The sequence below is a fragment of the Pongo abelii genome, chromosome 4 (genome assembly GCF_028885655.2).
Source record: "Pongo abelii isolate AG06213 chromosome 4, NHGRI_mPonAbe1-v2.0_pri, whole genome shotgun sequence".
Lineage (NCBI taxonomy): Eukaryota > Metazoa > Chordata > Mammalia > Primates > Hominidae > Pongo > Pongo abelii.
In genome coordinates this window covers 190,245,659-190,317,747 of record NC_071989.2, presented here as the reverse complement: position 1 = coordinate 190,317,747, position 72,089 = coordinate 190,245,659, and the positions used below count along the sequence as shown (strand labels likewise).

Below are 72,089 nucleotides of genomic sequence, written 5' to 3'. Positions count from 1 at the left end.
ATGTTAATCAGTTCCAGAGGTTAAGATAGATTCCAAATATTTAAGTCTTTGAGTCAAAATCTGAGCCCTGTATGGTGATACCCTATATCTGCAAGTTCCCAGGAAATTTACCAACTTAACAGTATTATTATTTGAGTCTTCTTTAGTTGGGCTAGCAATGAGCAAGTCACCTACATACTGAATAATTGTGTCCCTTTCCAATTGTAGATTTCTTAAGTCCTTAGCTAGGGCATTTTCAAATAAGTTGGGGCTATCCCAGAACCCTTCAGAGATGACTGCCCAGGTTAGTTTTGAGGCTGAATGCATATCTGAATCAGTCCATTCAAAGGCAAACATATTATGAATTTGGATGCGTTGAGATGCAGAAAAATGCATCTTTCAGATTTAAGAATGTAAACTAGCTTGCATCCCCTGGGACTTGGTAAGTATTGGGGACAATGAGGTGTATGGAGACAACTGCATTTCTTAATGCTCCAAGGGTTCTGACTAATCTGTACTTGCCATTAGGCTTTTTATCTGGTAACATGCGAGTATTGTAAGGAGACTCTCATGGGCTTCATAACTCATATGACAAGAATTTGGCAATAAGGGGTTGAATTTCCCCTCATGCTTCTTGCCTTAAAATGTATTGTCACTTCTGAGGGCAGGAGAACTAGGCTGAAGTTGGATTTGAATGGGGGAGGTGTTTAGTGCGTTTCCCTGAGCCTGTGTGGCCCAAACCTCAAGATTTACTTGAGACAACACCTCAGGTGGTAAATGTGACAGCTCATTCTTAACTTCTTTTTTTCCCCTGAGGGGTCAGGAACAAAACTAACCCTTTCTATGCTTTATGATCTGTGAAGGTGACCATGACTTGGTCTCCTGAGTCAATAAACCTCGCCCCAGTAAGAGGTCAGGCATTCAGACAGTACTAAAAAGGCAGGTGAGAAGCCCAGAGGCCCTGGAGGACAACTTAGAAGATACCAAAAGCTGTTATTTTGGGCTTGTCCATCGTGAGAAGACAGGAGCCCATTGTACTGAATCAGAACAGAGTCATCTGCTCCCACCCCCAATAAGAAGTTGATACTCTTACCTGCCACTTCAAGAGTCACCTGAGGCTCCTCCATCTCTCGATAGCTAATAGTCCAATGGGAGTGGCAGGAAGTATCAGGCCCTGCCACTTTCGAGTCTGCTGGACTCTGAGGATGGCTCCCTTGGAAGCACAGTGCATTTCCTTCGGCAGTAGCTGACCTTCTTACAGAAGGCACATTGATTTATATCCAAGGCACAGTGGCCCAGAGGCACTGGGACTTTCACCTTCTCACTTCCTCTGTGAGGGCCAGGGGTTCAGGGGCTGCCTCTGAAGTGGTGGAGAGCACAAGGCTGCAGCTAGAAGCTGGGCCTCTTGCGAGATTTGCTTTATTTTATGTTGTCTCTGCCCTATTCCTGTGATGGAAAACTGCACAATCCAAGTCTAAAATCTGATCCATGGGAGTCTGGAAGCCTAAGGCTGCTTTTGGCAGCTTCCTGCATATATCAGAAGCAGTCTGGGCTGTAAAATAAACTGCTAGCAATGCCTGTCCCTTCTTGGAGTCAGGGTCAGTGTTAGTGTATTTCCTCAAAGTCTAAATTATCCACCCTTGTAATAAGGCTAGGTTTTCATCTTTTCCCTGAGTAATTTTCCAGACTTTATAAAAATTAAAAAGCTTTATCACACTTTTTTTTATTCCTTCAAGGAGTCAAATGATCATAATTTTTTATCCCACTTTCTATATCTCTCTATATCTCACTTTCTTCCTAATTCATTTGTCTTTTCTAGATTCTAGTTCTCTTTTGGGTCCTGATCAGGCACTGCTGTGCCTCCTACTTGATAGGTGTCATGTCCCTGGTTGCAGGCTGCCACCCTATTAGCATGTGCTCTGGCCACTCCCATAATGCACTGCTTTTCTACCATGCAGCAGGTAAACATAAATATATGCAAATCCTGCCTGGTCAAATCATACATCAAGGTTGGCCTCTTAAATTTGTCTATGAATTTTCCTGGAACCTCTGGAAACTGTTTCCTTGCATATGTCGAATTCAGACATAGAAAAGGGCACATATACCTATATAGTGTCTCTATTATCATCTGTCACTTCCCAGAGCAGGCAAACATTCAACTTTGCCAGCTGATAAGAGGCCCCACTGCATGTTGTTCCGGTGAAGCTCGGGTGTTTCGAGAGTGGGGTATGTCTGTAAGACAGGACTCGAAGGGCAGGGAGAAGATGATGACCGGACACTAGATAACCCTGGAAAACTAGAAGAAGTTAATAACATGTTGCACACCTCACCAGAACTGGAAGGGGTCTGACACTGTTCTTATGGGGTGCTCGGACTGGCAGGGGGAGTTCAGCCCCAGCTAAGAAAAGCCTAATATTAAGAGGCACTTGCATTAAAAGGGTAATCAATTATGTGCCATCCCTATTTTGTCTTTTCCTCCATCAAACATATAGAAGCCCATTTTAATTTTTTATCCTGACCAAGCAACAGAGGAGCCTGTGATTAATGTATTTCCTCCCTCTTAGTTTCTCTTCTATAAAACAAATTAAGCTGCAAAAAAAGGAGTCAGACTGAACAGGGGAAATGGGAAAGCTGTAACTTGTATATTGTAATGTATTAGTCCATTTTCACACTGCTATGACAAAACTGACAACTCTTTCAGGAAAAAAGTGACATGCTGGGTTTAGAAAGTAGGGTCCAGCTGCCCTATACCAGCTCATCAAAGATGGCCTTATGGTTAAGAAATGAGAGAAAACTGTTAAGAAAAAGTCTCATGTTCTCCATCTTGAGGCTAATTGTTTGCAGAGGGTTGTCATAAAAGAGGCTGTCACTAAACAGGCATATCTGATCTTATCAAGTAGGGCTGTTAAATACATTTCAACTTCTAATCATAATGATGGAGAAGTTACTGCTGATCTTTTCTGATAATTAAGGTACAAAAATACTAGGTTCCAAGACATCTCTTTTTTTCAGTGTCACTTGGACCAGTGGCAAATTAAATAAGCAGTCAGCTAAAAGTCAGAGGATCATTGAGAAAAGCAAAAGCTAAACAGTTTGGGGCCTCTTTCCTGGGGCAGCCTGTAGGCTACTCCAAAACAGAGGTGGTGAGCAGAACGGTGACAAGATGCAGAGCACTCAGGTGAGGGACAGAGAGCACAAAGTGGACAGTCCAAAAAGAGAAAGCAGCAAACATCTTGTTTAGCCAAATACAATCTTCTCAATATTCCCCAGGGCCTCTAACCTTGTGGGCTTGGCCACTAATCTGAGTATGACACCCCCAGTCTCTAACTTTGGGCTGAGTCTCTCACCCTAACATTATACCCTAGGGCCTCTCACTTAAGTAATAGTGGATAATCGTTCTTGCCAACCTGAATGGCTTCACGACTCTAAAAGACAGCCCACTTGCCAGCTGATTGATTCTGTGTGGACTATTTTCCTTGGAGTGGGGGTCTTGTCTTGGTGTCCCTTCATGGTGTTGCTGAAAGATGTTGCTGGAAAAGAGGGTCCTGATACAGACCACAAAGTAGGATTCTTAGATCTTGTGCTGGAAGAAATATGAGGTGAAAGAAGCAAGTTTACTAGAAATGACTCCATTAGAGTTGGACATCCTCAGAAAACAAGAGCAGGGATGCATTGTCTTTTGTTAGTGTCTCTACTTATAAGTAACTATAAAGAGAAAGAGTTATAATTAAACTTGGAAGGTGCAGATGTACTCACTAAAGTCGGGGCTATTGGTTTTAACGATGACCATTAACCCTTTGACCTAAGCTAGCTCATTAATATTATCTTTAAGAAAAAATGCTGCACTCCTAGGACATTTATACATTTTTCAGGCTTGGTGGAAGATGTCTTGCATGGCCATAAATATTCTGCAGTTGTAATTTGTGGCCAGTAAAAAAATGTGGCTATTTTCAGACCATGAGTATTAACCTTCTAGATGCCTTGTGAGTACCTAGCTACTCATGTTAAGACAGAGTATTCTAGTCATGTTTATTAAACTAGAAGCTTGGTAACCATGAGTTCCTCTAACACGGCAAGTCTACTCCTCAAGGAGAAAATGTATTTCTCAGGAATTTTGTGCATTTTGTTTGATGGTATTTGGTATGTTTACCAAAATGGCAGAAAAGAGTGAAATTAGTCCTCAAAGATTTCTTATGATTGGATATAAAGTAAACAAAATGATTATAGTTAATGTGCAAGTTGACACAGTTGATATGCAAAAGAAATTTTGTTTGAAACACAATGAAATTTTTATTTTTATTTATTATTATTATTATTATTTTGAGACAGAGTCTTGCTCTCTATTGCTCAGGCTAGAGTGCAGTGCACCATCTTGGCTCACTGAAACCTCTGCCTCCCAGGTTCAAGTGATTTTCCTGCCTCAGCCTCCCAAGTAGCTGGGATTACAGGCATGAATCACCACACCCAGCTAATTTTTGTATCTTTAGTAGAGATGGGGTTTCACTCTGTTGGCCGGCTGGTCTCAAACCCCTGACAACAAGTGATCTGCCCACCTTGGCCTCCCAAATTGCTGGGATTACGGGCATGAGCCACCGCTCACAGCCACAATGAGGTTTTTAGATAATTCTGATTTCCTGCTGTTGAGCAGGGAGCTGAGCAAATTCAACAGATCATGGGCCTAAAGTAGGAGAAGACTGAAGACAAACTCTAGAACATACGTGATTAAATTAATTACAATTGAAATCAAATCAAATTTAATAAGGCTGTACCTCTTAGTTTCAAGATGTTTCCCCTCATTTTGAAATGTGGTGTTATTCAGTGGGAAATAAAACTAGTGTTTATCTCCAGAGTAAAGAACAGGGTTCCCTGCAGGGATTGACTGAGAGCTATGGCTCAGGATTAAAAATCCTTCTTTTCTCCACTTGAAAACTAAAAATTAATTTCTAAGCCCCTATTGACTAAATGGACCCCTCTTCTTGAATAAGGACATTCCAAAGTTAACCTGAAAAGCTGGTTCAAGCCATGGATCACACATGCTTCATTATACTCTCCTCACTTTGGTTTTAATTTTAATTTTTAATTTTTAATTTATTTTTGTGGGTACACAGCTGGTGTACATATTTATGGGCGTACATGACATACTTTGATACAGGCATGTAATGAGTAATACATAATAAAAAACAGGGTATCCATCCCCTCAAGCATTTATAACTTGTGTTATAAACAATCCAATTAATTATACTATTTTAGTTTTTATAAACTGTATAATTAAATTATTTTTGACCATAATCACCCTGTTGTGCTATCAAATACTGTCATTCATTCTTTCTAACAATTTTTTGTACCCATTTCACATCCCCACTAACCCCCTGTTCCCCCACTGTCTTTCCCAGCCTCTGGTAACCATCCTTATACTATTTCTATGACATCAATTATTTCACATTTTAGCACCCACAAATAAGTGAGAACATGTGACATTTGTCTTTCTGTGCCTGACTTATTTCACTTAACAAAGACTTTCAGTTCCATTTATGTTACTGCAAATGACAGATTCTCATTCTTTCTTATAGCTGAATAGTACTCCACTGTGTATATGTACCACATTTTCTCTATTGAGTCATCTGTTGATGGACATTCAGGTCTCTTACAAATATTGGCTATTAGCAACATTTGTTTTTGACTGACTTCTGGATAAAAGCCACCTTAACTGGTGTGAAATGGTATCTCATTTTGGGTTTGATTTGCATTTCTATGACATCAGTAATGTGGAGCACCTTTTCATTTGCCTGTTTGCCATTTGTATGTCTTTTCATAAATGTTCATTTAAATTTTTGTCCACTCTTTAATTGGATTACTACATTTTTTTCTATAGAATTTTTTGAACTCAATATATTGTAGTGTATTAGTCTGTTTCTGCACTGCTATAAAAAACATGAGACTGGGTTATTTATCTATTTATTTATTGAGATGAAGTCTTGCTCTGTCACCCAGGCTGGAGTGCACTGGCACGATCTCGGTTCACTGCAACCTCCACCTCCCGGGTTCAAGCAATTCTCTGCCTCAGCCTCTTGAGTAGCTGAGATTACAGGCACCCACCACCATGCCCAGCTAAGTTTTGTATTTTTAGTAGAAACAGGGTTTCACCATCTTGGCCAGGCTGGTCTTGAACTCCTGACCTCGTGATCCACCTGCCTCAGCCTCCCAAAGTGCTGGGATTACAGGCATGAGCCACTGCACCTGGCGAAACTGGGTAATTTATAAAGGAAATGGTTTAATTGAGTCACAGTTCCATATGGCTGGGGAGGCCTCAGGAAACTTACACTCATGGCAGATGGGGAAGCAGGCACCTCTTCCATGACAGCAGGTGAGAGAACGTGTATGTGAAGCAAAGGGGGAAGAGCCCCTCATAAAACCATCAGATCTCATGAGAACTCACTCATTATCAGAAGAACAGCCTGGGGGAAACCACCCCCATGATCCAATCACCTTCTACCAGGTCTCTCCCTCAGCACCTGGGGATTACAATTCAATATGAGATTTGGGCGGGGACACAAAGCCTAACCATATCAGGTAGCTATTAATTGCTTTTCAGATGGGTAATTTACAAATATTTTCTCCCATTCTGTGGGTTTTCTCTTCACTTTGTTTATTGTTTCCTTCACTTTAAAAAAGCTTTCTGACTTGCTGTAATTCCATTTGTCCATGTTTGCTTTGGTTGTATGTGCTTATGGGGCATAATTTAAGATATTTTTGCCCAAACCAATGCCCTAAAGAGTTTCCCAATGTTTTCTTGTAAAAGTTTTATCGTTTGAGGCGTTAGGTTTTTTTCTTTTCTTTTTTTTTATTATACTTTAAGTTTTAGGGTACATGTGCACAATGTGCAGATTAGTTACATATGTATACATGTGCCATGCTGGTGTGCTGCACCTATTAACTCACCATTTAGCATTAGATATATCTCCTAATGCTATCCCTCCTCCCTCCCCCCAGAGGTGTTAGGTTTAAGTCTTTAATTCATTTTAATTTTTGTATGTGGCAAGAAATAGGGTTCTAGTTTCATTCTTCTGCCTATGGCTTGCCAGTTTTCCCAGCCCTGTTTGTTACAGAAACTGTCTTATTTTTTGTTGTATGTTTTTGACACTTTTGTTGAAAATAAGTTTAGCTGTATGAGTTTGTTTCTAAGTTCTCTATTTCATTCCATTTGTCTTTATGGCTGTTTTTGTTCTAGTGTCATGCTGCTTTAATTACTATACCTTGATAGTGACCAGCAGGCCCCTTTGCAGAGGGCAAAGCAACGTGGAATCCGAAATCACGCTCGGGTCGCCCTGAGTGTGACTCTGGTGTGGACGGGGCTGTCCGGCTCTCGCTCCATTGCAGGGCTCAGCCCGGGGATGTGTGGTCTGCAAACCACGTGGGTGAAAACGGACGGCTCTTTTGTCTTCCGGGAAATCGCCCATTCCCTGGGAGTCGGAATTCGTCAGACTCTCTCCCAGGCTGGCGCTCCGGAGGGACGGTGAGCGCCCCGCGGGCCGACGCCGCTGTGGGCCCAGCCCTTAGCCCGCCCTGGGCGCTGAACCGCTGCCGTGAGTTTCGGGCTCCTGTAGCTCCTGGAGGCAGAAGACCGCTTTCCTCTCTTCCTCGCTCCCTCTGTCCCTCGCTCCGTCGCTCCGTCTCTCCTTCCCTTCCTTTCTTCTATCTTTCCTGCGTCTCTTCCTCCCTCTCTCTCTTTTCTCCTTTCCAGTGTCCCTGCCGCTGTCTTTTCCTCTCTCCATCTTTCCCTTTCTCGCTGTCTCTGTTTTTCTTCTCATCTCTATTTTCTCAACCTTATATGATTCTATTGTATCTGTGTTATTGTTATTTGTCGCAAATGTACTTTGCAACAAAGTACATTTCGTTAAGATATGTACATTCCTATTTAGACACGTTAATTAGGTATGTGCATTTGTTTAATAGACGTAAGGCTGTTTCAGACTTATTCTACAGCATAGTTTAAGCATGATTTTTATAAGCACTGACAACCCGAAAATTGTGTGACTCACATGCCTGTGATTTTTTTCTGTTGCACTGGTCTTGAACAAAAGCTCTATATCTGCAACTTATATCTGTGTATTATCATTGAATTGGCCCCGTTTACTGGAGTGACAGAACACTATTTCCTGATTACAACAAGAGCTATGGGCTGTGGGGAGGTCAGAGTTAGGATGACACAGGAATAAAGATAAGACATTCTCTTTTTCACATCTATAGTAATACTAATTCCATATGAAAGTAAGACAAAATTATCCTGAAATTTAAAATTCCAAACAACATCAATGTACATTTTATTATTACATATAATGAAAATTATAAAGCAACCAAATAATTAAAACACTTAAATAATGAAAGATTGTATGACCTCGGTATAAAATACAAGTAGAATATATGTTAAATATAACAAAATACACTTTATTATAGCATATTATGAAATCCCCATATCCTGCAATACAATACAATCAATTGAAATGTGTAACATACAATAGGATTTAAATTTAGGATGTTTATAATGAAGAAAACATGAGGCAGGTGAATAAATGAGTACGATCATTTACCATTTAATATATCGTTACTTAATTTTTTTGTAAAAATATTAAAAGTAAACACCTTGCATGGTAATTTTACTATAATTATATCAAACTTTAAAATGTGTAATCATTTTTCCACAGCAAGTGCTATTAATGTTTTTTGGATATTAGTACTTTATGGGTTCAGGCTGGAAGAGTGAGAGCCTACAACCTATTCTGAAATAAAAGAGGAGCAATTTCTTGGTAAGGCGGTTCATGCCTGTAATCCCAGCACTTTGGGAGGTCAAGGCTGGCGGATCACTTCAGTTCGAGACCAACCTGGCCAACGTGACAAAACTCTGTCTCTACTAATAATACAAAAAAACAAAAATAGCCAGGCATTGTGGTATATGCCTGTACTCCAAGCTACTTGGGAGGCTGAGGCATGAGAATCATTTGAACCCAGGAAACAGAGGTTGCAGTAAGTTAAGATTGTGTCACTGCACTCCAGCCTGGGTAACATTTCTTTTCTACAATCTAAAATATGCAAACTCATATGGTCACATTCTAATATTTTCCTGATTACACAGAAATGCATGACTGTCATCAGAGCTCCATATCTAACATGAAATATAAAATTTGTCTATAGCATTAGCCCTTTACAAAATGCAGAGCTTACCGTTCTGATTATATCGTTCAAATTTATTTCCTACGATTTCTTCATGTTCTGTCATTTATTAACACAGTGCATCTAATATTGTTGCTGCTGGTCATTTAGAAAAATCTGAGAAGTAGCAGATCCTTGTTCTCATTCCCAGAGCTGTATCCTCTGCTGAATAGGGTCAGGGTCCTCTCAGCTCAAGCCTCATCTGATCCACTGACACGCTCAGTTACATCATGCCCAAAAAAAGGGGTGAGCTTCTCTATTCAGGCCTCTATCCTCAGGACCAGACAGTGTGGCTGAGACAAGCGAACCCTCAGCAGGTAAGACTTAAGCTCCCTGGGTGGCAATGGCATAGAAGGTCTGCACCTGGGCACACAGAGGCCCCCAGATCCAAGTCAGCAGTGTGAGTTGCTCTCAGGTCAGTAGAAAATGGACCTGCTGTGCCCACACCTGGGCCAGGTCTTGATAAATAGCCTCCCACATAGCTCCAACAGAGGTCACCAAGCTTTTTCCAAGTGCTGGTCATTGGACTCCTAGGGCCCCAGACCTGTGCCACTGGCTGTGCCCAGTGCGAGCCCTCGAATGTCCCCTATGGTTGGCATCACAGGTCTCCTGGATTTCACTGTAGTGCACAGCAGTGGAGGACTGATTTTTTTTTTTTAACATCAAGCTGCATTCCTCTTCTGGACAGTTCCCTGCAGAGAAAGCATGTGAGAGACTCGCCAGAGGAGTCCCCACAGGCCCTCATTTCCAGAACCTCCTGTGCACCCAGGTGAACCCCACTTGTCTCTCCCACTCCTTCCTATCTCAGCACTGGAATGAAGTGAGGCTGAACCCCTTCTGAGTCCCCAAATATTCTCAGAGCTAAGATCTCAAAAATTTACTTGTCACTAAGAAACTCCCTTCCTGCTCAAGACATGTATAAAAGTTTCCTGATTATTTGCCCTTTAGGGCCACAAAAAACAAACAACAAAAAAACAAAACCACCACCATTACCAAGAAAAACACCAAGATTCTACCTGCTCTGTCTTGGCAGCTGTCCTTGGAACCGATTTTTCTTTTCCTGAAGTTTCCCCAATATGAGCTGGACTCTGGTTCTGTGAATACAATGAGAGTTTGAAAAAGTGCCTCCAACTGAACACCCTGAAATTCCTAGTCCATCCTGGACACACAGGAGCTCAGGTTGCCACCAAACCCCAGCTCTCTTCTGTTCTCCAGTGTCCAGGATCTGTACGGCCCTAGCTGCCAAGCAGCTCCCAGTTTGCTTGCCAGGGGAGCCTGTGTTGCTGCCCTGTCCCTTCTCACCTTTAAAGAGCCAAATGTTACCTAATCTAGTAGTGCTGTTTCTGGCTTTGGGCTTGGTCTCCTGGGACTTCTCCTCCTCTTTTGGATTTTTGCATTTGGCTCTAATCCTACTGCAAAAGAAAGCTTAGGTGACTCACCTCTCCCTAGGCAGGGTCCCATTTTCTATCTCTGATGCATTTTTGCGGATCAGTCTTTCAAGTGAAGCTCTTTTGCCAGCGTCATGAGTGAACACGTTTCTCAAAGTCCCCTGAGGGCGCTAAGCCATTTCCCATCCCCAATCTCAGAATAAAACCCTACCAAAGACACATAGCTCAGTATTCCCGATTCCAACCCTCCTTCCGGCCTCCATAGGAGCAGCCCAAGGCCTTACCTTGCCTTTGTATGTGCTTCTCACTGGAATGGGAAGAGGCGGTCTTGCCTTTTCCTTTGAACGTTTCTTCTCATCTGAGCCCTTTCCTGTAAAGGAGATCTGTTGGAAAGCGGGCTGGTCAGTGGAGCACTGGATGGAGGAGCAGTGGAGATCGGCGTCTTCATTTCCCTTTCCCGTGTTGAAGCTCAAGGGAAAGGTGCGCTGTCTTATCCCTCTGCTACTTAAATTGTAGAGACCCTTCTCTACTATCTTACACGTCCAAATGCGGAGTGTGGGTCAGTCGGCTGGACCTGCCTTTTATAGGTCCCTCGGTTGGGCGTGGTTTACTCTTATTGGCTGAACAGGTTTCTCCTTCCTGCCACTCATTAGAGCCTCAATAAGAAAAGTTTCTTGCTGTAGTTCTACTGCGGACCTAGACACAGTTAAGGGACATTTTCAGGATCCTGTCATAGTGACAAGAAACAAAGAACCGGGAGCACAAGGATCAGAAGACCGGGGAATCATTTCTTCCGATTTCTGTCCCAGTTCCTACCTGGAAGGATTTATGATCCTGTTCACCTTTCAAGATACAGAATTAAACATACCTATATTGATACATGTTATATATTTTGCACAGAAGATAATTTATTATAGTGTTAAAATTATATACATAGATATTATAATTTCTCAAATGCTTGGAAACAACAAATGTCAAGATATGGTTGATTGTATTAGATCCATACATACATGATGAAATAAAACTGCAGAGAAAAAGTAAATACCAAATAAAATGGCCCTTCCTACCTAAAAAATGGGGAAGATAATTAGATCAAACGCACCAAAATTGAATTGATTAGATTAGAGCCGGATGTGACCTAATCAGCCCCTATTTCCTGAAGTAGCAAAAAGTCTAGGTGGAAAAACTTTCCCCCTTTCTCACCTGCCTTAGTCATCCTGGGAGCGCCACTGTGTTCTGTGGAATTTATTCAGCCTCCCTAGTAAAGATTGACCTGGTCCCAAACAGGTAACCCAACTGATCACAAGAAAAACAGCCTAGATTCTGAACATCAGCTCCTGTCTTCACACCGCAGACACCACCCGAATCCCATGAAAGCCCACGCTGTTTCTCAACATCCACCATCAAGACGTATTCCAGGGCAGCCTCTCAAAATTGCCTCAGTGAGACGTGCAAGGTGTGGTGGAGCTCCAGGTTCACAGCAGCTGCCTCATCCCTTCCTACTGCGGTGGAGTCTGCCTCAGCAGGTCGGAGCCCTCCAACTGCAGAAGGGTTAGTTCATGTCCCAGCAAGTGTCCCCTAAAAGGACCTTCTTGTCTCCCCCTTTGCTGAGGAAAGCATGCAGGAATGAGACCTTCTACGTTAGGGAGTACTCAGCCTCCAGTCCCAAATGACTTGATTGACTGATGAACCGATTCCCTGAGGAGGAGAAAGACGCGGGGAAGATACTGTGTTGGGTGAATCTGTTTTCCCAGCTGTGCTGTCTGTGCAAATAGTGGAACAAAAAAAAAAAAAATTAGTGGTTGACAGACACTGCCTAGTGAAATTGTCTGAATTTAAATGGAACTTATCATAAAATCATCGTATATCATAATATCATATAAAATTTATTTGACATATAAATAAATTTTGATATACTATGCTATAAAATTGTATAAAATTTTATCAGGTAATTTTATAAGAAAGTTAAATTTTGTAGTAACATTAACATCTAAACATAATAGAAAGCTAGAAAAATTATCTGCTCTTCTTTAAATGACTGCTTTTTGGATAACTCTGTAAAGGTCTGAAGAGGGGTCTGCTACTTACTTGATAAGACTTCGACTTCTAAATCCTTGCTGTTTTTAAACAGTGCCCTCCCAAGATATGAGAATATTTTACTCTAAGAAAGCATGTTCATAGATACCATAATAGGAATTTTGTTCATTTTAGTTAATAAATTATTATAACATATTTTTGTTATTAATAGTTTATGTACTACTACTCTCCCCTAAATTTTATTTTGAAATCTTTAGTGTAACAGTCTTCCTACCTTCCTTCCTTCCTTCCTTCCTTCCCTCCCTCCCTCCCCAATTTGGCCAGAAAGTGTTTAGGTTACACATAAACCATCATTGTAACAGTCTTCCTTCCTTCCTTCCTTCCTTCCTTCCTTCCTTCCTTCATTCCTTCCTTCCTTCCTTCCTTCTTTCCCTCCCTCCCTCCCTCCCCCTCCCCCAGTTTGGCCAGAAAGTGTTTAGGCCACACATAAACCATCATTGTAACTGCCTGCCCGCCCGCCCGCCCACCGGCCCTCCCTCCCTGCCTCCACAGTTTGGCCAGAAAGTGTTTAGGTTACACATAAACCATCATTGACTAGAGACTGTTCATCTGAATTTAGGTGATGCCCTATGTCTATTCACAGCATGTGTAGATATTTAAAATTACACTCAGCTTGGGAGAAAAGGACATTGAGTAGCGGGAAAAAGTCTCACCCACAGCTGTTATACAAATGTACAGACAAATGTCTGGAGAAGATAGTATGTTTTCAAATATTTTCATCTCTTTGTCAGTCTCTGCCAAATAGACCCTCAGAGACTCTCTCTGTCTCTTGGATGAACACTCTCCTGAGGGCTTGGAGATATCCACAGTATGAGTTAACCACCCACTGCAGATTTAATAAATGTTCAAATACATGAGATTGAATGAAAAATAAAACACCTCAATCTGACTGTTCTTTTATGCTTTTCTCCCAGATGTGCACTGATCCATTATGTACAACAAACTTGGACTATAAATTCTTGCATTTATATATGCTGGGAGTTCTGTGAGTCAGACTTTGCCTGAATAATTTTAAGAGTATCTTGGGGGTAAAAGAGATGAAAAATTACATGTTCTTTTGGAGACTAGTATTGTATCAGTTATTATTACTGGACTTCATTCTCCTTCTACCAGTCTCTCCCCGTGACCACTTTTATTACACAATTGTTATTATTATTATTTAACTTTCTGAGTACTAAGTTTGTGCTATGGTGTAGTATGTGACACAAATAAGACATCCTTCCTTCTCGGAGTTTCCAATGTAAGTCATCAAGTTCAATATTTAGTCATTAGTGTTCTTTTATGTATACACATACAAGTACACACACTACACAAATACATATAAGTACAAATATAGATGTATCTATACCAATAAATTAAATAATTGCCAACTCATGCACTACTTCTCTGCCTAAAAAGGACAATTTTTTTAAAAAGCATATATGACAAGTCTTTAATAGCAATTTTAAATCACAGAAACTATTTTTATATTTCTATTTTTTATACAGAATTCAAAGTAATTAAAGAATTTCATGATTTTTCTCTATAGATGGCCTTTGGTACTACTACCACATATTACCAAAGTGCCTCATCTATCGGACAGTCTCCTCTGATCGTTTAAAACTAGAAAACTGGACAACGCAAAGGCTTTAGCAGATAACTGAAGTGGACTGGTAAACTAATACACGTGAACTTCATAGAATTTAGATCTAGATTGAATGTCTATCAAGACTGTTAGAGGAGGAGTATTTGTATAATTGGTTAATAGACCAAGAAAAGACACCATTTGGTAGAGCTTTTACACATTAATTGGCTAGTACAGGGGCTCATGTGAGGTGTATGTGCCCAAAGGCATGTTTTATTTTCCTGGTAATTAGTAGGGTCAAATGGACTTTATTAAAACTAGTCTAAATGTCAGGCAAGCAAAGAGAAGTAGTGGGTCATACGGTTATAAGAGCAGATAGAGACAGAAAGTTGAGTCACTAGACTGGCAATCACAGAGCCAGACACTTGGTTTTATCTGAAAATAGTTTCCTGAATTCAGACCCAGTCCTGCCTGAGGCCGGAACTAAGACCCAGTTCTGTGAACGCAGAGACACTGTGCTCGGCTGCCCTAATTCCACCATAAGTTTGTGTCATATGCCCTCAATACTTACGGTAATTTAAAAAATGTCTGCTGTTCACAGCATAAGAATCCAAAAGAAGGAAAGCTGAGAGGTAGAGAAGGAAGGAGAAAAAATAAAAGGAAGGGGGGAAAGATGGAGGCAGGGAAGGGGAGACAGTTGCTGTAAGCAGGTAAGATGGGATATTAGAGTATCTGGAGGATCCGTCAAAGGGAATGACAATGTAAGATTAAAGCATGGAGATACAAATTTATTTTAATTACGCCAGTAATTTTGAACATACTCGTTATAAAATTTTGAAATAAATAAAAATAGTCTTCAAGATATTTTAAATAAACTTTATTTTTTAGAGCAGTTTTAGGTTCACAGTAAAATTGAACACAAAATCCAGAGAGTTTCCACAAATCCCCATCCACATGCATGCGTCTCCTCTCCCACAGTCCACATCGTGTAGCAGAATCTAAATTACCATGTGTCTCCTCTCCCACTGTCCACAACCTGTAGCGGAATCAAAATTTCCATGCGTCTCCCCTCCTACTGTTCACATCACAGAGTGGAATCCAAATTTGCATATGCGTCTCCTCTCCCACTGTCCACATCCTGTAGCAGAATCTAAATCTGCATGCGTCTCCTCTCCCACTGTCCACATCCTGTAGCAGAATCTAAATTTGTTCCAATCAGTGAAGCTACAATGACTAGTCTTGTCTTGTTAGGGATTTTTGCATACACACTCATGGGAGACATTGGTATGCAGTTTTCTTTTATTGTCATATCATTGTGCTGTTTTAATATTAGCCTCATTGAATGAGTTAGGAAGTATTCCCTCTGATTCTGTCTTCTGAAAAAGATTGTAAGGAATTGTTATAATATTTTTCATAAATGTTTGGTAGATTCTACCAGTGGACCCATCTGGGACTGGTACTTTATATTTAGGAAGGTTATTAATTATTGATAGTATTTCTTTAATACATAAGAGTTATTCTGACTAGCTATTACTTGTGTCAGAATCTAGCAAATTTAGATTCTGCTACACGATGTGGACAGTGGGAGGGGAGACGCATGCAAATACGTGTGTTTTCAAACTCATTGGCTGTCATCATTGAGACACTGAATTTTCACCATATTGTTTAATTTGCTGCTACTGAAAGTTATTATCTCTTCTGCAGATTCATTTTTTTAAAAGATTGACAATCTAGAAACAAAGCAGAATTTTACTTGATGTGGAATTAATAATCAGTTTTGGCTAGATTAATTAAATGCAGTATCTGTAAGACTTTCATTAAAATTAAAATTAAAATTAAATCATTAAAATTAAAAAATGTTGGGCAGGGCGCGGTGGCTCACGCCTGTAATCCCAGCACTTTGGGAGGCCGAGGTGGGCGGATCACGAGGTCAGGAGATCGAGACCATCCTAGTTAACACGGTGAAACCCTGTCTCTACTAAAAATACAAAAAAAAATATTAGCCAGGCGTGGTGGCGGGTGCCTGTAGTCCCGGCTATTCGGGACGCTGAGGCAGGAGAATGGCGTGAACCCGGGAGGCGGAGCTTGCAGTGAGCCGAGATCGCACCACTGCACTCCAGCCTGGGCGACACAGCGAGACTCCGTCTGAAAAATAAATAAATAAATAAATAAAAATTTTTTAAAAAAATGTTGAAGTCAGGCAGACTTATAAAGCTATCCTATAATTTATGTGTCCTTTTGTCAATTATTTCAAATATGTATTTAAGTATTGTAGCCTTTTTCCTACAAACATATTTTATATATATATATATATCCAATATGTAAAACAAATAAAAAATGGAGTTTTTCTGATGAACACAGAAGAGGCAACTTGAAAGACACTTCCCCAGTTTCCTTCTCATATAACTTGACTGATCCTGCAACACCTCTACAGAATGTCATTGTTCCTTAGAACAGTACAAAACCCACCATCCTATTGTTGTTTCTGAACTGTACCCATTTCTTTATGTGCCTCTTTCTGAACCATTTTCTTATCAAGACTGATGGTTCTTTGTTACTAAATGAAAAGAATACACAAGAAAGAACCGCATTCCGCTGCTATTTGAATTTTCTTATGTTCATGCAATTGATGTATTGTGGGCGACCAGAAATCTGACTTTTCTTTTTGCTTTGCTGTACTAAGCCACCCACGCTTTAGCCTATGTAGAGCTGTGTTAAAAGAAAAACCTTAAATTTAACAGAATTTAATCAAGCAAAGAACGATTCACAAATTGGGCAGCCCCTGAACCAAAATACGTTCAGAGATGATCCAGTGCTGTCTCTGGGTCAAAGAAGATTCATGGGTAGAAAAAGGAGAGTGACAGAGAGAAAATGGAAGTGAAGTACCAAAACAGCCAGATGGATAACAATTTGGCTTTTGCCTTATTTTAACAGTTTTAACAGTCGGCCATCTTTGATTGGCTGAAACTCGGTGATTGGCAAAAGAGTAGATTACAGTCTGTTTATACATTCAGGTAGATATAATTCACTATGTACAAAGAAATCATTAGGCTGAATTTAAAATATGTAAGGAGGCAGCCTTAGGTTAAACTTAATTTAACAGTTGTATTAAGTTAGGCATCAAATCAGAATTAGCATTTTCTTCCTTTTACTTAGATTCTTCACTGTTGTATTATCAGTGTCTTTTGGTCTTTTCATCTACTTGTGTAAAACTCTGCGTTGATGCTTTAGTGCTCTCAGTATCTTCCCATGTTGTTGACATCCTGATCCTGATACTTTTAAGTAATATAAAAGGTGCTTTCTTGGATTTCAGGTGTCCTGAAAGAGGACACTGTCATCTTGCTCAACCATCATTGAGAATGCTTCAGGAAATGGCCTTTTGGTGTCCTGTCTTTACCTAGCACCCATTTCTCTTTCAGCAATTTAGTGTCCTGAAATAGCCAGATGCTGTTATTTACTCTATCCTTAAGCAGAAAAATATCTTTATTTTTAAATTATTTTTTATATATTAAAAAAATCCTAAAATACAAAAAATAATTTTTCAAGGTTTGCTTCAGTTTTCTTTTTTAACAAAATGATAGAGATACAGATAAGACTTACACATTCCATTCTTTCCTCTTAGAGATAGGCCTTTAATGATAGCCTCTTATTAAGATGGTGTGATACATTCCATTCATGTTTTCATACATTCGTACACATATGCATATTCCTCAAATATATATTATTGTTTTGTATGAGAAAAATGTTTGTAAATTGAATATATCCTGAAACATTTTTTATCTCAACATAATGCTTATGAAATTTTATCCATCTTATTTCATGTTTTTCTGTTTTATTCATTTTAACTACTGAATGAATTTTAAGTATTGACTATAGATAGAACGTCACTTTGAGGGATGGCATGCAAATATCAGTATCTCCAAACCTTTTCTCTTCAGTGGTTCAGTCTACTACAGTGCAATCTTCCGATCTCCTTCTGAGGGGGGTACCATTGTCAACTGTTCCTTGTAGGAACCTAGCAGTAACAGGAGACTAATAAAGTCTCTCCAATTAGTATGTAGAATTTCTACCCTTAACTTCCCTGATTTCTGTATATTACTCAGCTGTGGTTGCTGTCTTAGCGAACTCTTCTTATACGACATAAGATGTTTTCCAGGATAACAACCTCCAGCTGTCTGATTTCAGAGAGGTAGAAGCCTGGCAATATTAGATTAAGGACGCGTATAGAGGATTCCAGTTTCTTGAAACATTTTTTTTTTCTATTTGCATCACCTCCCATGGCACTACTTTATTTATTTATTTATTTATTTATTATTTTAATTTTTTAAAAAATTATTTTTTTTAGACGATTCTCACCCTGTCGCCCAGGCTGGAGTGCAGTGGTGCGATCTCTGCTCACTGCAACGTCCACCTCCCAGGTTCCAGCGATCCCGCACTTCAGCTTCCCGAGTAGCTGGGACCACAGGCATGCACCACCACACCTGGCTAATAGCACTTCTTTATAGAGATTTTTGCTAGGATAAATACAATTTTTGAGATATCTACATTGTAGGCAATCATCTTTTTAAATTTTTCATTCACAAATATTACTTCCAAAATGTAGCCGTCTCTTACCTACTACTAATTTTTCTCGTGTTTTCTCTGTCTGTATGGGTTTGTATTTTTAAATTGTTGCTATTATGACTATTGTTGTTATTGTTATTATTATTCATTTTCTATTAGCTAAGTGAAGGTTTTGGGGCAGTATGAAATAAATATGTCAAAGTTACCACATTCTTCTGTTATTATTTTTAATGGAAGATAATAAATTTTAATTTTTTCTTCAATGATTTTGATCTGTTCAGTTTTTTCTAATCACTTTACATAAATTTATAGGTTTGCTACTTAACATACTTTATTATTTTGTCCATTTTGGGTGGAGGGTGGGAATGAGGAGATTGAAGTACAAAGAAATTAAACACCTTGACTAGGGTCCTGTTGGCAATGGGATGAGGAGTTCGAACAAAACAATCTCCTCCAGAGCCCATGTGCTCAACCACTTACTTCCCTCCCTCCCTTGTTGCTACTGAGAGAATAACTCCTACTGAGAAAATGTCTTATGACACTTTTAAGACTAACTTTTAAGAAAATTTCAGAACAAATTATTGAATTTAGTAAAATATTGTACAAGATAGACTTACAGCTACTTTTAAAGTTCTAAGTTGTAAGACTTTGGAAACACTTGCTTTTATGCACTACAGAGAAAGAGCCCATTCCAGTTCCTCCTCTCTGCTTTGCAAACTCTCTGTTTTTTGCTCACTTTTCTCCTAATTACTGTAAATCCTCTCCCTGGCAAGATGCAGTTTCTCACTCTACACTATCACACACACATTAGCCTGGTGGTTACTTCTTACCTTGCTATAATCCCAGTGAACTAGAATTTCGATCTGATGTGATATGAAAGAAATGAGGAAGAAAAGAAAAATTTTAAAAAGCACATCATTATTTTTGGATACTACATCTGTCTGTTGCCAACTTAGAATTATGAAATATAATGAACATGTAAAGGTCTTGACTTGTATTTCTCAATTTATTCTTAAACTTCTTTATTCATCTTCTCTAATTGCAGTCCTTGATAACCTTGAGCAGCAAAAATGAAGAGAATGCAAACAGAAGGGCTGAGAGAAAAAACCTCTTCTAACCACTGCTCCTTAATTTCCCAGGATCCACATTCTCATCCTTACCATTCCTTTAATCATTTTCCTTTTATACACTTTATATGTTAATGGAGTCTTATGAACTCACTTGGAAATCGAATCACTATTTTTTAAGGAAATACATTTTTAGCTCAAAACTTCATTTTCAAACATAACCAGTTTGCAAGTTGAGAACAGATGACAGCTAAACAGATTGTAAACACACACATTCTGGATTTATTGTATTTATGTGGTGTAATCATCATCTTGCATCTAAGGTCCTGATATCTTGGAGGAAAAATGAAATATGAATTTGGAGATAAGAGATTATTGGTCTTGTATTTATATTACCTAAAACAACTCATGTAGAACTGGTAAGAAATCATGACTCAGAAGTTGCTTATGTTCACATAGAAGGGAAATGTGGGGTCAGGGCCCCCACACAGTCCCCACTGTGGTACTGCCTAGTGGAGCTGTGGGAAGAAAGCCACCCTCCTCCAGACCCCAGAATGGTAGATCTACTGACAGCTTGCACTGTGTTCCTAGAAAAGCTGCAGAAACTCAACCTAGGAGGGGGTCTGTATCCTGCAAAGCCACAGGGACAGAGTTGCCCAAGGTCCTGGGAGCCCACGTCTTTGCATCAGAGTGACCTGGATGTGAGACATGGGGTCAAAGAAGATCATTTTGGAGCTTCAAGAATTGACTGCCCCGCTGGATTTCAGATTTGCATGAGGCCCGTGACCTCTTTGCTTTGGCCAATTTCTCCCATTTGGAATGGGTGTATTTATCTAATACCTACACCGCCATTGTATCTAGGAAGTAAATAACTTGCTTTTAATTTTACAGGCTCATAGGCAGAAGAAATTTGCCTTGTCTCGGATTAGACTTTGGACTGTGGACTTTCGAGTCAATGCTGAAACGAGTTAAGACTTTAGGGGACTATTGGAAGGGCACGACTGTGTTTCAAAATGTGAGGACATGAGATTTGGGAGGGCCCAGGGGCAAAATGATATGGTTTGGCTGTGTCCCCACCCAAATCTCATCTTGAATTGTAGCTCCCATAATGCCCATGTGTCATGGGAGGGACCTGGTGGGGGGTAACTGAATCATGGGGGTGGGTTTTTCCCATGCTGTTCTCATGACAGTGAGTAAGTCTCAGGAGAGCTGATGGTTTTATAATGGGCAGTTCCTCTGCTCAAGCTCTCTTGCCTGCTACCATGTAAGACATGACTTTGCTTCTCCTTTGCCTCCTGCCATGATGGTAAGGCCTCCCCAGCCATGTGGAACTGTGAGTCAATTAAACCTGTTTCCTTTATAAATTACCCAGTCTTGGGTACATACTTATTAACAGTATGAGAAAGGACTAATACAACAGACAACCTACAGAATGGGAGAAATATTCACAAACTATTCATCCAACAAAGGACAAATATCCACAATTTACAAGGAAATTAAGTCAACAAGCAAGAAACCAATAACCCCATTAAAAAATGGTCAAAGAACATGAACAGACACACAAACAACCATCGAACATATGAAAAGATGCTAATCATCACTAATCATCAGAGAAATGCAAATCAAAACCATAATGAGATACAGTCTCATACCAGTCAGAATGACTTTTGGTTAAAAAGTCAAAAAATAACAGCTGCTGGTGGGGCTGCGGAGAAAAGGGAGTTCTTGTGCTGCAGAGAAAAGGGAGTTCTTGTACACTGTTGGTGGGAATGTGAATTAGTTCAGTCACTGTAGAAAGCAGTTTGCAGATTTCTTAAAGAACTCAGAGCTGAACTACCATGTGACCCAGCAACCCCATTACTGGATATACAACCAAAGGAAAATAGATTGTTCCACCGAAAAGATACATACACCCATACATTCATTGCAACACTAGTCACAATAGCAAAGACATGCAACCAAACCAAGTGCCCATCAACAGTGGATTGAATAAAGAAAATGTGGTACATATGCAACATGTAATACCACGCAGCCATAAAGAAGAACAAAACTGTTATTTGTAGCAACATGGATGCAGCCAGAGGCCATTACCCTAAGAGAACTAAAGCAGAAACAGAAAACCAAATACCATGTATTCTCACTTATAAGTGGGAACTAACCATTGGATATACATGGTTATAAACGTGGGGACAACTGACGCTGGGGATACCAGAGGAGAGACTGAGAAACTACTTATTCCTGGGTGGTGGGTTCAATTATACTCCAAACCTGAGCATCACACGATGTATCTTTGTAACAAACCTGCACATGTACCCCTGGAATATAAAATAAAAGTTGAAATTTAAAAATAAAAGAATGAAAAATAAGAGGGGAACAGAGGTAACAAAAAATAATGAGTGCCCTTATAGGAAATTAAAATCTGATTTAAAAAAACTGTATTAATTAAAAATCATCATAATAAACTTTTGTTAAACTTCTTTTTTAAGTGTCATTTGGATCAGTGAATGAAGAATTATTAAATATTACTTTTAAAAATTCAATCATATATTTGAAATATATCATTATAATTTGAACTTACATTTAATATAAAAATAATTTCCAGATGGACACAACAGTTAACTGTAATCAAATAAAAATCAAATAACTCAAAGACAAATACTTGTTAAAATCTCATGGTGGAAAAATATTTAATAAATTAGAAAGTTTCAAGACATTTGCCCAGTAATTCCAATCTACATAAATTTAAAAAAAACAAATACTTCTGAGTGAAGATATTTATAAAATTTTAGAAGAAAATAATTAAAAGTAATGTAAATGCCTAATAATGAAGAAATGGCTAAATATATAGTACATTAATATGGTAAAATTGCATCAAATGTTATGTAACAATTAAAATGTATTTTGAAAAATGTTGAGTGAACAAAAGCATCTTTCTCATAAAATTATAAATGAATTAGTAAGAATTAAATCCAATTATTCTGTATGCTCTTCATTTTTTGCAAACAAAATAATACAAGTGTGTTTGGAAAAATATTGATATAACTATATAAATAACTACTTATTTGTCTTCATTTTATTCTGCAATAAACATTCATTATTAATATACTCCTAATATGAAGTAATGGTTATATTTTAAATTTAAAATAAACAATAAAACTTTATCAGTTTCAAATACCTTTCATATCTGTGGTTTCACATCCATGTATTTAGCCAACCACAGATAAAAAATATTTAGAAAAAAATTGTGTTCATACTTAATACGTACAGACTTTATTACTTAATACATGATAACAAATATTTACATAACATTTTCATTTTACTAGGTATTATAAATAGTCTAGGGATGATTTAAAGTGTGCACAGAAGTATGTGCATAGGTTATATGTAAATGTTACAGGGTTTCAGTGACTCTGGGAGCTTCTGGAACTGATTCCTACAGATACGGAGGGATGACTGTACTACAATCCTATCCACCTCTATCTAGTGCATTAGAATGATTCTCTCTGGTAGCACACTGAGTGCAATCTACCTTATAGTCTCTTAATGTTAATGTTTTACTTCCATTAAATTATAAGCTCATTATACTACTAGATATGTCATCTGAAGTTATGTTAATTTAAACATTTCTTTATAAAGTCCCAACATTCTATAGGAAGATTGGACAAGTCTGGCAGAATGATCTTACTACACACCCAATATTTTACTCTGTATTACAGTAGAGAGCAATTTATACCCTTCCCTCAGTCTTGGAACCTCTGGACAAACGTAACTTATGAACTAAATACCATGAGCTCCAGATCAGTCTCCAACTATTGATACTCATTGAGAACCTGGATACTGACATTTACTCTCAATAATGAAGAGTCATTAATGAAAAATAAATATAGAAATGTCTTCAAATGTTCAACAAAGTTGAAATACATGTAAGATTTGACAGATATTTCATATCCTTAATAGACTATTGCTTTGCTGTAGGAGAAGCAATAATCCTGGAACACAAAGCATTTATGATATGAAATGTAATATATGTTGGGATATCAAAATCAAGACAGCAATATTAGCAGAGAAGATAGATCAAAATAAAAATCAATAACATAGCACATAGGTAATGAATATAAAAATATGCCTAATTTCGGTTATTTAAAAAATAATGTACTTTCACATAAGAAAGAGTGAAGTATGATAACATGAAGATATATACTATGCTTAAGCAGTGCTCAAATCAAACATGTAAGAAGAGTCTTCAAATATTTGCTAAGTCCAATGTGACAAGGCTTTCATGGAATCTAATTTGGAAAAGATTAAGAAAACTCATTATTTAAGTTTAAATAAAAAGAATATATAACTGAACCAAAAGATCATAGCGCAAAGAAAGGGGGTCAGAAAAATAGGATAAACCTTACTTTAGATATTTAAGGGTTTTTTTATGAGTCACTTGAAAATTAGTATCTAGATTATTATTATTATTATTATTATTATTATCAATTATTATTATGTAACTTCAAAGTTTTCCCCACAAACTATTGGGTTGTTGTTGTTTACTTAAGAGTCTTAGGCAAAGATACATTTTCAAAGATCCAGTTTCTCCTTCTATGATAATCTTCCTCAGCCTTGATACATTGAGATTTGGCCTGGACATTTCTTTGCTCCGAGGGGTTGTCTCATTCTTTGTTTATCTGCATCTCGGGTCTTTACCCACTAGATGCCACTGTCTCCTACCCCATCGTCGTGATAACCAAAAATGTCCAGGTTTACCTTGGGGGAGCAAAATCATCCCTGTGGAAAACTGCTAGCTGGTTTTATATACTTTTTTTTTTTTTTTTTTGCGATGGAGTCTGGCTCTGTCACCCAGGCTGGAGTGCAGTGGCGCGATCTCGGCTCACTGCAACCTCCGCCTCCCGGGTTCACGCCATTCTCCTGCCTCAGCCTCCCGAGTAGCTGGGACTACAGGCGCCCGCCATCGTGCCTGGCTAATTTTTTGTATTTTTAGTAGAGACGGGGTTTCACCGTGTTAGCCAGGAAATTGGTAATATTAATAGTACCTATACCATAGATTTATTGCAAAAAATAAGCAAGATTAAACTATTACGTGGGTCATGGGGTTGTTGTGAAAATTAATTGTAACAAAGTTCCTAACAAATAGTAAATGCTCAAGAAACGTTCGTTATTATTATTTGACTTCAGCCCTATTTTATGCCGTAAAACAGTAATACTCAAGTTCTCTTCCAGTTCTTAAATTATATGATTATTTCAGATTATTTCTAATATATCTAATCAGGTTACATCTAATTCCCTATAAAATCAATTGAAACTTTTTCAGCAAAGATCACTGAAGTAAAATAAATACAGATCATAATTTTTAAATTGTCCTGTAGTCACAAATAGGAAAATGAAAATAGATGTATCTTATATGTAAGATAAAAGTATCTTATGGGAAAGGAAGAATATGTATATGTATTATTTACAATTTTTATAATAATATTTATAATTAAAAGCTGCATAAAAGCTATTAATAGTACTTATTTTTATACAGAGTAAGAAACTTTGAGACACTTCTACCCTTTTCTGTTCTATTTTTTTTGTTGCATATACATATATATACATAACTTAAAACTTTCTTATGGGGGCTTGCCAGAGCTTCTGTTTAACCTCCTCAATCATGATGAGCTGTCTTAATTCTGCCAGTTCACAAGAACAAAAGCCCTTGCTTGTGCTGAAAGCCATTAAAAATTGGAGAAATGGGTTGATGCAGTATTCCCAAGTGGGGTGTTTATATAGTGCCCAAAATCCAGAGAACCATAACAAACACTGTGATGCTTTTATATGTCAGCTGGTACAAAATGCAATAATTTACCATCTTGTCCTCTACCATGGAAGGTATCCTGAATTACTGAGGGCAACTGCAAACCTAAAATATTTACCAGTGAAAGGCCCTTGAGACTGTAGGTTTTATGTTTCAGATTATGGTTTATTGTTCACATTCCTGTACAAGAGTATCAGAAAATGACATTTCTTGCTCACTAGGGCTGATCAATCTGATATCATCAATACAGTGATCAATATTTTGGTCTTTGTAATTTTAAGACTATTAAGGTTACTTCAGGTCATATTATAACAAAGCACAATCGTAGCCCTGGGCAAGACAGCAAATATGTTCTGTGGTCTACCCTGGTGAATGAAAATACCTTTTATCTGTTTTCATGAAAGTGCTATTTGTCAGATCATAGATGCAAAACCAAGAGTAGAAGCTGCGCTGAGCTGTTAAAATAAAGATACTACATAATATCAATACACAGCAGATGCATTTGGAATTATCAGTTGCTGACATTTACATGATTCTCCCATCATCCTCCAGATTCAAAATTTCGCATGGGTCATTCCAGTACATTAAATGGGGATGTGCTAGGGACTTTTGACACCTGCAGCCCTTTTATCTTTGAGAATGTTATTATTGCTGCCATCTTATTTGTTGCTGATTTTCTATTTTCATTACTGGGCAGACAGTTTTCATTAGAGAATGTGATGGTTAATTTTATGTTAACCATTTATGTTTTATTTTACCATTTCCCATTCCATTTTATGTTTTATTACTTTTATTTTTTTTACTGGTTTATGGGGTACCCAGAAAACTGTGAGATTGATTTTGGAGGAACCTGGCATTTGAATGAGTACACTGAGTAAAGATGATCTGCCCTTAGCAGTGTGGGCAGGCATCATGCAATCTTTGAAGGCCAGAAAATCAAAATGGCAAAGGAAAGGAAAACTGCTTCCTCTTCTATAACAGCAATATCCATCTTCTCTTCTTCTGAGGAGCTCCAGTTTTTGAGCCTTTGCATGCCAGGACTTACACCATTGACTCTTCTGGTTCTTAGTCTTCAGACTCATTGAATTACACCACTGGCTTTCCTGGTTCTCGAGCTGGCAGATGGCATAGCATGGGGCTTTTTGTCTTCCATATTGTGTGAGCCAATTTCCGCAACAAATTGTCTTTATTTATCTCTTTTGGTCTCTCTCTCTGTCTCTATCCTTCTGTCTCTCTGTGCGTGTGTGTGTGTGTGTGTGTGTGTGTGTGTGTGTGTGTGTGTATCACTGATTCTGTTTCTATGAAAAGTGCTGCCTAATACAGGAACTTTTGCTTGTTCTTCCCTACCATAACTGATCTTACTCTACATTTCAACAAAGCAATGCAATTTCTGTAAGTTGCTATGTACATCCATTTCAATTATGTCCTCGATGAAAAGGGCAATGAACACAGGGTAGTTTAACAAATCCATTAGACTAATGTGAGAGAAAGATGGACCAGAAAGCCATTTATCAGCTGATCGCTGAAAATTCCAATTATAATAGGTATCTTAATGGCATTTTTGTGTACCCTGGTATCAGTGTCATCTAAGCCCTGGTATTTAAAAGTTCTTGAAAGATCTGGTGCAACTATCACTAATTATAATAGCTTTAGAACATCTTTGGAGGTGGTTTTGGAAAGTAATTATTATATAATTTAGGCAAAAGTATGGATGTAAATGTGCCATGCAAATACTAATCCTACATGGTGTGCCCATATTAATATTAGATAAAGTGGTCTTCAAAACAGGAGTACTGCCAAAGATAAAGGTGTCAAGTCATAATCAAAAAAGACCAGTTCATAAAATTAACAATCTTAAATGGGTGAACCTAATGAAACTTCAAAATGTGTGAAACAGACATCAACAGAGTAAAGGTGATGATAACCAGATCTACTTTTCAAATGTCTGTGGAACATTAATCAAGATAGATCAAATACTGGACCATAAAATAATTCTTATTAAATATAAAAGAAATTAAATCATAGACAGTTTGTGCTCTGAGAAAAACAGGACTAAATTAAAAATCAATAACAAAAATATGTTCAGAAAAACCTAAATATTTGGCAATTGAGCAAATAACTTTTAAATAACAATGGATCTAGAAATAATTCTCAGATCTATATTTAAATTTTTTAATTGTGTTAAAATTTTAACAATTTTAAGTATAAAATTCAGTAGCATTAAGTACATTCCTAGTGTTGTACAACCAGCATCTCCATTTCTATCACAAAAAGAAATAAAGTACCCTTAAACAGTAACTCACCATTACTTCCTCTCCCCAGTCTCTGGTAAACACTAATCTTCATTCTGTCTTCACAGATTTGCCTGTTGTAGATATTTCATATCAGCAGAATCATACAACATTTGTCCTTTCATGTCTGGCTTACTTCACTCAGCATTATGTTTCCAAGTTTCACCCATGTTGCATGTATCAGAACTTCATCCCCTTTAATGGCTGAATAATATTCTATTATTTATGTATTATATTTTGTGTATCCATTCATTTGTTGATGGACAAGGGTTGTCTCTGCCTTTTGGCTATAGCGAATAATGCTGCAATTAACTTTGGTGTAAAAATATCTGTTCAAGATCCTGCTGTCAACTTTTTTGTATATAACACCTATGAGTGGAATTTCTGGGTCTCTGTGTGATTTTGTGAGGAACCACCAAACCGTTTTCCACGGCGACTGCAGCATTTTCTATTCCTAGCAGCCAATTCAGAAAGGCTCCAATTTCTCCACCTCCTTAGCAACATTTATTTTTTGTGCGGTTGTTATGAAAGCCATACTAGTGGATGCAAAGTGGCATCTCATTTTGGTTTTGTTTTGCATTTTATTAATGAATAATGGTGTTGAGCATCTTTTCTTGTCCTTATTAGACATTTGTTTATCTTCTTTGGAGAAATGCCTATTCAAGCCCTTTGCCTATTTTTTAATTGGGATGTTAGAAATTCTGTTGTTGAGTTTTGAGATATTAAGCTTTTATCAGATACACATTTTGCTTTTATCAGATACATATTTTCTCACAAACTATGGGTTGTCTTTTCACTTCCTTGATAGTGTCCTTTGATGCATAAAAGTTTTTGATTAAATCTAATTTATGTATTTTTTCTTTTGTTATCTGTGCTTTTCTGTCATATTTCAAAAAACACTTAAGACTCAAAGGTCATGAAGGTTTCCCTGTGTGTTTTCTTCTAAGAGTTACATATTTTAGTCCTTACATTTAAGTCTTTTGTTAATTTAGAGTTAATTTTTGTATATAGTGCAAGGCAAGGGTCTAACTTCTCTCCTGTGCACTGATACCCAGCTGTTGAAGACACTGTTCTTTCCTCCATTGACTGGTCTTGGCCCCCTTGTTGAACAGTCATTGATCATATATGTGAAGACTAATTTCTAGGATCTCAATTCTATTCCATTGGTCTAAATGTCTATTGGTCTTATGCCAGTAAAACACTCTCTTGATTACTGTAGATTTGTAGCATGTTGTGAATCTGGAAAATGTGAGTTTTCCAATGTTCTTTTTCAAGGTTGTTTTGTCTATGTCAGATCTTTTGAATTTTTGTATGAATTTTAGAATGAGTTTCTCTGTTTCTGCAAAAAATGTCTTTGGGGTTTTGATGGCATTGTATTGAATCTATAGATTACTATAGATGGTATTGTCATCTTAACAATATTGTCTCACTATCCATGAACACAGAATATCTTTCCAGTTATTTCAACTCTCTTTAGTTTCTTTCAGCAGTTTTGTGTATACCACCATAGTTAGATTGATGCCTGAATATCTCATTTCTGGATGCTATTATAAATGGGATTTTTAAAATGTTTTGATAGTTCATTACAACTATATAGAAATATAACTAATTTGCATATGTTTGTCTTGCATCCTGCCTCTTTTATTAGTTCTAATGGGTTTTGTGTTTTCTTTGGAGCTTCATACATATAAGATAATGTGTAGATACAATTTTACTTCTATTTTTTATTTCTAATTTAGATGCCTTTTATTTCTTTGTCTTGCCTAATTTCTCTGGCTAGAACTGCCAGTGCTATGTTGAATAGAAGTGGCAAATGCACCATCCTTGTCTTGTTCTAGATGTTAGGGAAACAGCTTTCAGTGTTTCATCATTGAGCATGATATTAACTGTCAGTTTTTTAAATATCCCATTGTCATATTGCAGAAGTTCCCTTCTATGCCTAGTTTATTGAGTATTTTTATCATAAACAGGTGTTGTATTTAATCAATGTTTTTTCTGCATCAATTGAAATAATCATGTGCTTATTCATTTTACTGTTATAGTATATTACACTGACTTTTTTTTTTTTTTTGAAATGGAGTTTCTCTCTTGTTGCCCAGACTGGAGTGCAATGGTGTGATCTTGGCTTTGGTATCAGGATAATGCTGTTATCAAAAAGTGAATTAGCAAGTATTCCTTCTTCATACATTTTGTCGGAAGAGTTTGGGAAGAAATAGTATTAATTCTTTAAATGTTAGGTAGACTCACCAGTTAATGAAGCTATTTGGTCATAAATCTTTCTTTGTTAAATCGCTTTCGATTACTAATTCAATCTCCTTGTCTATTCAGATTTTCTCTTTCTTCTTGAGCCATTTTGGTAGTTTGCGTCTTTCTAGCGATTCATCCATTTCATCCAGGGCACCTAATTTGTTGTTAGACAGTTGTTCACAGTATAGTCCTATAATCCTTTTTTATTTCTGTAAAGTCGGTAGTAATGGTGCCACTTTCATTTATGATTTTAATACTGAGTCTTCCATCTTTTGCTCAGTCAATACAGTGAAAGGTTTGATCTTTAAAAGAATCAACTTTTAGCTATGTTTATTTCTTCTACTGCTTTTCAACCTTCTATTTTATTGATTTATGCTCTAGTCTTTATTATTTCTTTCGTTCTTCTAGCTTTGGAGTTAGTCTTTTTTTGTTTTTTCTACTGCCCTTAGGTATAGAGTGAAGTTACTGATTTGAGATTTTTTCTTAAATGTAGTTGTTTATATCCATACATTTTCCTTTGAATTCTACTTTCACTGTATTCAATAAGTTTTGGTATGTTTTGTTTTTATTTTAATTTGTTTCAAGATGTTTTATAATTTCACTTGTGGTTTATTCCTTCACTCACTGGTAGTTTAAGAGTGTATTGTGTAATTTCCACATGTTTGTCAATTTTCCAGTTTTTATTTTTTATGTATCTGTTGTTTCTTCCATTGTGATTGTAAATTATATTTTGTATGATTTCAAGCTTTTAAAAATGATTAGGGGTTTCTTGCAAGATGGCCGAATAGGAACAGCTCCGGTCTATAGCTCCCAGCGCGAGCGACGCAGAAGACGGGTGATTTCTGCATTTCCATCTGAGGTACCGTGTTCATCTCACTAGGGAGTGCCAGACAGTGGGCGCAGGTCAGTGGGTGAGTGCACCGTGCGCCAGCCGAAGCAGGGGCGAGGCATTGCCTCACTCGGGAAGCGCAAGGGGTCAGGGAGTTCCCTTTCCAGGGGTGACAGACGGCACCTGGAAAATCGGGCCACTCCCACCCGAATACTGTGCTTTTCCGATGGGCTTAGGAAACGGTGCCCCAGGAGAGTATAGCCCGCACCTGGCTCAGAGGGTCCTACGCCCACGGAGTCTCGCTGATTGCTAGCACAGCAGTCTGAGATCAAACAGCAAGTCGGCAGCGAGGCTGGGGGAGGGGCGCCCGCCATTGCCCAGGCTCACTTAGGTAAACAAAGCAGCCGGGAAGCTTGAACTGGGTGGAGCCCACCACAGCTCAAAGAGGCCTGCCTGCCTCTGTAGGCTCCACCTCTGGGGGCAGGGCACAGACAAACAAAAAGACAGCAGTAACCTCTGCAGACTTAAATGTCCCTGTCTGACAGCTTTGAGGAGAGCAGTGGTTCTCCCAGCACGCAGCTGGAGATCTGAGAACGGGCTGACTGCCTCAAGTGGGTCCCTGACCCCTGACCCCCGAGCAGCCTAACTGGGAGGCACCCCCCAGCAGGGGCAGACTGACACCTCACACGGCCGGCCAGGTACTCCAACAGACCTGCAGCTGAGGGTCCTGTCTGTTAGAAGGAAAACTAACAGAAAGGACATCCACACCAAAAACCCACCTGTACATCACCATCATCAAAGACCAAAAGTAGATAAAACCACAAAGATGGGGAAAAAACAGAGCAGAAAAACTGGAAACTCTAAAAAGCAGAGTACCTCTCCTCCTCCAAAGGAACGCAGTTCCTCACCAGCAACGGAACAAAGCTGGATGGAGAATGACTTTGACGAGCTGAGAGAAGAAGGCTTCAGACGATCAAATTACTCCGAGCTACGGGAGGATATTCAAACCAAAGGCAAAGAAGTTGAAAACTTTGAAAAAAATTTAGAAGAATGTATAACTAGAATAACCAATACAGAGAAGTGCTTAAAGGAGCTGATGGAGCTGAAAACCAAGGCTCGAGAATTACGTGAAGAATGCAGAAGCCTCAGGAGCCGATGCGATCAAATGGAAGAAAGGGTATCAGCCCTGGAAGACGAAATGAATGAAATGAAGAGAGAAGGGAAGTTTAGAGAAAAAAGAATAAAAAGAAACGAGCAAACCTCCAAGAAATGTGGGACTATGTGAAAAGACCAAATCTACATCTGATTGGTGTACCTGAAAGTGACAGGGAGAATGGAAACAAGTTGGAAAACACTCTGCAGGATATAATCCAGGAGAACTTCCCCAATCTAGCAAGGCAGGCCAACATTCAGATTCAGGAAATACAGAGAACGCCACAAAGATACTCCTCGAGAAGAGCAACTCCAAGACACATAATTGTCAGATTCACCAAAGTTGAAATGAAGGAAAAAATGTTAAGGGCAGCCAGAGAGAAAGGTTGGGTTATCCACAAAGGGAAGCCCATCAGACTAACAGCGGATCTCTCGGCAGAAACCCTACAAGCCAGAAGAGAGTGGGGGCCAATATTCAACATTCTTAAAGAAAAGAATTTTCAACCCAGAATTTCATATCCTGCCAAACTAAGCTTCATAAGTGAAGGAGAAATAAAATCCTTTACAGACAAGCAAATGCTGAGAGATTTTGTCACCACCAGGCCTGCCCTAAAAGAGCTCCTGAAGGAAGCGCTAAACATGGAAAGGCACAACCGGTACCAGCCACTGCAAAATCATACCGAAATGTAAAGACCATCGAGACTAGGAAGAGACTGCATCAACTAACGAGCAAAATAACCAGCTAACATCATAATGACAGGATCAGATTCACACATAACAATATTAACTTTAAATGTAAATGGACTAAATGCTCCAATTAAAAGACACAGACTGGCAAATTGGATAAAGACTCAAGACCCATCAGTGTGCTGTATTCAGGAAACCCATCTCACGTGCAGAGACACACATAGGCTCAGAATAAAAGGATGGAGGAAGATCTACCAAGCAAATGGAAAACAAAAAAAGGCAGGGGTTGCAATCCTAGTCTCTGATAAAACAGACTTTAAACCAACAAAGATCAAAAGAGACAAAGAAGGCCATTACATAATGGTAAAGGGATTAATTCAACAAGAAGAGCTAACTATCCTAAATATATATGCACCCAATACAGGAGCACCCAGATTCATAAGGCAAGTCCTGAGTGACCTACAAAGAGACTTAGACTCCCACACATTAATAATGGGAGACTTTAACACCCCACTGTCAACATTAGACAGATCAACGAGACAGAAAGTCAACAAGGATATCCAGGAATTTAACTCAGCTCTGCACCAAGCGGACCTAATAGACATCTACAGAACTCTCCACCCCAAATCAACAGAATATACATTTTTTTCAGCACCACACCACACCTATTCCAAAATTGACCATATCCTTGGAAGTAAAGCTCTCCTCAATAAATGTAAAAGAACGGAAATTATAACAAACTATCTCTCAGATCACAGTGCAATCAAGCTAGAACTCAGGATTAAGAATCTCACTGAAAACCGCTCAACTACGTGGAAACTGAACAACCTGCTCCTGAATGACTACTGGGTACATAACGAAATGAAGGCAGAAATAAAGATGTTCTTTGAAACCAACGAGAACCAAGAAACAACATACCAGAATCTCTGGGATGCATTCAAAGCAGTGTGTAGAGGGAAATTTATAGCACTAAATGCCCACAAGAGAAAGCAGGAAAGATCCAAAATTGACACCCTAACATCACAATTAAAAGAACTAGAAAAGCAAGAGCAAACACATTCAAAAGCTAGCAGAAGGCAAGAAATAACTAAAATCAGAGCAGAACTGAAGGAAATAGAGACACAAAAAACCCTTCAAAAAATCAATGAATCCAGGAGCTGGTTTTTTGAAAGGATCAACAAAATTGATAGACCGCTAGAAAGATTAATAAAGAAAAAAAGAGAGAAGAATCAAATAGATGCAATAAAAAATGATAAAGGGGATATCACCACTGATCCCACAGAAATACAAACTACCATCAGAGAATATTACAAACACCTCTACGCAAATAAACTAGAAAATCTAGAAGAAATGGATAAATTCCTCAACACATACACCCTCCCAAGACTAAACCAGGAAGAAGTTGAATCTCTGACTAGACCAATAACAGGAGCTGAAATTGTGGCAATAATCAATAGCTTACCAACCAAAAAAAGTCCAGGACCAGATGGGTTCACAGCCGAATTCTACCAGAGGTACAAGGAGGAGCTGGTACCATTCCTTCTGAAACTATTCCAATCAATAGAAAACCAGGGAATCCTCCCTAACTCATTTTATGAGGCCAGCATCATCCTGATACCAAAGCCTGGCAGAGACACAACCAAAAAAGAGAATTTTAGACCAATATCCTTGATGAACATTGATGCAAAAATCCTCAATAAAATACTGGCAAACAGAATCCAGCAGCACATCAAAAAGCTTATCCACCATGATCAAGTGGGCTTCAACCCTGGGATGCAAGGCTGGTTCAATATACGCAAATCAATAAATGTAATCCAGCATATAAACAGAACCAAAGACAAAAACCACATGATTATCTCAATAGATGCAGAAAAGGCCTTTGACAAAATTCAGCAACCCTTCATGCTAAAAACTCTCAATAAATTAGGTATTGATGGGACGTATCTCAAAATAATAAGAGCTATTTATGACAAACCCACAGCCAATATCATACTGAATGGGCAAAAACTGGAAGCATTCCCTTTGAAAACTGGCACGAGACAGGGATGCCCTCTCTCACCACTTCTATTCAACATAGTGTTGGAAGTTCTGGCCAGGGCAATTAGGCAAGAGAAGGAAATCAAGGGTATTCAATTAGGAAAAGAGGAAGTCAAATTGTCCCTGTTTGCAGATGACATGATAGTATATCTAGAAAACCCCATTGTCTCAGCCCAAAATCTCCTTAAGCTGATAAGCAACTTCAGCAAAGTCTCAGGATACAAAATCAATGTACAAAAATCACAAGCATTCTTATACATCAATAACAGACAAACAGAGAGCCAAATCATGAGTGAACTCCCATTCACAATTGCTTCAAATAGAATAAAATACCTAGGAATCCAACTTACTAGGGATGTGAAGGACCTCTTCAAGGAGAACTACAAACCACTGCTCAAGGAAATAAAAGAGGATACAAACAAATGGAAGAACATTCCATGCTCATGGGTAGGAAGAATCAATATCATGAAAATGGCCATCCTTCCCAAGGTAATTTACAGATTCAATGCCATCCCCATCAAGTTACCAATGACTTTCTTCACAGAATTGGAAAAAACTACTTTAAAGTTCATATGGAACCAAAAAAGAGCCCGCATCGCCAAGTCAATCCTAAGCCAAAAGAACAAAGCTGGAGGCATCACACTACCTGACTTCAAACTATACTACAAGGCTACAGTAACCAAAACAGCATGGTACTGGTACCAAAACAGAGATATAGATCAATGGAACAGAACAGAGCCGTCAGAAATAATGCCACATATCTACAACTATCTGATCTTTGATAAACCTGACAAAAACAAGAAATGGGGAAAGGATTCCCTATTTAACAAATGGTGCTGGGAAAACTGGCTAGCCATATGTAGAAAGCTGAAACTGGATCCCTTCCTTACACCTTATACAAAAATCAATTCAAGATGGATTAAAGACTTAAATGTTAGACCTAAAACCATAAAAACCCTAGAAGAAAACCTAGGCATTACCATTCAGGACATAGGCATGGGCAAGGACTTCATGTCTAAAACACCAAAAGCAATGGCAATAAAAGCCAAAATTGACAAATGGGATCTAATTAAACTCAAGAGCTTCTGCACAGCAAAGGAAACTACCATCAGAGCGAACAGGCAACCTACAAAATGGGAGAAAATTTTCGCAACCTACTCATCTGACAAAGGGCTAATATCCAGAATCTACAATGAACTCCAACAAATTTACAAGAAAAAAACAAACAACCCCATCAAAAAGTGGGCGAAGGACATGAACAGACACTTCTCAAAAGAAGACATTTATGCAGCCAAAAAACACATGAAAAAATGCTCACCATCACTGACCATCAGACAAATGCAAATCAAAACCACAGTGAGATACCATCTCACACCAGTTAGAATGGCAATCATTAAAAAGTCAGGAAACAACAGGTGCTGGAGAGGATGTGGAGAAATAGGAACACTTTTACACTGTTGGTGGGACTGTAAACTAGTTCAACCCTTGTGGAAGTCAGTGTGGCGATTCCTCAGGGATCTAGAACTAGAAATTCCATTTGACCCAGCCATCCCATTACTGGATATATACCCAAAGGACTATAAATCATGCTGCTATAAAGACACATGCACACGTATGTTTATTGCAGCATTATTCACAATAGCAAAGACTTGGAACCAACCCAAATGTCCAACAATGATAGACTGGATTAAGAAAATGTGGCACATATACACCATGGAATACTATGCAGCCACAAAAAGTGATGAGTTCATGTCCTTTGTAGGGACATGGATGAAATTGGAAATCATCATTCTCAGTAAACTATCGCAAGAACAAAAAACCAAACACCGCATATTCTCACTCATAGGTGGGAATTGAACAATGAGAACACATGGACACAGGAAGGGGAACATCACACTTCGGGGACTGTTGTGGGGTGGGGGGAGGGGGGAGGGATAGCAATGGGAGATATACCTAATGCTAGATGACGAGTTGGTGGGTGCAGCGCACCAGCATGGCACATGTATACATATGTAACTTACCTGCACGTTGCACACATGTACCATAGAGCCTAAAGTATAATAATAATAATAATAATAATAAAGAAAAAAATGATTAGGACATATTTTGTGGACGAAGATATGGCCTATCCTAGAGAAAGTTCCATATCCACTTGAAAAGAATGTATATTCTGCTGTTGTTGGGTGGACTGTTCTGAATATGTGTATTAGCTCTAAATGGCTTATACTGTTGTTCAAGTCTTCCATTTCTCATCAACCTTCTATCTGGTTTTTCTATCCATTAATTAAAATGAGGTATTGAAGTGTCCAACTACTACTATAAAACTGTGGGGTTATCCTTTCGATACTGTTAATTTTTTTCAGCTTTACTGAGGTGTAATAGAGAAATAAAAATTCTACATATTCAAGGTGTACAGTGTGATGTGTTTATATCTATATGCACATTCTGAAATGATTACCAAAATGGAGTCAATTAACATGTTAATTACCTCACATAATAGTTACCTTTTTGTGTGCATGCGTGGGATAAGAAAACTTAACTCCATCCCTGGTGACTGCAGAGTGGCCATTCCAGCTGCTCCAGGCTCCCGCAGAGGGGGAGCGGGGTGGGTGGCACCACCAGGGGGGCCCACAGGCCTGGTAAGCACGCATGCCGGAGCCCACCCCGACCATGCTCCGCCGCCTGGGCGCCCAAGCTGCAGTCGCCCTCTGTGTGCACGCAGCAGCCGCCTGGCAACTCCCGAGCCCGCCCGCACTCCCAACATCTCAGAACCGGGGCCAGATGTCCCAGTGGCTGCGGCCAAGCCAGGCGGTCGGCCCTGGGGCTGCTGCACAGGGGCGGGAACCCGCCCTCAGCCCCATTCCCGCTGGCTGCAGAGGGCCCCTAGCTAGCGGTCCGCCGAGCGGGGGCAGGGCCTGGCAGGCTCTCAGGCCAGGTGCACTCGCGATCCAGAGGCCGCCCAAGCTGCAGGCGCCCTGTGCCTGAGGGCGGGAACTGGCCCTCAGCCCCATCCCCGGTGGCTGCGGAGGGCCCCTGCCAGCGGCCCCGATCTCACTTCTGAGGAGGAGCGGGGCGGAGGTCAGGGCCAGGCGGGCCCTCAGGCCGGGCGTGTTGCGCACCTGCGATTCCGGGAAGTCCGCGGCGAGCCCAGGAGAACCCGCAAGCCAGCGGCGCGGCACCCGAGCTGCAGCCGCCCCCTGCCGGCCGCGCGGGCTTCGGAGCGGCTTCCGGAGTCCTGGCGGGCGCTGAGCTGCAGGCGCGCGCCTAACGGGGCTCACTCGGTCTGAGAGGTCGGAGGCTGCGAGTGCAGCTGCTGAAGGCTGTGGTGGACCGGGCTGGGTCGCGGATTCTGAGCTACATCTCGGGTTTGGGGGTGGATCGCGGGTTTGGGGCTGGGTGAGGGTGGAAAGGCCACGCGGAGCCGCGGGGGCTCAGGAGCCGGTGGTGGGCGTCTGAGGAGAAGTCGCCTCATGAGGAAGCTCTTCAGCTTCGGGAGACGCCTGGGCCGGGCAGTCCTGGGCTCCATCGACCACCAGTCCGCGGGTCCCGGGTACCACACCAGGGACGCGGAACTGCGGAAGATCCACAGGGCGGCCATCCAGGGCGACGCCGCGGAGGTGGAGCGCTGCCTGGCGCGCAGGAGCCGGGACGTGGATGCCCAGGACAGGTAGCGGGGGCTCAGCCCGGGCTGGAAGGGGGTCCCCAGGCCCGGCTTCTCCGCAGCCCCGCAGCCCCTGGGACGGGGGCCTTGGAGGGCGCTGGGCACCCTCGGAGCAGGGGAGCCAAACGAAGCCTCAGCTGCTTTCCATCGCTGGCAATTCCTGGCCTGGAGCACTTGGTGGAGAATTTGAGTGATTTAACTCACAGAGTTAAGCATATACACGTTTAAAATATGGGGTCATGGAGGTGCCTAATGAGAACTCATTACCATGTCAAAAATACCATGAGTCATGTTCAGTAGGCGGAAAGTTCTCAGATAAAAGCCTGTGTCGGTTTTACATCCGAATCCACCCATGTAGATAGGTTCTTTACGGGAGCTTCTTAGAGGGACACTTGGAAGTGGGAGATGGGTTCCTTGAATGGGAAGACTCAGTTTTCTCAAAACGTGAGCTCTTTCTATGTATATCACTACCAAATGAAAATATCAAGCATTTATCATTTTTGCATGACACCTGCTGTCTATTGTGATTACATTTAAAAATTTTTATAATGGAGTGAAAAAAAGACTTGCTCCTCTAGATATCAAAATGTGCTATTAATTCCCACAATTATTTACTAACAGCTGAAAAGACATAAATACATGGAACAGAATGGAAATCCAGAAACACTGAAATGTGTGTAAGATATAGATGTAAGGGTTGATAATGGTAACATTTCAGATGAGTAGGAAGGGTTGAGTTATTAATAAAATGCCTGCTCTTTGAAGAAAACTAATGAAATTTTATGTCACAAAAATGAGTTCCCGGTGGAATACAGACTGAAATTTTTACATATGCAAAATGAGAAAAGTACCAGAAGAAAACACAAATGCTTATTTATACAGGTATATTTTACATTGCCACAGGCCTTCCTAAGAATGACCTCACAAGCAGGCATTCTGAAGGTTGACTTAGCAAACTAAAAATTAAAACCCCCAGGCCGGGCGTGGTGGCTCACGCCTGTAATCCCAGCACTTTGGGAGGCTGAGGTGGGCGGATCATGAGGTCAGGAGATCGAGACCATCCTGGCTAACACAGTGAAACCCCATCTCTACTAAAAATACAAAAAATTAGCCTGGCATGGTGGCACGTGCCTGTGAGGCAGGAGAATCGCTTGAACCTGGGAGGTGGAGGTTGCAGTGAGCCGAGATCATGCCATTGCACTCCAGCCTGGGCGACAGAGTGAGACTCTGTCTCAAAAAAAAAAAAAAAAAAAAAAAATTAAAACCCCCTGTGTATCAAAAAATTAACAAATGATAACATACTTGAAAAATATTTACTATGTATATGTTTTTACTAATATATATAAAAATAGATATTCAGATGAAAAGTGTATCTTCATCCTACAGGGAATTTACTTTTTATTATATATATTATGATATATAACTGATTATACATATAAAAAATTGTATATATTACTGATATGTTATATATATACCAGTTATATATATATATACGGATAAAAAGCACATCTTTATTTTACAGGGAAATCTTTCTTTTTTTTTTTTTTTTTTTTTTTTTTCATATTTTAATTTTTTTATTATTACAGAAGTGATACATAATTGCAATGCAAACATTTAGAAAATAGAATTAGTAAGCAAAAGAAAATAAAACTTGCCCTTAATCTTAGCATGTAGGGCTAAAACTAGTATTAGCATTTTGGCATCTTTCCTGCTAATCTTTTTTTTTTTTTTTTCTTTTTTTTTTTTTAATTTCTGAAGTATTTATTGATCATTCTTGGGTGTTTCTCGGAGAGGGGGATATGGCAGGGTCATAGGATAATAGTGGAGAGAAGGTCAGGAGATAAACACATGAACAAAGGTCTCTGGTTTTCCTAGGCAGAGGACCCTGCGGCCTTCTGCAGTGTTTGTGCCCCTGAGTACTTGAGATTAGGGAGTGGTGATGACTCTTAAAGAGCATGCTGCCTTCAAGCATGTGTTTAACAAAGCACATCTTGCACCACCCTTAATCCATTTAACCCTGAGTTGACACAGCACATGTTTCAGAGAGCAGGGGGCTGGGGGAAAGGCCATAGATCAACAGCATCCCAAGGCAGAAGAATTTCTCCTAGTCAGAACAAAATGGAGTCTCCTATGCCCACCCCTTTCTACACAGACACAGCAACAATCTGATCTCTCCTTCCTTTCCCCACACTTCCTCCCCTTCTCTTCAACAAAACCGCCATCGTCCTCATGGCCCGCTCCCGATGGTCGCTGTCTCTTCGGAGCTGTTGGGTACACCTCCCAGACAGGGCAGCCGGGCAGAGGCGCTCCTCACCTCCCAGACAGGGCGGCTGGGCAGAGGCGCCCCTCGCTTCCCAGACGGGGCCGCCCGGGCAGAGGCGCTCCTCTCCTCCCAGACGGGGCGGCCGGGCAGAGGCGCTCCTCACTTCCCCGACGGGGCCGCCCGGGCAGAGGCGCTCCTCGCTTCCCAGACGGGGCCGCCCGGGCAGAGGCGCTCCTCAGTTCCTCCCAGACCGGGTGGCAGCCGGGCAGAGGTGCTCCTCACCTCCCAGACGGGGCGGCCGGGCAGAGGCGCTCCTCACTTCCCCGACGGGGCGGCCGAGCAGAGGCGCTCCTCACTTCCCAGAGGGGGCGGCCGAGCAGAGGTGCTCCTCACTTCCCAGAGGGGGCGGCCGGGCAGAGGCGCTCCTCACTTCCCAGACGGGGCGGCCGGGCAGAGACGCTCACTTCCTCCCAGATGGGGTGGCGGCCAGGCAGAGGCGCTCCTCACCTCCCAGACAGGGCGGCCGGGCAGAGGCGCTCCTCACTTCCCAGACTGGGCGGCCGGGCAGAGGCGCTCCTCACCTCCTAGACGGGGCGACCAGGCAGAGGCGCTCCTCACTTCCCAGACGGTGTGGCGGCTGGGCAGAGGTGCTCCTCCCTTCCCAGATGGGGCAGCCAGGCAGAGGCGCTCCTCACTTCCTCCCAGACGGGGTGGCGGCCAGGCAGAGGCGCTCCTCACTTCCCAGAGGGGGCGGCCGGGCAGAGGTGCTCCTCACTTCCTCCCAGACGGGGTGGCAGCCGGGCAGAGGCACTCCTCACCTCCCAGACGGGGCGGCCGGGCAGAGGTGCTCCTCATCTCCCAGATGGGGCGGCCGGGCAGAGGTGCTCCTCATCTCCCAGACGGGGCAGCCGGGCAGAGGTGCTCCTCACTTCCTCCCAGACGGGGTGACGGCCGGGCAGAGGCACTCCTCACCTCCCAGACGGGGCGGCCGGGCAGAGGCGCTCCTCACCTCCCAGACGGAGTGGTCAGGCAGAGGCGCTCCTCACTTCCCATATGGGGTGGCGGCCGGGCAGAGGCGCTCCTCACTTCCCAGATGGGGCAGCCGAGGGAAATCTTTCAAATCAAATCCACAAGAAAAGAACTCTAAAAGTGAGCAAAGTACTTTTTTGCAGATCCACAAGTTACATATGTACATAGGAAAAAATCCTTAGTGTTTCTCGTAAAAGAATTTAAGTTAAAAGAGGAATGAGACTGTTTTCTATCCACAATGTTTGTGAGAATAAACAGCAATGGTACTTATACTGCTGTTTGAAGTTTAAGTTGCTGATGACTTTTCAAATAGATAATTTGGTGGTAATTACCACATTTTAAAAATGTATATGCCCTTTACCCATCAATTCCATTGTATTAAAATACCTTTAGAAAACAGAGATACATGTACTGTGTTTTTCCCAGCATTTATGTTAACAAGAACCTGAAGAATGTGTCCTATAAATAAGTTTCAGTTGCATCCATAGAATGGAATAATATGTGACCATTGAATGTGACAATAGGTATAGAAGTATGGGAGGTTCCCTTCATGCCAGGAGTTTGAGACCTGCCTGGTCAACAAAGCGAGATTCTTTCTATAAATTTTTTTTTATGATTAGCTGAGCATGCTGGTGTGCTTTCTGTGGCCCCAGCTACCGAGGAGGCTGAGGCAGGAGGATTGCTTGAGCCTAGGAGTTCCAGGCTGCAGTGAGGTAATATATGAAATATATGTAATACACCATTACACTCCAGCCTGGGCAACAGAGCAAGACCTGTCTCAAAAAAAAAAAAAAAAAAATCTAACAATTATTGAGTTGTTGCTTGTTCTAGAAATGGTTCTAAATACTTTACATGGATTCCCATTTAAGCATCACAATGGTGTCCTGTGAGCTAGCTGCTATTGTCATCTTTAATTAATGAGGAAAATGAGGCACAGAAAGTCTAAGCAATAGCTAGTACGTGACCGAGTTCAAAGTATAACTCAAGCCCTATTTGAACTGAATCCAAACACCAAGCTCATTCTGTCCAAATAAGCTGCTGTTTCATTAAGGGAGTGAGCAGTAAGAGCTAATAAATGTACTTTCTTCAAAAGAAAATTATTTGTTTTGAAGGCAGAGGAATAACATGCTCTTCAATGTTTACAATTACGTAAACCATTGTAGGTTTTGAGATATTGCACTACAATTTCCTGAAAACTCCTCTCGCTCTCATAGGACTGTTCTACATTTGGCCTGTGCCCATGGCTGTGTGGAAGTGGTCACTCTCTTGCTGAGCAGAAAATGCCAGATCAACATCTGTGACAGACTAAACAGGATGCCTTTAATGAAGGTATACAGTAGCCAACTCTTTCGGCATGAAATAGATTTCACTAAATACATAGAATTAAAATGAATTTATCTCATTTAAATATAACTAGTTGGTGAAACCCGTGGAATATGTATTTTGAATTCTTAGAATTTATAGTCTAATTTTTCATTTAACACTGATAGGCTGTACATTGCCAGGAAGAGACATGTTCCATTATTCTGCTGGAACATGGTGCCAATCCAAACATTAAGGATGTCTACAGCAACACCGCTGTTCATGATGCTGTGTATAATAAAGGGACTTCACTGGCAGGAAAACTGCTTTCCCACCATGCAAATATTGAAGCACTAAACAAGGTATAGATCAATCAACTTTCTTTTCAAAATATTTGTTTTAACATTGACATAGGTAAGAGTCAATTTTTCATGTTTGGAAGATCAGGCATTCCTGAATGAAAATATTTTGAAATAACTTAATTGTCTTAGATTTTACTTTAAATATTGATACTTTTAAAGACGCATTAGAGGGCACAGCTTGTTTAGTGCACTTATGGGAAATATTTGTGAATTTGTTGAGGTAAAACTTCAAGTATTTGTTTCCTACCCCAGGTGTATTTTTTTTTCTAATTATGTAAACACACACACACACACACACAGGAAAAGAATTTACCCTGGAAATAGGCTTTATCTTAAAACTTAAAACTAAAGCAACTTGCAATAAATGGAAATCTTGCTGCTGCTGACAGTTTTCTCAAAAAAAAAAAAAAAACTGATGTGCCTTTCAGTGGCAAGGTTTAAGAGGGAAAAATGGGGAGGGAAAAGGAAAGCAATCAAAAACATGTAGGTCACTTGGAAATTAGGTAATGAGGAAAAATGCCAATAAGAAGTTTTGTTTTTTAGTTTGTTGTTTTCCAGTTTATGTATTGAGACAAAGTGCTCTTCAGCCTTGGGGTAATTATTTTTGATTTGGTAAACAGAGTGATTGAAACTTGCCTACAGATTAATTTTTAGAGGACTCTGAGGAAACCAGATTGGCTGTGAATAGCTGGTGATGAAGTGAGAAACACTTCAGCAAAGGATGGAACGAATTAGGAACGAATTAGTGACTGACTTATTACCCATCCTGGCAAAAACAGCCACTTAGCTAAGAGTCCAAACTCTCCTCTCAAACCTAGAATGTCTTGGTGGGAAGGTGGGAGATTAAGGAGCTTATAAATAGCAAAATCAAGTGGGATTTTCAGTTTACTTGTCCCTGTTCTACCCATACCCAGGAAAATTAACTGGAGTGCTAATAAATAACTCTATCTCATACTCTCTTCTCTTTCTGGCCACATCCCAAGCTGATAAAGGATATTGGCGGTGTGGGTGAGTGATGAAAGTGAAGTGATTGTCTGCTGCAGTAATTCTCAGCTAGAATTGTGCATCACAGTGACCTGGGGGAATTTTGTTAGAATTCTACAAATGTAGGCTTTCCCCTGAAGATTTTGATGTAACCGAGCTAATAAGATCTGAACATGTACGGTTACAAATATTTTCTTGAAGCCACACACAGTGGCATGTTTCTGTAGTCCCAGCTACTCAGGATGCTGAGATGGGAGGATTGTTTGAGCCTAGGAGTTTGAGTCCAGCCTGAGAAACATAGTAAGACTCTTGTCTCTTACAATAACAACAGCAAAAAAAAAAAAAAAAAAAAAAAAAAAAAAAAAAAAAAAAAAAACCTCAGGGTTTGAATACACTCCTGATTAAGAAGCACAGAATAGATAAGTGCGGTATATAAATTCCTGTATCTCAAAAACATAAGAAATCTCTAAAATAGTTGGCATTTAATAGGTGCTACTTTCTTCAAAGTTCTCCTTTCCAATAATGTTAGCCTGATTTATCTGTCTTTCTCTACATTTGTGACTGGAAAGTAAAAGGAAATATTGTTGGCAATGTATCTCAGCTTACAGAAAAACACCTTTTCCTTCCCACCATGAATCATTCACTGCCATTCAGAGAGTCTTTAGCAATTTGCTTGTGGGTAATCTTTCAATAGGTAAAGGCTGACCTTTTCACAATTTCATGTTCCTTTGTCACCATTCAAGTGATTATGTGTCAACAAATGTTCATTACAAGTGAAATTTTCTCAATTAGATTAGTAGCAAATCTTGAACCTTTTTTTTTTCAGTTGAAGTTGTATTATGGACTATCTCAGTATGTCTGTTAAGTTTATAGAACTTTGGCATAATCAGGATGTCAGTCTTAAACACTGAAATCCAAGATGTCAGTGAGAATACTATAGGAGTTCTTTTAATAAGTTAGTTTCAGCAGTCTTATGAACTAATTATCTATTTGGTTGACAATCTGGGAAAATGATATATAAACAGATTTCAAATGAATAAATTTTGGGAAAATTCTTAAGGTGGGTATTATGAGTCTTAACAACAATTTTTATTATATATATATATCAGGGGCTGATTTTTATATAAAACATATGATACTAGAGAAAGAAAAATTTCACATGCAAATACCTTGGTTTATACAAAAGCATTTAGTAACACTTACATAGAAAATATAAATACACAAGGGCTATAGTCTAACTAAATGTGGCACACAGATTTGTTCATTTGCCTCTTTAAATTGAGTCAACATGTAAAATTTAGTAGACTCATGCAGAAATCTGGACCTCAGGCCTGTCTTAAGAATCAAATCTGGTGTCCCCCGAACCCCATCACTGCTTGGTCTGCTGTGCAGAGGTTGCCCTGTGTAGGAGACACATATTCTCCAGTTTGCTACTGTGCCCACCTGAGTACTTCACTTACTTAGGTAACCTTCTCCATCCTTATAAGTATTTGAGTTTACAACTCCTGCTTTATAGTATATTTTCATAAGCTATAAAAGATTTTCAAGACAGTGTATATTGGTTTATAATACATAGTCTATAGTTTATAAATCCCTCAATTATGGGGTTGAATTTTAGAATTCAAAAGTTTTTTTTAACTCTTTTTTTATATGTATACCACAAATAGTTATCTGCTCGTAAGAATGCCTAGAAGCCTTTTTAGGTTATTCTTGGTGAGAATTGGCTAGTTTATGAATATTGCAGACATTATATCATGGTCCTCAGCAATGTCCCTTAAAAATGCAAGTGACTTATTGGCTTTTATTAAGCTAGAAATAAGCCATATACATCAACATTAAAACTTTTATTGATTATCCATTGTAATTTTATTTCTGATTTATATTTTGCCTAAAGTAAAAAAAAATGTTAAATAACAATTTAAATGGAAGCCAATACAAATGGATTTAAAAAGTAAAATTGTGTTAGCATCCCAGGATTATCATTATAATTGAGAATAAAATTTCTTACTGAGCTTTGCTTTTTTAATATTTATTTTCAAACATTTTTAACCTGTCTCTCTTACACAGAATATACTAAGCTTTCTGACAGTTAGGATAAAAATCTATCCTCTTGTATTAGGAGAAATCCCATGGACTATTTAATAATAATGAAAATAAGTGCATTTGAAGCCATTCTCTCTTAAATCAGACCTCATTTCCTTAGTGACCCATTTGGATCAGGAGTGCCTGACATTGGCATCGGATCCTGACACCACTGCTAGAAGTAAATCAAGCAAGTTTGTACCACCCAGAGGAAACCTCCACCTGAATCGGGAAGTTCTGGCAACTGTATCCCTGAAACTCTAGTTCCTAAAATGTTAACGTTTGCCACAAAAAGTATTGTCAAATTGAGATTTGGCAAAGTTGAAGGGATTTCTTGATTGTTGGCCATATAATACAGTTTTGTAATATTTCTCATATGCAGATGATCATGGCATCTTTCTGTTGGGGTACAGTTCTTCTGGTAAAACAAATATTCTTTGGAACATAGTTTAAGAAACACTGCTCTAAAGATAATAATTTACATCATTAATTTATTTTAAAAACCTAAAGCATTTGCTACTATGTATTAGGTTTTAGGGTTATAGAGAAAAAAAGACACAGCCCTTGCCCTCAAGAAACTCTTGGTTTCAGTGGGAAACAGTGAAATAATTACAACATATTGTGCTAAATGCTGTGATAGAAGCAAGGATTTTGGGGACTGGTAAATAAAGTCAGTTTTGGAGATGATCGAAGTTAACGTGGGGAGGGAGAGGAGGGGTGTTTGCAAGGCAGTGTGTGGGAAAGCACAGAGGAGTGAAAAGGACGAGACTGCTTTGCATTTACTTTCTTTCTATATTGTATGTTTAAGTTCATAGCATCTTATGGGAGATTTTTAGTTCAGTTGAGAAATATGTAATTTTGTGAATTATACATTGTTTTTGCTTTCTTACAGGAGGGAAATACACCACTTTTGCTTGCTATAATTTGTAAGAGACAGCAAATGGTGGCATGTTTAGTGAAGAACCAGGCAAGTGCACATGCTGTTGATGATTAGTCCACTTTTTAGCCAGAAATCACACAGAAAGCTAGACTAGTTAGAAGTAGCAATGATGCAAGATTCTTTCAGGACTTTTGAAGACCTTTATCCCTAGGGATCTTGGTGTTCATTTTATTCCAAGTATAACCTTATATATAACCTTATATGTGAGATATAAATAGCATCACACTTTTTACTTGTTTTTCTTTCTTTTTTTTTTTTTTTAGACAAGGTCTCACCTATGTTGCCCACATTCCTGAGCTCAACTGATTCTCCTGCCTCAGCCTCCCAAACTGCTAGCCACCATGCCTGGCCTGACTTTTCTAATTAGTTATTGGGTCTAGAAATGTCCAGTTTAGCAGAAAGTCTTGGATTGTCCCCTGGGGCTATCTCCTATGCCTTCATCCTTTGAATTTTTCAAAAAGCTAAGGGGTTCCCTAAGTCCAAGGAAGACAATCTTGCTTTACAAGTCAGAAGATAGGGGGAAAAGGCCATTCTAAATATTCTGTTGTTTCCATTGATTCACTTGCTGTATTGCTGCCATTGTAACTGGTCCTGCAATCTGGTAATGATTGACCTTTGCCACCAGGATGACTTTACTGATTCAGACCCCTCACTCTTCATAGTGACTCACACAGTTCACAGCTACAGTGATGCCTTTACTGACTCAGATCCCTCACTCTTCATGGTGACTCACACACAAAGCTCACAGCCACAGTGTTTTTTAGTTCATGTACATACGCTCAGCCATTGTTCCCAGCATGCTGCTCTGGCAGTGAGGCCTACTGGCTTTACCCACACACATAGTGAGTAAATTGACCCTCCCCTAACACTAAAAACCTTATTTGTTACCCACCTCTTAGCTAGGCTTAGCCTAGACCTTGATGGTAAGTTATCCTTTGAGATCTGTGTCCATCTTTTCTCTAGCAAATGTTAGTTGGGCTTGTTCTCAGCAGTCAGGGACGTTCAAATAATGTTGCAGGAAGAGATCAGAGGTCCCTTTCCCTTTTGTTATCACATCTGTACCTTGAGGCTTTTTTCTGTCCCGTGTAGCAGCTTTTGTTAGGTAGCAGAAGGTTCCACATTATCCTTCAATAGAGTAGTGGGCACCAACTTGCAGGTGACCCCTCAAGTAATGTGTTTCCATAATAACGAAAATCTCTCAGGCTACTTGCATCTCTACCTCAAGTTTTTAAAATATTTTAAAATTTTACCTCACAAGAAGTCATTCAATAGAATTATCTGTATCTAAAGTAGGTAGTTTGGATTTAACAGAGCTAAGCCTCATCCATGACTCATGAGTATCCATGTATAAAATAGGGCTTTATACTTGTTTCAGCAGCATATATTCTAAGATTGAATCAACACAGAGCAGATAAGCATGGCTGCTGCCTAAGGATGGCACACAAATTCAGCAAGCATTCCACATTTTGCACAGTCCCCAGAAGGTCATTTGACTATTTGTTAACTAGCTCCAAGGAAACAGTGCAAGTCAGACCAAAACAGGAGACCTCCAATATTGAAATTGTTGTTACTGTTATTATAAAAGTATTCAGGTAAGGTGATCTGTGAAATGCGAACAGCGCTGAGTAACATATGGGATGTTACATGCAAATATGTTGTTAGTCCATGACTTGGAAATGAGGAAACGTCAACTTGCATCTCTTTCATGGAACCAAAAAACAAGACAAGCAGGGTTTTGTCTTGTATGTCAGTTGGAGAGGACCAAGAAGATGCAGCCTCTAACACAGACCTGCTGGCTCCGAGTTTGAGGAGGTAGAGAAGGAATGGTAGTTGTCCAAGCCAGGTTTTGACATTTATTAGTTTTCTGCCCTTGGTGTTATTGATGAGCTCAGTAATAGGGAACACTTAGGTAATCTATTTTAATGAGATAATAATATATTTTTATATAAATTTAGTTACAAGTTATGAATTAGCTAAAATGCTCTGAACTACAAGCCACAATGAATAGAACTAATAACCAAAATTAGCACTTAATAACATTTTCTGAAAACTGTGACATTCAAATATTAGAACCTATGAAAAAACACCCATCAAGTTTTGAGATCCCAAAATTGTTTCAGCAATACAGTTCAAGAATAAATTATTCCATTGCTTTACTATTTCTCTGAATATTTAAACATGTTATCTCATTACATCCTTTTAACAACCTAGTGAAGTAAGGTAGTAAAATCCTTATGTTTTAGAAAAAGCCATGGAGCCTAAGAGAAGCAACTGGTCTGAAAACAAAATACCTATTGGTTACAGAGTGAGGACTTATTCTGAGTGCAGGACACTTTCCAGGATGTTAAGCTAACTAGAATTAATTTACTGAGCTATCCTTCTCTCAGTTTATGAATACTTCATGTTTTTCTTCTTTAATTAGAAGCTTCCTTAATTATAAGTTTATAGAGCTTAAAATTTTTAAGTGAATGGGACATTAGAGTTCTGATATCAGCTCTGATATTGTCTGAAATGCTTTAAGAAATTAATATATTTGGTAAATATTTTTCATGTCACTATTAAAATAGTAATTTTATTTATTACATTTATTATGCATACCATTCAACAACAAATTTTGGAACGTAAAAATAAGATACTTTAAAATCATCTTCAAAATGACAATCAAGGTAAGACTTCTTATAGTAAATTTCTCATTTCTCTTGGTGGTCTTATTGATTTTAAAAAGTAAAATTACAGGCCAGGCATGATGGGTCACACCTGTAATCCTAGCACTTTGGGAGGCTGAGGCAGGTGGATCACCTGAGGTCAGGAGTTTGAGACCAGCCTGGCTAACATGGCAAAACCCGTCTCTACTAAAAATACAAAAATTAGCCGGGTGTGGTGGCAGGCACCTGTAATCCCAGCTACTCAGGAGGCTGAGGCAGGAGAATCACTTGAACCTAGGAGGTGGAGGTTGCAGTGAGCTGAGATCGCACCACTGCACTCCAGCCTGGATAAAAGAGCAAGACTCTATCTCCAAAAAAAAAAAAAGTAAGATTACATAGTTTTAATCATAAAAGAGCAGTTTAAAATATATCTGTATATAAATTAATTTTTTAAATCTAATTTATTTAGAATTCAGAGTTAAAAAATTAGTTGTAGCTAATTCATAATCTCACAGTATTGTCTAAAAACAATGCATTTACCTACTTATGTTTCCTGAAATTCGACATGATATTTTGTATTAATATAAATAAGAAATTAGATTTTTAAGTTAGTATGTTGTATTTTCCTCTATAATCACAGTGTTACAATTGGACTTGTGATGCAAATGGATCTTCTATTTAATTTTTATAATAAATGGTTTGAATTTAGCAAATAAATATTAATTATGGTTGATTCTTGAATCATATGGTGGTTAGGGGCTCTGATCCCTGTGCAGTTGAAAATCTGAGGATAGCTTTGACACCTTCCAAACTTAAATAATAGCCTACCATTGACTGGAAGCCTTACTGATAACATAAACAGTCCATGAACGCATATTTGGTATGTGCTGCATTATTATATACTATGTTTGTACAATAAAGTAAGCTAGAGAAATGAAGCTGTTATAAAGAAAATCATAGAAAAGAAAAAAATGTGCTTACTAAAAAGCAGAAGTGAGTCCTCCTAAAGGTCTTCATCTTCATCATCTTCAGGTTGATTAGGCTGAGGAGGAAGAAAAAAGGTTGGTTTTACTGTCTCTGGGTTGCAGAGGCAGAAGAAAAATCTACATATAAGTGGACCCCTGCAGTTCAAACTCTTGTTGTTCAAGGGTCAACTGTATTACACAGGAATTTGTGTCACTAAGAAAGTAACTATCTTTAGAACTGGGAACTCAAAAATCCCTTTCTGATACCATAAACAAATGGCAATAAGAACCATAAAACTGAGCCAGTGTGCACCCATAAAAATAGATTATTTTTTAAGATACCTATTGAATGCAGAAGATGGGAAAGTAATTCCTTTACAAGAAGCAGAAGTTATGTTACATATTATTATACAAACAAGATGTATTTTCTTCCTCTTTCTCCATAAGTTGGAACCTCATGAGATATATTCACTTCTTAGAACAAGCTGTTTTTTAAAATGTGCTGGACAATTATCATAATAATATTAATTTTGTTGGAACAAGATACTCTGCTACCAGGCTGGGCACGGTGGCTCATGCCTGTAATCCCAGCATTTTGGGAGGCTGAGACAGGCAGATCACTTGAGGTCAGGAGTTTGAGACCAGCCTAACCAACATGATGAAACCCCATCTCTACTAAAAATACAAAAATCACCAGGCATGGGGCAGGCACCTGTAATCCCAACTACTTGGGAGGCTAAGCCAAGAGAATTGCTCCCCTCTCCTCCCCTCCCAAGATTGTGCCACTGCACTCCAGCCTGGGTGACAGAGCAAGACTCAAGACTGCATCTCAAAAAAAAAAAAAAAAAAAAAATACACTGTTATCATTAGGCAAAAGATGATCAAAATAAATATTCCATTAGCCAAACTCTAGGATCAAAAAATTATAATAAAATTATAAAAATGGTTCACAATAACAAAAATATGACACCAAATGCATTGTACAATCTGAACTGTATAAAGACACCATTAATTTAGTACATATTTATCCAACCACTTCTATAAGTTAGGTTTGGCAAATTGCAGCAGACAAAGATGGAATTGAATAGTTTTTGTCTTTAAGGTACTCATAATACAGATAACTATTTAATTTTTGTGTATTTTTACTAGAATTTTTAAGAAAAAATATTTTAATTCATTCATACACTTTTCCACTTAAAAAATAATTATCATGTGTCTTTTGTGGACTAAGCCTTTTTCCAATGTTACAAAATACATTTTAAAAATACAGTTAGGAGATTGTGAATACCATTGTCATTTATTTTGTTTACTACCTTATGTAGTGCTTACTCTGTGTCCAATGTAAGCACTACATAAGGTCATGTAGTGTCATCTGGGAGCTTATTGTTATAATTTATTATGTATGTATTATGTTCAGTATGTGCCAGGCACTTTTACATTTGTGATGATGAATGCAAGCTTCTAAAATCTGGGTTGGATTTAGGGTAAGCATGCAGACTGAGTGGAACTTTGCCAAGAAGGAGGAAGAGGGATGATGCTTGGCAGAAGGAATATCTAACAAGTTGCATGTTTGACAGAAGCAGCAGCCATGAAGAATGAAAATTTTAAAGGAGGAGGAGAAATTTCAAAACGTAGGACACCTGAAATTGGGGTTGGGTTCCAAGATGGCCAAATAGGAACAGCTCCAGTCTACAGCTCCCAGGGTGAGCAACACAGAAGATGGGTGATTTCTGCATTTCCAACGGAGGTACTGGGTTCTTCTCACTGGGACTTGTTGGACAGTGGGTGCAGGACAGTGGGTGCAGTGCACCGAGCATGAGCTGAAGCAGGGTGAGGCATCACCTCACCCAGGAAGTGCAAGGGGTCAGGGAATTCCCTTTCCTAGCCAAGCAAAGCTGTGACAGAGGGCACCTGGAAAATCAGGTCACTCCCACCCTAATACTGTGCTTTTCCAATGGTCTTAGCAAACAGCACACCAGGAGATTATATCCCGTGCCTGGCTCAGAGGGTCCCATGCCCACGGAGTCTTGCTCATTGCTAGCACGGCAGTCTGAGATCAAAATGCAAGGTGGCAGCAAGGCTGGGGGAGGGGAACCCACCATTGTTGAGGCTTGAGTAGGTAAACAAAGTGGCTGGGAAGCTCCAACTGGGTGGAGCCCGCTGCAGCTCAAGAAGGCCTGCCTGCCTCTGTAGACTCCATCTCTGGGGGCAGGGCACAGCCGAACAAAAGGCAGCAGAAACCTCTGCAGACTTAAATGTCCCTGTCTGACAGCTTTGAAGAGTAGTGGTTCTCCCAGCACAGAGTTTGAGATCTGAGAACAGACAAACTGCCTCCTCAAGTGGGTCCCTGACCCCTGAGTAGCCTAACTGGGAGGCACCCCCCAGTAGGGGCAGACTGACACCTCACAGGGCCAGGTACCCCTCTGAGACAAAACTTCCAGAGGAACGATCAGGCAGCAACATTTTCTGTTCAGCAATATTTGCTGTTCTGCAGCTTCCACTGCTGATACCCAGGCAAACAGAGCCTGGAGTGGACCTCCAGCAAACTCCAACAGACCTGCAGCTGAGGGTCCTGATTGTTAGAAGGAAAACTAACAAACAGAAAGGACATTCACACCAAAACCCCATCTGTACGTCACCATCATCAAAGACCAAAGGTAGATAACACCACAAAGATGGGGAAAAAACAGAGCAGAAAAACTGAAAATTCTAAAAAATCAGAGCACCTCTCCTCCTCCAAAGGAACGCAGCTCCTCACCAGCAATGGAAAAAAGCTGGACGGAGAATGACTTTGACGAGTTGAGAGAAGACTTCAGACGATCAATCTTCTCCGAGCTAAAGGAGGAAGTTCGAACCCATTGCAAATAAGTTAAAAATCTTGAAAAAAGATTAGACGAATGGCTAACTAGAATAACCAATGCAAAGAAGTCCTTAAAGGACCTGATGGAGCTGAAAACCATGGCATGAGAACTATGTGATGAATGCACAAGATTCAGTAGCTGATTTGATCAACTGGAAGAAAGGGGTATCAGTGATTGAAGATCAAAAGAATGACATGAAGTGAGAAGAAAAGTTTAGAGAAAAAAGAATAAAAAGAAATGAACAAAGCCTCCAAGAAATATGGGACTATGTGAAAAGACCAAATCTACATCTGATTGGTGTACCTGAAAGTGATGGGGAGAATGGAACCAACTTGGAAAACACTCTGCAGGATATTATCCAGGAGAACTTCCCCAACCTAGCAAGGCAGGCCAACATTCAAATTCAGGAAATACAGAGAATGCCACAAAGATACTCCTCGAGAAGAGCAACTCCAAGACACATAATTGTCAGATTCACCAAAGTTGAAATGAAGGAAAAAATATTAAGGGCAGCCAGAGAGAAAGGTTGGGTTATCCACAAAGGGAAGCCCATCAGACTAACAGCTGATCTCTTGGCAGAAACTCTACAAGCCAGAAGGGAGTGGGGGCCAATACTGAACATTCTTAAAGAAAAGAATTTTCAACCCAGAATTTCATATCCAGCCAAACTAAGCTTCATAAGTAAAGGAGAAATAAAATCCTTTACAGACAAGCAAATGCTGAGAGATTTTGTCACCACCAGGCCTGCCCTACAAGAGCCTCTGAGGGAAGCACTAAACATGGAAAGGAACAACCGGTACCAGCCACTGCAAAAACATGCCAAATTGTAAAGATCATCGATGGTAGGAAGAAACTGCATCAACTAATGAGCAAAATAACCAGCTGACATCATAATGACAGGATCAAATTCACACATAACAATATTAACCTTAAATGTAAATGGGCTAAATGCTCCAATTAAAGACACAGACTGGCAAATTGGATAAAGAGTCAAGACCCATCAGTGTGCTGTATTCAGGAAACCCATCTCACGTGCAGAGACACACAAAGGCTCAAAATAAAGGGATGGAGGAAGATCTACCAAGCAAATGGAAAACAAAAAAAGGCAGGGGTTGCAATCCTAGTCTCTGATAAAACAGACTTTAAACCAGCAAAGATCAAAAGACACAAAGAAGGCCATTACATAATGGTAAAAGGATCAATTCAACAAGAAGAGCTAACTATCCTAAATATATATGCACCCAATACAGGAGCACCCACATTCCTAAAAGAAGTCCTTAGAGACCAGCAAAGAGACTTAGATTCCCACACAATAATAATGGGAGACTTTAACACCCCACTGTCAACATTAGACAGATCCACAAGACAGAAAGTTAACAAGGATATCCAGGAATTTAACTCAGCTCTGAACCAAGCAGACCTAATAGACAGCTACAGAACTCTCCACCCCAAATCAACAGAATATACATTCTTCTCAGCACCATACCGCACTTATTCCAAAATTGACCACATAGTTGGAAGTAAAGCACTCCTCAGCAAATGTAAAAGAACAGAAATTATAACAAACTATCTCTCAGACCACAGTGCAATCAAACTAGAACTCAGGATTAAGAAACTCACTCAAAACTGCTCAACTACATGGAAACTGAACAACCTGGTCCTGAATGACTACCGGGTAAATAAAGAAATGAAGGCAGAAATAAAGATGTTCTTGGAAACCAACGAGAACAAAGACACAACATACCAGAATCTCTGGGATGCATTCAAAGCAGTGTGTAGAGGGAAATTTATAGCACTAAATGCCCACAAGAGAAAGCAGGAAAGATCTAAAATTGACACCCTAACATCACAAAAGAACTAGAGAAGCAAGAGCAAACACATTCAAAAGCTAGCAGAAGGCAAGAAATAATTAAGATCAGAGCAGAACTAAAGGAAATAGAGACACAAAAAAACCCTTCAAAAAAATCAATGAATCCAGGAGCTGGTTTTTTGAAGAGATCAACAAAATTGATAGACTGCTAGCAAGATTAATAAAGAAGAAAAGAGAGAAGAATCTAATAGACACAATAAAAAAAGGGGATATCACCATTGATCCCACAGAAATACAAACTACCATCAGAGAATACTATAAACACCTCTACACAAATAAACTAGAAAATCTAGAAGAAATGGATAAATTCCTCGACACATACACCCTCCCAAGACTAAACCAGGAAGAAGTTGAATATCTGAATAGACCAATAACAGACTCTGGAATTGAGGCAATAATTAATAGCTTACCAACCAACAAAAGTCCAGGACCAGACGGATTCACAGCTGAATTCTACCAGACGTACAAGGAGGAGCTGGTACCATTCCTTCTGAAACTATTCCAATCAATAGAAAAAGAGGGAATCCTCCCTAACTCATTTTATGAGGCCAGCATCATCCTGATACCAAAGCCTGGCAGAGACACACACAAAAAAGAGAATTTTAGACCAATATCCCTGATGAACATCGATGCAACAATCCTCAATAAAATACTGGCAAACGGAATCCAGCAGCACATCAAAAAGCTTATCCATGATCAAGTGGGCTTCATCCCTGAGATGCAAGCCTGGTTCAACATACACAAATCAATAAACGTAATCCAGCATATAAACAGAATCAAAGACAAAAACCACATGATTATCTCAATAGATGTAGAAAAGGCCTTTGACAAAATTCAACAGCCCTTCATGCTAAAAACTCTCAATAAATTAGGTATTGATGGTATGTATCTCAAAATAATAAGAGCCATTTTTGACAAACCCACAGCCAATACCATACTGAATGGGCAAAAACTGGAAGCATTCCCTTTGAAAACTGGCACAAGACAGGGATGCTCTCTCTCACCACTCCTATTCAACATAGTGTTGGAAGTTCTGGCCAGGGCAATCAGGAAGGAGAAAGAAATAAAGGGTATTCAATTAGGAAAAGAGGAAGTCAAATTATCCCTGTTTGCAGATGACATGATTGTATATCTAGAAAACCCCATCATCTCAGCCCAAAATCTCCTTAAGCTGATAAGCAACTTCAGCAAAGTCTCAGGATACAAAATCAATGTATAAAAATCACAAGCATTCTTATACACCAATAACAGACAAACAGAGAGCCAAATCATGAGTGAACTCCCATTCACAATTGCTTCAAATAGAATAAAATACCTAGGAATCCAACTTACAAGGGATGTGAAGGATCTCTTCAAGGAGAACTACAAACCACTGCTCAACGAAATAAAAGAGGATACAAACAAATGGAAGAACATTCCATGCTCATGGATAGGGAGAATCAATATCGTGAAAATGTCCATACTGCCCAAGGTAATTTATAGATTCAATGCCATCCCCATCAAGCTACCAATGACTTTCTTCACAGAATTGGAAAAAACTACTTTAAATTTCATATGGAACCAAAAAAGAGCCTGCATTGCCAAGTCATTCCTAAGCCAAAACAACAAAGCTGGAGACATCACGCTACCTGACTTCAAACTATATACTACAAGGCTACAGTAACCAAAACAGCATGGTACTGGTACCAAAACAGAGATATAGACCAACGGAACAGAACAGAGCCCTCAGAAATAATACCACACATCTACAACTATCTGATCTTTAACAAACCTGACAAAAACAAGAAATGGGGAAAGGATTCCCTATTTAACAAATGGTGCTGGGAAAACTGGCTAGCCATATGTAGAAAGCTGAAACTGGATCCCTTCCTTACACTTTATACAAAAATTAATTCAAGATGGATTAAAGACTTAAATGTTAGACCTAAAACCATAAAAACCCTAGAAGAAAACCTAGGCAATACCATTCAGGACATAGGCATGGGCAAGGACTTTATGACTAAAACACCAAAAGCAATGGCAACAAAAGCCAAAATTGACAAACGGGATCTAATTAAACTCAAGAGCTTCTGCACAGCAAAAGAAACTACCATCAGAGTGAACAGGCAACCTACAGAATGGCAGAAGATTTTTGCAATCTACTTATCTGACAAAGGGCTATTATCCAGAATCTACAAAGAACTCAAACAAATTTACAAGAAAAAAACAACCCCATCAACAGGTGGGCGAAGGATATGAACAGACACTTCTCAAAAGACGACATTTATGCAGCCAACAGACACAGGAAAAAATTGCTCATCATCACTGGCCATCAGAGAAATGCAAATCAAAACCACAATGAGATACCATCTCACACCAGTTAGAATCATTAAAAAGTCAGGAAAACAACAGGTGCAGGAGAATCATTAAAAAGTCAGGAAACAGGTGCAGGAAACAACAGGAAGTCAGGAAACAACAGGTGCAGGAGAGGATGTGGAGAAATAGGAACGCTTTTACACTGTTGGTGGGACTGTAAACTAGTTCAACCATTGTGGAAGACAGTGTGGTGATTCCTCAGGGATCTAGAACTAGAAATACCATTTGACCCAGACATCCCATTATTGGGTATATACCCAAAGGATTATAAATCATGCTGCTATATAGACACATGCACATGTATGTTTATTGTGGCACTATTCACAATAGCAGAGACTTGGAACCAACTCAAATGTCCAACAATGATAGACTGGATTAAGAAAATGTGGCACATATACACCATGGAATACTATGCAGTCACAAAAAATGATGAGTTCCTGTGCTTTGTAGGGACATGGATGAAGCTGGAAACCATCATTCTCAGCAAACTATTGCAAGGACAAAAGACCAAACACCACATGTTCTCACTCATAGGTGGGAAATGAACAATGAGAACACTTGGACACAGGAAGGGGAACATCACACACTGGGGCCTGTTGTGGGGTGGGGGGAGAGGGGAGGGATAGCATTAGGAGATAGACCTAATGTAAATGACAAGTTAATGGGTGCAGCACATAAACATGGCACATGTATACAAATGTAACAAATCTGCACGTTGTGCACTTGTACCCTAGAACTTAAGTCTAATAATAATAAAAAGGACACCTCAGTGAACTTTGTAGAGTTTATGAGCAGTTCAAATTTACTAGTACAAAAAAAGTATATAGGAGTGGTTGATAATGAGGTAAAAATAGCTTATAGTTATTATTTATTATGTTCAGTATGTGCCAGTGAAGGCAAGCTTAGCAAAGACTTTGTTGTTGTTGTTGCTGTTTTACCTATGTCTAGAAACGAGTTCAATTAAAAGACTTTTAATAGTATAGAAATGAGTAGATCTTACCCTGTAGGCCAGGGGAAACTTCTCAGGTAGAATACTTTTGGCTGCAAATACCAGAAGACCTAACTAACAGTGGCCAAAACCATAAGAACCAGACTTGTTTTGATTGTCCAGTGATATAATTGGGTCCCACTTGTTCCTCTTTCAGCTGTGATGTTGGCAGTATCTTGTCCATTTCTCCTTTCATGGGTGGCTACTTAGCAACAGCTCCAAACATCATGTTCTCACAAGGGCTGCTGCTCTTCACATGTGTCTATTAAATTGGGAGAAAACTCAGAAGTATGCAGGGGACTTTTTGTAATTTTTTTTTTTTTTGAGATGGAGTCTCGTTCTGTCATCAGGCTGGAGGGCAATGGCATGATCTAGGCCCACTGCACCCTCCACCTCCCAGGTTCAAGCGAGTCTCCTGCCTCAACCTCCCAAGTAGCTGAGACTACAGGCACGTGCCACCACACCCAGCTAATTTTTGTATTTTTAGTAGAGACGGGGTTTCACCATGTTGGCCAGGATGATCTTGATCTCTTAAAGTCGTGATCTGCCCACCTCGGCCTCCCAAAGTGCTGGGATTACAGGCATGAGCCACCGTGCCCAGCCCTTTTTGTAATATTTTATTGGCTGGGTCACACCACATGCTGATTCCTAAACCAGGCACTGGGAAAGCAAATGTGATTAGCTTAGAATAATCATCTCTCTTTTGAAGATGGGGAGGGGTATTGGAATAATAAATATCCAGATAGATTTGTGTTTCTCCAGCAAGAGACAATAAGGAACTGCTCTTAGATAGGAGCCAGCAGTGTTTGGTCTAGAAATTCATTGGAAAATCGTGAGCAGGGGAGGCATTAGATTTGAGAATTAGGGCATTCTGTTCAGGGATTGGCACGGTTTTTCTGTAAAAGGCCAAGTAGGAAATATTTTAGCCCATGTGGTCTCTCTCTCTCTCTTTTTTGTTTTCAAGAATGATTTAAGCAGCTGAAGGCCATGTGGTCTCTGTTGTAGCTACTCAACCCTGCCATTGTAGTGTGAAAGCAGTCATAGGTAGCATGTCAGTGAGTAGGCCCGACTGTACTCTCATAAAACTTTATTGAGAAAAAACATATGGTAGGCAGGATTTGGCCTGTGGTCTATAGTGTGCTGACCCCTTATGTAGAGGATCGATGGAGGATAGATGTCACCTGAGAGTATATAGTTATTATTTACTAGGTATTATGTTCATGAGATGCCATCCACCTTTAAATTTGTGGTGATGAGCACAAGCTTCTAAAAAATGGATAGGATTTAGGGTAAGCATGCAGAGTGAGTGAAACTTTGCCAGATAAGGAGGCAGAGGGATGAAATTTTGCGGAAGGAATATCTAACAAGCTAGCATGTTTTACAGAAACAACAGCTATGAAGCCTGCAAATTTGTAAAAAGGAGAAGAAGGTGCAAAAGGTAAGACACTTATGTGTCTCTACTCTTAACCATGTAAAGCGACTGGGAGACAAGGGAAGCTTCAGCCGTAATTAATGCTATAGTTTCCTTGTCATAATTCCATGGAGTACATAAGTCTTATTACAAGGTTTTCACCCACCCATGATAAAATAAAATGATGGAGCTCCAGTTTATTCATTTGAAAATATTGGTGTTGCCAGGGATGGTAGCTCCTGCCTGTAATCCCAGCAGTGTTGGAGGCTGAGACAGAAGGATCCCTTGAGGCCAGGAGGTCCAGCAGCCTGGGCAACATAGCGAGACCCCATGTCTATTTTTTTTTTAAATGTAGCTGGGAGTGGTGTTCTGCACTTGTAATCCCAGCTACTTGGGAGGCTGAAGCAGGAGAACTGCTTGAGCCTAGAAGTTTGAGGCTGCAGTTAGCTATGATAGCAACATTACACTGTAGCCTGGGTGGCAGAGTGAGACCCCACCTCTGATAAAAAATCAAGTCAAATAAGATAACATAAAATAAAATGTTGGTCTTTTTCTTGGAATTATGCTTTTTAAATTTGTTTTGCTTTTTAAACAATTTAAGAAATGACAATAGTAGTTGGTTTATATAAGGCTTTCAGAAACTGGCTTCTGCCCAAATCTCCATCTGCAGCCCCTTCTCTGTCTGCTCTTTTTTTCTGGCATGACTGAGCTGCTGGTAATGCCCCCATCACCATCCCTCTCATGTAGACAAATATACTCTGGGAGGCTTCTCTCCCTCTCTTGCCGCTGCCTGGCATGTGCTACCTTTCCTGCCCTCTGCCTCCTTTAATCTGGTGAACCTCACTGTCTAAGTCTCAGCTCAGGCACGGTCTCCAGACCATCTTGATGGCTTTTATTCCCATTCTTTAAACCCCAGTACCTACCACTTAGCAGGAACTCCATAAATATTTAGTAAAATAAAGACTGTTTATATGAAGATGATTGCTACAGTCTAGCAGCAAAGGGGATAGACATGCAAAGACATCATGTGCAGTTCAGATGGTGGAGTGACACTAGAAAACTTGAAAAAGTACTAAGGGATCCCCAAGGAAGGAGATGCCTGTGTATGTGGAGAAAGCGCCAGATTCAAGGAGGACTTCACATAGCATTCCGAGCCTTTTTTCTTTTTCTGTTTTTGGAAACAAGTTCTTACTCTGTCACCCAGGGTGGAGTGCAATGTCATGATTGAGACTCGCTGCAAACTCAAACTCCTGGGCTTAAGGGATCCTCTCGCCTCAACCTCTTGAGCGGCTGGGACTACGGGCACACACCACCATGCCTGGCAAATTTTCTGTAGAGTCAGTGTTTCACTATGGTCTCCAGGCTGCTCTTAAACTCTTGGCTTCAAGCAGTTCTCCCTCCTGGGCCTTCCAAAGTGCTGGGATTACAGGTGTGAGCCACTGTGCCCAGCCTACATTCAGAGTCTTAAAACATGAAAGTAAATTTGTCAGAATAGTAGAGGAAAACATTTCAGATGTAAAAATCAGGATATACACTAATAAACGTAAAATGGTAACAAAATTTTGCAAATTATTAGTAAATAACTCACTTAGCATGTTGTTGAAAAGATACTATTATGAAGTAGAGAATAAAGTATTACTTCATATGTTTTTACTATATTTTTAAATTTTGCTTTGTTTCCAGCTGTTTTATTTATGTTGGGTGGAATAATTTGTGGGTGACCCTGAGACCTTTGTATGGCTTGAACCTGCTGGTATCCAGTGTCTCCCCAAGTGGTCTGTTGAAGTTTTAGATAATTAGAAGTATTTCTTAAAAATGTAAATATTCCAATAAACATGAAGCTTCATTTAAACTCTCCATTTATAAAATAAAAGTATATGTTATTTTGTATCTATTTTTATAAAGACTGTAGTCTTTAACTGTTCTAAGTCCTTCATTTTAACTAAACATATGGATTTGTCTGCAGAACACGACTTAAAAGTGGCTTCAGAGGAAAAGCAAGAAACACTTGAAAGAAGTGAAAATAAACAGCCACAGGTATGTAACAATTTAAATTTCTGGTTTAATATTAGTTGATTGGTTTTTCTTTAATAACATAGCATAGTCCAAAAGAAGTGACCTTTTAGACTATCCTTTTAGAATCCAACAGATCATAATTTCATATTTAATTTTAAAACATTTTAGCTAGTTATAAAATTTAAAATATCCTTACAGTCTACAGTAACTCATAGCTATCTGTACCCTTGGAATTGAAGCCAGAAATTTCCAGAAATCTCTTTGCTCTTTTATTTTGATAACCTTCTTCATGATAAAGAAAGTAACATCAAAAATTGAGTTGTATTACTAAGCAAGAGAAATTATGAACAATTTAACAGTGATGGCCACTGAGTTCAACTCATGTTAAAGGAGTCATCATTGCTAGTGGTTCAAACTCTGCAGTTTTATGTTGCCAGTCACCAGTGCTGAGGTTAAAGACTTCTGTTTTTTGGTCTCTGGTTGCCTTCAGTGTCTATGTTTAGGGAGAGAATGGGGTCATAAAATCAACCCAACTGCCTATTAAGAGAATTATGACTTCTAGAATGGGACTTTGGTATCAGGGTACAAACAATAACTTTCTTATTTTAGCATAAATAGTAAATGTTATTAAAATCTTTTAATCCACCATCACTAGTAGGACTTAGAATATATTAGAACTGGATATAAGCAGATAATCTATCTAGATAACACTCATATTACCATATAGCATTTGAAGTAGAATCTAAAAATTTTCTTCTCTTTCTGATTGGTGTTCATTTTGGCTTCTAATAATTTAGCATTTGCCTACTCTCCAGTTAATCTTCAGAAATATGAATTTACTGTAGGGGTTCACTATTTATGGTATGCTGAGGTCAAAATCCTTTAAAGAGAGAAAGCCTTTAGAATACTACATGTCATCTGTGAGCCTATTTCTAGCAGATTTAATTCATAATGAATTAAGTTTAGTCCAAACTAACAGTGAGAGTTAAGCTTGCTGGTTCATGTTTTTCTCCTATGTTAAGCCGAGGCAAATTATTTTTTACTTCTTAATTATAATCCAGTAACTTAGGGGTAGCAAAACATAGATTAAGTTTTACAGTTAAATTTTAATTATTTTCTATTTTATGTTCATACCTAATTCAGAATAAAGTTAATAAAGCAAATTAATTTTCTACTTTTGCACCTGCAAAAAAAGTCTCAAGAACCACAACTGAGTAAGAATTGTGATAAAGAGGGTTTATCTGTATACTCAGGAGTTCCTTTAAAATTCATTACAAGAAAGTTCAACTGAAGATTGGTGAAGGTTTTGAAAAATCCAAAATTATTGTTTGTCCTGAGGAAGAGCTCTTACATAGTAACTCTAAAGATGGACAAAATTAAAGGGAGTGCATGAATCATATCCCTGATGGTGAGGAAGCAGATGCACCTGGAGTGTCTAACTCTGTAGTATTCCAGGCATTGCCTGAACAAGGAGGAGCACATCACAAACCTGTCTTTTCATTGCATGTATACTCTGGGTCCCTCAAACACACCTGCCAGTCATCTTCTAAGCTTTATACAAATGAAAATAAATCAGACTGTAAAAATTATAACTAACCAGACATGCAGCCTGTTTCTCAGAGATGAAGAGAATTGTTGTAATGATACAGAAACTGAAAAATTAAGGAACCCAGTAGTGATGGTTGAAATGAAAGAGGACAAAGAGTTTGATATGCAAATGACCAAAAAAACCCAAAATACCATTAATTGGAAATTAGGCATTAGATATTGGCCTCAGTCTAGAGATCCAAAAAGTCTTTTTGATTTGTGTTTTGCTTACTCCAAAGAAATGATGCATGTGATACAGATAGAAATCTACAGTATTTCTGCTGTTACAGACACTTACAAAAACAAAAATCCAATACAGTGCTTGTTCCACAAGCCATATGGAACTTAGAAGCTCTTCTAAAGCTTAGAAGATGACTGGTAAGTATGTTTCAGGGAGCCACATATGACAGTCCCACTGCTAATAGCTATAAAAGCATGAAACCTGCATGAGAAAATGTGAGTTATTCTCCAGCCCATAGTGACAGAACATCAAAAGCATATTTAGAAGAAGACTTACAGCAAGATATGCAAAGCCTTAGGAATAAGGTGGGCATGTTACAAGCAGAGTGCCTGGCTTTCAAGAAAGGAAGTTCAACTATAAAAAGAAAGAGGTTCACTTGCTACTTCTCTTTTTTATAAATTATCTGGTTCATTCTGGTTTTCTACTCAAGAAAATCTCATGTGTGTAGTCACAGTGGGGTTAGCTAAATGTGTAATTATTGTCAAAGTAGATTAGTGCTGCTATCTAAATGACAGTTCTGGAAAACAATCTCATAATCTTTGTTCATTAGTCAACCTAAGTCTCACTATCAGTCTTCCAAACTGGGAAAATAATTTAGCCATATACCATGTGACCTTCTGAATCAACTAAACATAAAGAAAATTGCTAAAGAAATAAGCTCTAGATTCTTCTTACTGTATTCATTTAAAGATGAATTACATTTATTTAAATGATAAAATGGTAACACAATGGGAGGGAAACAATGACTGAGAAGAGACATGAAAATGTATCTAGCCTTGAGAGTTGCAACAGATATTATCAGCCAAAGACGTCTGTTTAATGTGCTTTCATGCATGCAAGTTTATTTGTTTGACTCAAGCTGTTTAAACTTATAATTCCATCATGGACTGTACAGACAAGCCCCACAGGGTCGGTGGGTTTTTCTCCCCGTGTGCGGAGACAAGAGATTGTAGAAATAAAGACACAAGACAAAGAGATAAAAGAAAAGACAGCTGGGCCCGGGGGACCACTACCACCAAGACGTGGACACCAGTAGTGGCCCCGAATGTCTGGCTGCTCTGTTATTTATTGGATACAAAGCAAAAGGGGCAGGGTAAAGAGTGTGAGTCACCTCCAATGATAGGTAAGTTCACGTGGGTCATGTGTCCACTGGACAGGGGGCCCTTCCCTGCCTGGCAGCCAAGGCAGAGAGAGAGAGAGGGAGAGAGACAGCTTACACCATTATTTCTGCATATCAGAGACTTTTGGTATTTTCACTAATTTTGCTACTGTTATCTAAAAGGTAGAGCCAGGTGTACAGGATGGAACATGAAAGCAGCCTAGGAGCATGACCACTGAAGCACAGCATCACAGGAAGGTGGTTAGGCCTCCGGATAACTGCAGGCAGGCCTGACTGATGTCAGGCCCTCCACAAGAGGTGGAGGAGTAGAGTCTTCCCTAAACTCCCCCTGGGGAAAGGGAGACTCCCTTTCCCAGTCTGCTAAGTAGCGGGTGTTTTTCCTTGACACTGACGCTACTGCTAGACCATGGTCTGCTTGGCAACGGGCGTCTTCCCAGATGCTGGCGTTACCACTAGACCAAGGAGCCCTCTGGTGGCCGTGTCCAGGCATAACAGAAGGCTCGCACTCTTGTCTTCTGGTCACTTCTCACCATGTGCCCTCAGCTCCTATCTCTGTATGGCCTGGTTTTTCCTAAGTTATGATTATAGAGCGAGGATTATTATAATATTGGAATAAAGAGTAATTGCTACAAACTAATGATTAATGATATTCATATATAATCATGTCTATGATCTAGATCTAGTATAACTCCTGTTGTTTTATATATTTGATTATACTGGAACAGCTCGTGCCCTCGGTCTCTTGCCTTGACACCTGGATGGCTTGCCGCCCACAATGGCCATTTTAAATATTTTTGGAAACAAATATGTATACTTTTGCATATTTTAAAAAAATCACCACTCTCCAATGTTTCTGTTGAATCACACTTTTACATTATGTTGTTTAATAAAATATGGTAAGTTTTGACATGTATGATTTTATCATAAGTAGCATAACTCCTCAGCCAAAAATTTATCATTTGACTCTATAGTAGAAAGCTGAGTTCTGTACATTGTGTTCTAAAGATAGACAAAAATCTAGAGATTTTCTTCTTTCAAAGTAAAAGCAGATGAGGCCTCCTGCCATTCTCTGAGGCATTAAATTGCTTTGCCAAAGTCACACTTTTAATTTATCTAATTTGATATATTTATCTGGTAATTCATGTAATTCAGCAATATGTAATTGTATCTTCCCTTTTGGTGCCATGAAATGCTAGGTAGTGCCACCTTAGGAGCTTTTGGGTGAATTACTTAACATTTCTTGGTTTTACTTCCATTATCAAGTAGATAATGGGGCTAGAGTGGACAACTATACTGTATATCTTCCAGCTGTAAACTGTTATGGTAGTTGAATGTAAACTTGGGGAATATCTCATTTTCCAGCATTCTGTACTAGCAACTCAGCAGTTTCACTCCACTCCTTGTGTTGTGGTAAACTTTGGTTCTTCTATTTCAGTGAGCACCTTCACTTTTTTGATATCCCAGGATCCAAATGAAAATATAAGGATAAAAGGCAGTGGGGAAAGTAATAGCTTAGTGCAGAAAAGGGAAAGCTTCTTTTCTGTTTCTGAAGTTCCACAAGATCACATCCTCTCAATCTGGCTATTTCATGGAGAATCCAAGTGACAAAGACAAAAGACACATTTTATGTCTGTGTTTTTTTGTTTCTCTGTTTTTTGTATTGATATATTTACACTACAGAAGTAACTGTGATCTTGTAGAGAACTAGAAGTAGAGTCAGAAGCCCTGGGAAAATCCTTCAGCTCATTTATATTTTTAACTTCTCTTTTTAAGAATTGTGATAACTAAATAAATTCATCAATGTATGTATGTAGAAGTGCTTAGTACAATGTCTAGATTTATGATTTAGTAAAAGAAATTCTTATAACTGTCTAAAAAAATGTTGAGTCAAATCACAATAGAATATTATCAGGGAAACAGAACTTTTAAAACTTTGAGAAACTTTATCTGTCCAAATACACATGGAGGTAAAGCTCTTACTATATGGTGGTATCTGGGTTAGATATCAGAGTATAAATTCAATTTCCTTTTTCCAATATTTTAATTTAGTCAAATTTGTTAATATTTTACTTTATGCTTTGAGTTTGTTGTAATTCAGAGAAAGGCTTTTCCAATTCTGATAGTCTTAAAAATTCTCTAGTGTCTATGTGTGTGTGTTTAGTTTTATGGATTCATTGACTTCAAATAAATTTTTGAACTTTTTGAAATTTATGCTCTTTAAGGTTCAAGGTTTTGCTTCAACTTTTTCTCCGGTTGGAAATCCACTTACAGAAACTTTTAATTGCACGAATGTACAGGTTGTTCTTTCACTTCAGAGATAACCATGATATGTTATTTTATTGAGTGCTAGCTGAAAATTTCTTTTGTTTTATTTAGGATTTTTAAAGCTATGGAAAAAAGAAGGATGTGATATATACAAATTGCATGTTGAAGGGAGATATTGCCACATTCAGTTATATGCAATAAAAAATGACAATCTCAAAAAGGAAAAGGAATATATTCAGGAAATTAAAAGTATTAGAGAAATAAATGCTAACTTTGAAAAGAGTGCAAGACTCAATGAGGAAATGATAACAAAAACGATGCCCCAGTATTGTCAACAGCTTAATGACCTCAAAGCTGAGAATACAAGGCTGAATTCAAAATTGGAGAAGGAAAAACACCACACAGATGGACTGGAAGCTGAAGTTGAATTCCTCCATTCTAGACTGGCTGCTGATATAAATGAGCACAATGAAAGTGTAGAAACAAAAGACCTAGAACTTGTTTTACAGAGAGCACATAATTTTTCTGTACATAAAAAAAATAAGTTCTACTATTTCTCAACTAAAAGATAAAAATGAGTTGCTTACTTAACAATTTTCTAAAGCTCGGATGAAGTTCAGTACCTTAAAAGGTAAGCTCCATGAGATAGGAGATGCTCTCGGGGAAAAGCCATTGGCTTTAGAAAGTGTACACATGGACCAAAGGCAAGCACAGCATCGAATAAAGGAAATGGAGCAGATGCATCCAAATGAGGAAGCTAAAGGAGTCAATCCACCGGAAAGCACAACTGTGTAAAGGAGAGACTAAGTCAACTAGTGTGAAAGTCTCTTGCTTAAACGACAACTAGAGAGTGTTCATAAGGAAGGCAATGATAAATAGATAGTAATTAATATCCAAGGAGGCTGTCTTGAGAGTGGAAAGAAAGATCTTCTAGAAGAGAAAAATAAGAAATTAATGAATGAATATAATTCTATAGAAGAAAAACTGTTTCAGTATGTAAAAGAAGAAGCAAAAGGAGAAGTAAGTATGAAGAAAGATAAATATTTTTAACCTTCCAGAAAGAAAATTTAAACATTTCATTGTGGCTATATGTTGAATCTAGTTCAATATAAAAATAAATAGATGAAAATGTATTTACCATACTGTATAATTCCATTTACACGAAACATCCAGAAAAGACATGTACAGGGACAGAAAGAAGATGAATGTTTATGTAGGGCTGGGGCTGGAAATGGGTCGTGACTGCTGATGGGCATGAGGGATTGTCCTGGAGTGATGAAAATGTTCTGAAGCTGGATTGTAAAGATGGCTGCAAGACTAGTAAATTTACTAAAAATCCTTGAACTGTATGTTAAAACAGATAAATTCTGTAGTATGTAAATCATATTTTAACAAAGCTGTTTTAATAAAAAACCAAAAAAAGATGTGTTTACTGTGTCAGCTTTGAAACATACCTTGTTTCCAGGAAATAAAAGGTAGAGCTGACAGATGCTTTCCTTTGAGTAAAGACATTATGTCACCTATGAAATTTTAGTAGCTACAGAGTAATGTTCATAAGGTATGTAGTCTTATGCTGCTGAAATAATAAATTTAATATCTCTATGTTGCCACATTTTAAGACCATAATGAAGCAGATAAATGGAGATGCTTGTACCTGAAATAAGTATTTTGAAATTAAGATTCAATTAAGTGAGCCACTTTGACACTTAATTCTAGATTTCCCAGATGAACTGAAGTGTGTTGCTGTGTCTTGTGGTGCTTTTCCTTCGGTGGCTGTTTCATGTATTTTAGTTGGTATAACTTTAGTCGGTATAACTTTAGTCGGTAAAACTTTAGTTGGTAAAACTTTAGTTGGTAAAACTTTAGTTGGTATAACTTTAGTTGGTATAACTTTAGTTGGTAAAACTTTAGTTGGTATAACTTTAGTTGGTGTAACTTTATTTTGATTCACATCAATGTGACTGAAGTCTGAAAATATGTCAGTCTCACATGTATTTTTCTGACCACTTAATATTTTAAAGACATCTACTTGTTATAAAATCACAATTTGGAATAAATGTGGTAAATTTTAGCAAAAAAATTTTGATTTAATGTTCCCACTGGTAGGTATTTATAATTTACTTTGAATATTTTTATTAATAATTAGCTCATAATTTATATTTTAAGTCTCAATGACTATCAGTTGGATATAACTTTGCCCAGTAGAAAGACACTTGTAGCTGTCTGTGCTTTGTGAGTTTGACGTTGACTCCCCTTTTTCAGACTGATGAGGGGCGGCAGAGTTCACGGAGAGTGGGAATGAAGTGAGTACGGGACAGAGTTGTAGGGGCTGAGGTCAGGGAAGGAGGTAGAGGCCATGTTACCTAGGGCCTTGAAGGCCGTTGAAATTTTACTTTTATTCTGAGATAGGAATCTGTCGGAAGGATTTGAACAGGCGACTGAATGTGTGAGGAAGTCAGGTTGAGTTGAGGGTCTGAGATGAACGAATAGTGCGCTGAATCCATCTGTCATGTAAAAGAATTCCAATTTGGCAGGAAGATAACACATCCTGTGTTCCTCACTGAATTCGGTAATAAAGGAGAATGTGTACATATGAGGAAAAGAAAGCCAGTCTATGTGTGTGGTAATAATTTTCAAAGTATGCATGTTAGAGTTAAATATTAACATAATTTAATAATAAGGCAATTTATAAAATTAGTAACAAAAATATTTTATCAGGTTACTGTAACGCAACTTCACGAACAACTGACCAGTCACCTTAAAAAATTTCCTTTGTCAGTCTCCACTGGAAGGTAGGTCACATTGTCATATTAATTTGGATGAGACATGGGCTTCAAAGAAGAAATTATTTCAAGTAGGAAGTCCACTTCCATTGGAATGCCACCTGCCTAACACATACAATTGTCAAGATATAAAAACAGTAAAAATTATTATGCTAATAGCAAATATTATCTCTAGCTCACTATGTACCATGTACTTTTCTAAGTGCCTCTAAGCAAATCTTATCTGTAGCTCTCTATGTACCATGTACTTTTCTAAGTGCTTCTTGTCAGTCCCTGGTTTAATCTTCCCAACATCCCAGTGAAGTAGATGGTATTATTCTATTTCATAGATAAAGAACCAGAGACACAGAGTTAATTTGCTCAAGGTCACACAGCTAGTATCTGGTAGAGCTGGGATTCAGACACAAACCTTCTGGCTTCTGTGTAGATACTGCCTCTCAAATCATTCCATGAAACACCTGGTTAGGTGAGGTGGCTCATGCCAGTAATTCTAGCACTCTGGGAGGCTGAGGGAGGAACAGTGCTGAGCCCAGGAATTTGAGACCAGCCAGCACAATATAAGTAAGACCCTGCCTCTACCAAAAAAAAAAAAAAATTTAACAGTTATCTGAGGCATAGGGGTGCATGCCTATAGTCCTAGCTACCTTGGGAAGCTGTGTTAGGAGGGTCGCTTGAGCTCAGGATATCGAAGCTGCAGTGAGCGATGGTCAAGCCACTGCACTCCAGCCTGGGTAACGGAGCAAGACTCTGTCTCATAAATAAAACGTTTTGTATAGATTCCCATAGAATTGAGTTAGACATCAGGCATAGAATTATTAGCCACTTTGATCTCTGCCTTGGGAGTAAAACATTTAATAAGGGACAGCTTTAAACCAGCTCAATCAATAGCCTCTAACTTCTCCAGAAGGTTCTTATTTCATTAATTTCTAAGCAAAAGACTATCTGGATTAAGACATTTGGTGGGCACCAATTTGAGATGAAGAATCTGGATTGGGAAGAAGGGAGACCTCTACTTGACTGGAGCTTCCCAATGATATCGTTGAGTGTCCCCCAAAAGAAACTTTAGAACAAGACTTTCATCATGCCATATCTTTATGGAAAGGAAATTCTTCACAAGAAAACAAAGGCAAACAATTGATCATCTGATTCTCATGTGAAAGTTTTCATTACAAAAGAAAAAAGGGGCAGGTGCGGTAGCTCACGCCTGTAATGCCAGCACTTTGGGAGGGCGAGGTAGGTGGATTACCTGAGGTCAGGAGTTCAAGAACATCCTGGCCAATATGGTGAACCTGTCTCTACTAAAAATATAAAAATTAGCCAGGAATGGTGGTATGCACCTGTAGTCCCAGCTACTTGGGAGGCTGAGGCAGGAGAATTACTTGAACCCATGAGGTGGAAGTTGCAGTGAGCCAAGATGGTGCCACTGCACTCCAGCCTGCATGACAGAG

The 72,089-nt window shown here is 39.2% G+C and overlaps 1 non-coding gene and 3 pseudogenes across 1 annotated transcript; 3 read left to right on the top strand and 1 right to left on the bottom strand.

The window, feature by feature from the left end:
* Positions 1–9,377: 9,377 nt before the first annotated feature.
* Positions 9,378–11,978, bottom strand: LOC100450870 (protein FRG2-like; annotated as a pseudogene).
* Positions 11,979–20,820: 8,842 nt separating this feature from the next.
* On the top strand, positions 20,821–38,198 carry LOC112133510 (uncharacterized; annotated as a pseudogene).
* LOC100453236 (ankyrin repeat domain-containing protein 18A-like) lies at positions 38,150–69,163 on the top strand (annotated as a pseudogene).
* Positions 48,897–49,003, top strand: LOC112133577 (U6 spliceosomal RNA). Its single transcript, XR_002915216.1, has one exon. It is a non-coding gene; the product is annotated as a U6 spliceosomal RNA (small nuclear RNA).
* Positions 69,164–72,089: the final 2,926 nt, after the last annotated feature.